A 72,089-nucleotide genomic window follows, 5' to 3' on the forward strand; every position below is an offset into this window, starting at 1 on the left:
TCTGACGAGTCCACATTTCAAATTATATTTGGAAACAGAGGATGTGGTGTCCTCCAGAACAAAGAGGAAAATAACCATTCGGATTGTTATAGGCGCAAAGTTCAAAAGTCAGCATCTGTGATGGTATGGGGGTGCATTAGTGCCCAAGGCATGGGTAACTTACACATCTGTGAAGGCACCATTAATGCTGAATGGTCCATACAGGTTTTGGAGCAACATATGTTGTCATCAAAGCAACGTTATCAGGGACGCCCCTGCTTATTTCAGCAAGACAATGCCAAGCCACGTGTTACAACAGTGTGGGTTTATAGTAAAATAGTGCGGGTACTTTCCTGGCCCGCCTGCAGTCCAGACCTGTCTCCCATCGAAAATGCGTGGAGCATTATGAAGCGTAAAATACGACAGCGGAGACCCCTAATTGTTGAACGACTGAAGCTCTACATAAAACAAGAATTGGAAAGAATTCCACTTTAAAAGCTTCAACAATTAGTTTCCTCAGTTCCCAAACATTTATTGAGTGTTGTTAAAAGAAAAGGTGATGTAACACAGTGGTGAACATGCCCTTTCCCAACTACTTTGGCACGTGTTGCAGCCATGAAATTCTAAGTTAATTATTAATTGCAAAAAAAAATAATTTTGGTGAGTTTGAACATCAAATATCTTGTCTTTGTAGTGCATTCAACTGAATATGGGTTGAAAAGGATTTGCAAATCATTGTATTCCGTTTATATTTACATCAAACACAAATTCCCATCTCATATAGAAACGGGGTTTGTATATAATACTTGTCAACCCTCCCGATTTTCCCGGGAGACTCAGGAATTTCAGTGCCCATCCTGAAAACCTCCCGGGGTAACCATTCTCCCGAATTTCTCCTGATTTCCGCCTGGACAACAATATTGGGGGCGAATCTTAAAGGCACTGCCTTTAGCATCCTCTACAACCTGCCGTCACGTCCGCTTTCCCTCCCTCAATCTCGTTACCCTGCGTGATGACAATAAAGCGGATTTTGATTCTGATACAAACAGCATGTTGGCGCAGTACCATAATATACTAACTCTTCCCGGACGCTACAATATACACCTGCGCTACCACCAAACCCCGCTAACCTCATTCTGGTGGTACTTAATGAATACTTAGGCCTACTAAGCTACTGTATTTTATTGTTGGTCATTATCGTGGTACTTAATGAATACTTAGATCTACTACACTACTGTATTTTATTGTTGGTTATTAAGGTGGTACTCAATGAATACTTAGGTCTACTACAGTACTGTATTTTAATGTTGTCATTATGGTGGTACTTGATGAATACTTAGGTCTACTACACTACTGTATTTTAATGTTGTCATTATGGTGTACTTAATGAATACTTAAGTCTACTACAGTACTGTATTTTAATGTTGTCATTCTGGTGGTACTTAATGAATACTTAGGTCTACTAAGTTACTGTATTTTAACGTTGTCATTATGGTGGTACTTAATGAATACTTAGTTCTACTACACTACTGTATTTTAATGTTGTCATGGTGGTACTTAATGAATACTTAGGTCTACTACAGTACTGTATTTTAATGTTGTCATTATGGTGTACTTAATGAATACTTAAGTCTACTACAGTACTATATTTTAATGTTGTCATTCTGGTGGTACTTAATGAATACTTAGGTCTACTAAGTTACTGTATTTTAATGTTGTCATTATGGTGGTACTTAATGAATACTTAGTTCTACTGCACTACTCTATTTTAATGTTGTCATTATGGTGGTACTTAATGAATACTTAGGTCTACTACAGTACTGTATTTTAATGTTGTCATTCTGGTGGTACTTTATGAATACTTAGGTCTACTACACTACTGTATTTTAATGTTGTCATTATGGTGGTACTTAATGAATACTTGGGTCTACTACACTACTGTATTTTATTGTTGGTCATTAAGGTGGTACTTAATGAATACTTAGGTCTACTACAGTACTGTATTTTAATGTTGTCATTACGGTGTACTTAATGAATACTTAGGTCTACTACACTACTGTATTTTAATGTTTTCATCATGGTGGTACTTAATGAACACTTAGGTCTACTACACTACTGTATTTTATTGTTGGTCATTATGGTGGTACTTAATGAATACTTAGGTCTACTACAGTACTGTATTTTAATGTTGTCATTATGGTGTACTTAATGAATTCTTAGGTCTACTACGCTACTGTATTGTAACTGAGGTGCTACTCGGTGAATAAAGTTTGACGACTACTGTATGACATCATATGTTGTATATATTTGACAGTGCATAATATAATTGGGTTATTGTAAAAAAAAAAAGAAAAAACAAGCTGTTTTTTAGTGGATCTCAAAAGTGTGCAGGTGTACCTAATAAAATGGCTTTTGGGTGTAAAAACAAACACGATCAATCCCCTAACCACACACACACACTCACACACACACTAAAATGAGGTGATTATTAATGAACAAAATGCTAGTGCATCTGAGCAAACAGGATGAAATACTGTCACTATATCAGCGACCACCAGGTGGCGGTAGTAGTTACTTGTTGACGTCCCAGGAGGAGAACTGTCCTTACAGCTAGTGGCCACCAGAGGTCAGCATTCCACTAATCTTGCATGTGGTAGAAAAATGACGTTCATGTTCTGGCCTACGTTGATAGTGACTTGCACGAAATGAAAGTAGGAATATATGTATGAATGTATGTAGGAAGTCTCCTTTTATTCCCACTAGGAAGCACAGGTTCCACTTAGTGTGTGGGTGATTGGGAGGGGATGCTCAGGTCAGCAGTTGTTGGAGGAGAAACAGGACTCTCTCCCCTCACCTCATACTGGCCAGAGGTTAGTAGAGTAACCAGAAATTGTACTCAAGTAAGAGTACTGTTACTTTAGAGATTTATTACTCAAGTAAAAGTAAGGAGTAGTCATCCAAATATTTACTTGAGTAAAAGTAAAAAGTATGTTGTGAAAAAACTACTCAAGTACTGAGTAACTGATGAGTAACCTGATTACAGCAACAAATAATGCACAAAAACATAAAAATAGCAATGAGCAAATTCAGAGCCAGGAATATCTCTTAAGCAACTAAAACAATAATATATATTAAATAATAGTACATTAAAATAAAATGAAAAAATGGCACATTGAGCCACAATAACTTAACAGCACCATAGGCTCAGCAGGCATTCATTGATTTGATTGATTGATTGATTAAAACTTGTATTAGTAGATAACACAGTACAGTACATATTCCGTACAATTGACCACTAAATGGTAACACCCCAATAAGTTTTTCAACTTTTATCAATTACTTAGTAAATGACCAAGTCGAGGTGATCTACCTCATATATAAAAACACACACATATCATTTATACACACACATTATATATATATATATATATATATATATATATATATATATATATATATATATATATAGATATATATATACATACATACATTTATATATATATATATACATACATTTATATATACACATACATTTATATATACAGTATATAATTTATATTTATTTATTTTGCCGTTTTGTTCACATGTTGAAGGTGTTTTAATGAATATACATGCATGTTTAACATATACATTCCTATATTTCATGAAGACAAGAATATAAGTTGGTGTATTACCTGATTCTGATGACTTGCATTGATTGGAATCAGACGTCCACGTTTTCAAATGGCGGAGAAAAAAAGTTCCTCTTTTCTGTCTAATACCACATGAAAGTCGTTGGTTTTTGGCATCTCATCTGTCCAGTTTCCATATTTGTTTTTATACACTTTACAAGAAATACATTGGCGGCAAACTCCGTAGCTTGCTCGCTTGTTTGTGCTGGCTTTCGAGACTCTTATTTTGTTAGCGCAAGCGCGATGGAGCGGCACTTTTATTGTGAAGACAGGAACTGTGCGATCAGTCTTTAGGCTTTTGACGGGAAGTACCGTTGAAATAAAAAGTGTCTTTTTTCCTTTACACTTTTGATTGATTGATTGATTGAAACTTTTATTATTAGATTGCACAGTACAGTACATATTCCGTACAATTGACCACTAAATGGTAACACCCCAATAAGTTTTTCAACTTTTTTAGGTTGGATTCAACGTGTGGCGGTCACGTGACCGCCTGGTTTTGTTTGATTGGTCCAACGTCACCAGTGACTGCATTTGATTGGTGAAACGCAGGCATGCATAGTTCCTACTTTGAATGCATGTCAGAGAAAATCAAAACAAACAAAACATTAACAGATCGATAAAAAAAAAGTAGCGAGTAACGAGCTGATTGTAGATAAATGGAGCGGAGTAAAAGTAGCGTTTCTTCTTTATAAATATACTCAAGTAAAAGTATGTTGCATAAAAACTACTCTTAGAAGTAAAATTTATCCCAAAAGTTACTCAAGTAGATGTAACGGAGTAAATGTAGCGCGTTACTACCCACCTCTGTATATATATATATACATACATACATAGATACATACATACATATAGTTTTGACCTTTTTTTTTAAATAAATAAATATCAACATGGCCACTGTCATACTTGACTTTTGTTTGACTGATGCCCTAGTTGGAGTACATAATGCTATTGGGTCCTGCAGCACCAATGATACCTTCAAGGTCTTATCTGGATTCGTCCAGGAAATCGGTCCTGGAACACCTTCCCTATGAGAATTGGAGTTGAGATTTCGGGAGAATCCATGAGATTCCCCTCTGCTGACCCAAAAGTGTGAGAGGAAGTCAGAGGTGTGTTCTCTGAAAAAAAACAACTCTATATATATATATATATATATATATATATATATATATATATATATATATATATATATATATATATATATACACATATATATACAGTGGGGCAAACAAGTATTTAGTCAGCCACCGATTGTGCAAGTTCTCCCACTTAAAAGGATGACAGAGGTCTGTAATTTTCATCATAGGTACACTTCAACTGTGAGAGACAGAATGTGAAAAAAAAATTCCAGGAATTCACATTGTAGGAATTTTAAAGAATTTATTTGTAAATTATGGTGGAAAATAAGTATTTGGTCAACCATTCAAAGCTCTCACTGATGGAAGGAGGTTTTGGCTCAAAATCTCACCATACATGGCCCCATTCATTCTTTCCTTAACACGGATCAGTAGTTCTGTCCCCTTAGCAGAAAATCAGCCCCAAAGCATGACGTTTCCACCCCCATGCTTCACAGTAGGTGTGGTGTTCTTGGGATGCAACTCAGTATTCTTCTTCCTCCAAACACGACGAGTTGAGTTTATACCAAAAAGTTCTGTTTTGGTTTCATCTGACCACATGACATTCTCCATGTGCTCTCTGGCCAACTTCAGACGGGCCTGGACATAAACTGGCTTAAGCAGGGGGACATGTCTGGCACTGCAGGATTTGATTCCCTGTCGGCGTAGTGTGTTACTTATGGTAACCTTTGTTACTTTGGTCCCAGCTCTCTGCAGGTCATTCACCAGGTCCCCCCCCCGTGTGGTTCTGGGATTTTTGCTCACCGTTCTCATGATCATTTTGACCCCACGGGATGAGATCTTGCGTGGAGCCTCAGATCGAGGGAGATTATCAGTGCTCTTGTATGTCTTCCATTTTCTGATAATTGCTCCCAAAGTTAATTTTTCCACACCAAGCTGCTTGCCTATTGTAGATTCACTTTTCCCAGTCTGGTGCAGGGCTACAATTATTTTCCTGGTGTCCTTCGACAGCTCTTTGGTCTTGGCCATAGTGGAGTTTGGAGTCTGACTGTTTGAGGCTGTGGACAGGTGTCTTTTATACAGATAACGAGTTCAAACAGGTTCCATTAATACAGGTAACGAGTGGAGGACAGAAGAGCTTCTTAAAGAAGAAGTTACAGGTCTGTGAGAGCCAGAGATATTCCTTGTTTGAACTGACCAAATACTTATTTTCCACCACAATTTACAAATAAATTCCTACGTTGTAAATTTCTGGATATTTTTTTTCGCATTTTCTCTTTTTTCATAGGTAAACTTCAACTGTGAGGGACAGAATGTGAAAAAAAATCAACATCCTACTAAAATTATCAGGGTCCCACTCAAAAAAGTGTTAAAAATAAGTCATACTTTTTTCTTTTTTTTCTTTTTTTTACTTTTAACGCTTAAATCTGTAAATCAACTTCTGATCCACGCGTCGATTATAAATGTTTTGTTGTTGTTTTTTTTATGCCTTTTTGGTCAAAGACATTTTTTTTGTTATGACAAACATAAAAAAAATGCAATTTGGTAAAGTATTAAATAGGTCAATAATTCATAACAACATTAGGTTTAAATCATGATTATTTATTGAGGAATGACAGCTATTAGAAAAAAAAAATCACATTAAAGTTCTCAGGGATCCAAAAAGGTCACTTTCATAAAAGTGTTAAAATTAAGTCAAATGTTTTTAATGTTTTGATTTTCAATGCTTGAATCTTTAGATCAACTTCCAATCTATTCGTTGGTTCTAAGTTTTATCTTTCCTTTTAGGTTTTTTATTTTAATTTTTTTTAATTTCCTTTTGGTTCAGGAAAAAAAAAATTCTCTTCGTCAAAAGCACTCAAAATATGCAATATTTTCCCCAAGAATATATTTAAAAGTGTAATATTTGATGTGAAGTATTAAATAGGTCAATAGTCTATAACACCATTGAGTTTGAATCATAACTTGTTTTTTTAATTTTATAAAAAAAAAAAAAAAAAAAAAAAAAAAAGAAGCATAGTTACAGTACGAGTTGTAACAGAAAGCTACATTCACAGTCCCATTATAATGTGTTAATTAAAGGCTTAGTGGCCACATGCGTGGACAGCACCTTTTAGCTCTTGTTTCCAAAATTGTGTACACTTCTGAATTGGGGTCTTATGGCCGCTTATGTGGACACTTATACTGCCATCTAGTGGTTTCAGAAGAACATAACATACAATGGAATTTGTAAAAAAAAAAGTGTAAAAATAAGAATTAGCATGTTACTAAACACAAAGTACACGTTTGTGTACTTATGGACTAAGTACATCACATAAAAAAAAATATTCTTAGTTTTTATTCTAATTAGGGTCCAATAAGCCCAAATAACAAAGAGAAATAAATAAAAGAATGTAAACAAACAGCTTGGGCCTTAAGAGGTTAATGTACAAAAGCACATTTTATTTATGGGGTCCAGATGTATTGTTTATAAATGAATGTCTGGGAAACACTAACTTAAATGGTTTATACAAACTCTATTTTAGATATTCAAAATATAATATAATCAGGGCAATAAAAATAAAATGAAAAGCACTCGGATTGGCAAAGCGTCTGTCTCGAACATTCTTGTTAATAAAACATATTTATGTAAAAAAAAAAAAAAAAAATAACTAAAAAAAAAAAAATATATATATATATATATATATTTTTTTTTGAGCAATGACAGCTTTTAGTAAAACAATAATAAAAAAATCACACTAAAGTTGTCAGGGATCCAAAAGGGTCCCACATTGGTTAGCGCCGGTGCTGTGACATCACACCACTCTTGCACCATTACTAAAAGCAGGACTTTTTGTCCCTCCATATTACACATTTATTGCCATTATTTCACAATTTGCACTTCCGCTGATCCGAGGTCAGGTTTTTAGGGAAGCAGCCAAACCGAAGAGGCCCAGGCTCCATTTCCTCCACCACGTTTGTCCAGCTCTTTTCTGCTATTTATTGCTTCTGTGCATGATTACCCCAAATCTAAATCTCGTCAAATAAAGTTACATTTCTGTCAGGAAGAAAGGTCATTTAAATTAATCTTTTTCACCAGGACCCCCAACTGACTGACACAACATTTAAATCTTGTATAAAATCATGTATACGGTCGTGCTCATAAGTTTACAGGCAATAGAATTGTCAAAGGAACTGCGAGAAAAGGTAATTGAACTGCCTAAAACAGGAAAGGGGTATAAAAATATATCCAAGGAATTGAGAATGACAATCAGCAGTGTTCAAACGCTGATTAAGAAGTGGAAAAATTGAGGGATTCAGGTAGACCAGCAAAGATTTCAGCCACAACTGCCAGGAAAATTGTTCGAGATGCAGAGAAAAATCCACAAATGACTTCAGCTGAAATACAGAACTCTCTGAAAAATGGTGGTGTGGCTGTTTTAAGATGCACAATAAGGAGGCACTTGAAGAAAAATGGGCTGCATGGTCAAAAAGTTTAAATTTTTAGTCTCATAAGTTTTGAGGTTTGTTTCTATGCTGTGTGGCGTAATGTAAGCGGGATACTTTGTGACATTGGCGCGGAAATGGCTTTCTTCTGACGACTCGACCATGCAGCCCATTTTTCTTCAAGTGCCTTCTTATTGTGCATCTTGAATCAGCGTTTGATTGCATTGTTTTGTGCATTACAAACTCATTTTGTGTTGACGTAGAATCTAGCCTATCTCTTGCCGTAGTTAGCTTTTACAGCTAATACCGTAGCATGGCGATCTGTTACCACGTTAGAAAAAATAGTTCCTCAGTGTTCACTCTTACAATAACAATCTTACTTCTTTTTTTTATTTATTATTATACAGGTTACAGAACTTAATGAAGTATTGTTGACGGGTTTTGAATACATTTTAAAGGGATTTAGAGGTAGCATTGTTAGCTCAAGTTAGCTGCATTGCTAGCGAAAAAAACTACTCTTACCTTCTTGTCTCTCATGATTGTGAACGATAGGCAAAATAAAATAAAAAAACGGTGCAGTTCCCCTTTGTGAAAATACCCTAATATTGTACACAAATGCAATTTTTTGTCTTTCAGGTAAGTTTTAAAAAGGTTTTACTTGAATGCATGTCATTTTTTTACCCTAAACTTGCTAACAGTTTGATCTAAAGTTTTTTCAGGCTGTATTTTGGTACACAGAATTGCACTAATTGAAGGACACATGTTGACATTGTTGGTATTGTTTTGGTTTTGTACTTTCAATATTCAATGGTGTTACTTTACAGAATATTTAGTTATTGTAATCAGTTTTTACTACCATGCATGACATGAGGGACACTCCAATCTATTGATGTGTGTATTAATGTCCTGAAAAAGTTTTTTTTATTATTCAATCAGGTCATATCAACATCGCCCTTGACGTGAATACCTTGGGGGTGACGGACGGCTGGGCAGCGCCTGAAGAGCTGCAGCCTGCCGTTGTGGCCCCCCACTCCCTCCCCTCTGTTGCAAGTCTCGAGATGTACGTTGTAATATGTATATGTGCTTTGCTATGGAGGTTTTTTTCCCGCGCTCCAGTCTGGATTGTATTTTTCTTTTCACTCATCCTTCCCCAGCGTTTACCTTTTTTCCCCATCTTCTGTAACCCTGCACACTGTTAGTTTGTCTAATCTTGAAGGGGTTTGTGCTGAAAACAAAGTTTCGTTGTACTTGTGCAATGACAATAACGACCCTAATATTTATACACAAATGCCATTTATTGTCTTTCAGGAAAGTCTTTAAAGGTTTTACTTGAATGCGTGTCATTTATTTACCCTAAACTTACTAACATATTGATCTAAAGTCCTTTCAGGCTGTATTTTGGTACACAGGTGCAGAAAATTGCAGTAATTGAAGAACAAATGTTCCTTTGTGTTGACATTTTTGGTACTGTTTTGGGTTTTGTATTTTCAATATTCAGTGGTGTTACTTTACGGAGTATTACTATACTATGTGTCTATTAATGTCCTGAAATACTTGTTTTATTCTTCAATCAGGTCATATCAACGCAAATCCCTTAGGTGTGACGGACGGCTGGGCAGCGCCTGAAGAGCTGCAGCCGGCCGCCGTGGCCCCCTACTCCCTCCCCTCTGTTGCAAGTCTCGAGATGTACGTTGTAATATGTATATGTGCTTTGCTATGGAGGTTTTTTTCCCCCACTCCAGTCTAGATTGTATTTTTCTTTTCACTCATCCTTCCCCAGCGTTTACCTTTTTTCCCCATCTTCTGTTACCCTGCACACTGTTAGTTTGTCTAATCTTGAAGGGGTTTGTGCTGAAAACAAAGTTTCGTTGTACTTGTGCAATGACAATAACGACCCTAATATTTGTACACAAATGCCATTTATTGTCTTTCAGCAAAGTCTTTAAAGGTTTTACTTGAATGCGTGTCATTTATTTACCCTAAACTGACTAACATATTGATCTAAAGTCCTTTCAGGCTGTATTTTGGTACACAGGTGCAGAAAATTGCACTAATTGAAGAACAAATGTTCCTTTGTGTTGACATTTTTGGTACTGTTTTGGGTTTTGTATTTTCAATATTCAGTGGTGTTACTTTATGGAGTATTTATTTATGCATACTATGTGTCTATTAATGTCCTGAAATACTTGTTTTATTCTTCAATCAGGTCATATCAACGCAAATCCCTTAGGATTGACGGACGGCTGGGCAGCGCCTGAAGAGCTGCAGCCGGCCGCCGTGGCCCCCTGCTCCCTCCCCTCTGTTGCAAGTCTCGAAATGTACGTTGTAATATGTATATGTGCTTTGCTATGGAGTTTTTTTTTCCACTCCAGTCTAGATTGTATTTTTCTTTACTCATCCTTCCCCAGCGTTGACCTTTTTCCCCATCTTTTACTTTCCTGTTCTGTAATCATGTACACTGTTTGTCTAATCCTGAACGGGTTTGTGCTGAAAAAGTTTAGTTGTACTTGTGCAATGACAATAACGGCCTACCTACCTACCTACCTACGAGTTGAGTTTATACCAAAAAGTTGTATTTTGGTTTCATCCATTTTGGTATAAACTCAACTCGTCGTGTTTGGAGGAAGAAGAATACTGAGTTGCATACTAAGAACACCATACCTACTGTGAAGCATGGGGGTGGAAACATCATAATTTGGGGCTGTTTTTCTGCTAAGGGGACAGGACGATTGATCCGTGTTAAGGAAAGAATGAATGGGGCCATGTATCGTGAGATTCTGAGCCAAAACCTCCTTCCATCAGTGAGAGCTTTGAATAGTTGACCAAATATTTATTTTCCACCATAATTTACAAATAAATTCTTTAAAATTCCTACAATTTGAATTCCTGGATTTTTTTTTCCACATTCTGTGTCTCACAGTTGAAGTGTACCTATGATGAAAATTACAGACCTCCGTCATCATTTTAAGTGGGAGAACTCGCACAATCGGTGCCTACCCACCTACCTACATTCGACGCTAAATATCTTATCCAACATATAAAATAACGACATGACAAGTACTGAGTAGCTAATTACTCTTACAACCCGGTAACTGAGTTATTCACTCAAATACAGTTACAAATTACTTCGCCTAAAAAGTAACTAATTACTTTACTTCTCCTTACCTATGGCATCAGACTACATTTGTGTATTTCTTCATTGACTAGTTTATTGACATTTTTTTAAGTGCCCTCTTCTGATTGCACCTGTTCACATGATTATCTTTAACGATGAATTCCTGCTCAATGAGTGTGTGTTCGTGTGTGTGTGTGTGTGTGTGTGTTCGTGTGTGTGTCTCCCTGGGCGTGACGTGGAGCGACTGTGTCACTGGCACGCTTGGCCTCAGCACATGGCCCTCAGACAACACACTCTCTGCCTTCACGTGCTCAGCTTCTCTCTCTCTCTCTCTCTCTCTCGCTTTCATTTTTCATCTTTCTTTTTCCAATAAGCCATCCATCATCTGAGCCCTGCTTTCAGCTGCACAAAGCACGTCGTCTTTCTTTTGTTTAGTGCTACAGGATAACGGTTTGTGGCAAGCTTTCCGTTTGACGCCGCCGTTTCAGAATAATCCTTTGTATTTGTCAGAAAATGTGAAAAATAAATAACCCCAATCCTTTTAATGTTTTTTGTGGAATGAGGAGTACTTTTTATTTTAATTTGTTTTAATTTATTTAAAAAAAATGGTCTACCGTTTTATTTGATGCTACAATTTCATAATCCTTTCTATTTATCGGAAAAATTCTATAAAAAAAAGAAATACCACCGATCCCTTTGATATTTTTTGTGGAATCAAGAGTAATATTAAAAATATATATATATATATTTTACCTTTTTTTATATTGGTCCTCTTCTTTTTGATGCTACAATTTGGATATGCATCCCTTTGAGACACTTGTGATTTAGGGCTGTATAAATAAACATTGATTGATTTCAGAATATTTTTTTTTTTCAGTTCAACAGAAAATTAAAATAAACAAATATCACCAATCCTTTTAATGTTTTTTGTGGAATTAGAAGTATAATTAAATTTAAATTTTTCAGATTTCAGAATAATCGTTTGTATTTATTTATTTTTTAAATTTTGGTCTATCTTTTCATTTGACGCTACAATTTATGAATAATCCTTTCTATTTGTCAGAAAATTAAAAAAACAAATATGACATATCCTTTAAATGGTTTTGGTGGAATTAGGAGTATATATATATATAAATAAAAAAATTGTCTATTTATACATATATATATATATATGTATATATATATATATATATATACATATATATATACATTTTCCTTTTAAAAATGTTTTCATTTTTTTTCTTTTATTGTCCACCTTTTTAATTTGACGCTACGTTTTCAGAATAATCCTTTCTATTTATCAGAAAAATAAAAAAAAACAACAACAAATATAACCAATCCCTTTGACGTTGTTGTGGAATCTGGAGTATTTTTTTGTTTTGTTTTGTTTTTAAAAAAACTTTTTTAAAATTTTTATTCTGGTCAACCTTTTCACTTGACACTACCATTTCAGAATAATCCTTTCTATTGTCAGAAAATTTGAAAAATAAATATCACCAATCCCTTTATGTTTTTTTGGGAATGAGGAATTTTTTTTTTTAATTTTAATTTATTTTATGTTATTAAAAACAATTTGGGTCCACCTTTTCATTTAATGCTACGATTTCAGAATAATCCTTTCTATTTGTCACAAAAATTATATATATAAAAAAATATCACCAATCCTTTTGATATTTTTTTGGGAATTAGGAGTACTTTTTTTATTTCCAATTTAAATGTTTTAAACGTTGGTCCACTTTTTCTATTGACGCTACAATTTCAGAAAAATCCTTTCAATTTATCAGAAAAATAAAATAAAGAAATATCACCAATTCTTTTAAGTTTTTTTTTGTGGAATTAGAGCACATGTTGTATTATTTATTTATTTTTTGTCTACTTTTTTAATTTGACACTACAATTTCAGAATAATCCTTTCTATTTGGCAGAGAAAAAAAACAACTAAATAATCAGATATCACCAATTCCTTTGACGTTTTTGTGGAATAAGGAGTATTATTTTTTGTTTGTTTTTAAAAAAAACTTTTTTTTAATTTTTAATTTGGTCTACCTTTTTTTTTGACACTACCATTTCAGAATAGTCCTTTCTATTCATCAGAAAAAAAAAAAAAAAAATATCACCAACCCCTTTAATGTTTTTTATGGAATTAGCAGTACTTGTTTCTTTATTTACTGAATTAAAAAAAAAAAGTACACCTTTCCATTTGACGCTATGATTTCAGAATAATCCTTTATATTTGTCAGAAAATAAAAACAATAAAAATATCACCAATCCTTTTAATGTTTTTGGTGGAATTGGAAGTACTTTTTAAAATAAATTCTATTTTATTTCGTCATTTTTTAAATTTTAAATTTTGGTTCACCTTTTCGTTTGACACTAAAATTTACGACTAATCCTTTTTATTTAATATAAAATAAAAAATAATTATCACCAATTTCTTTAATGTTTTGTTTGTGCACTTAGGATTAATTTTTTCTTTTCATATTTACTTAATTTTTTATTTATTTTAGTCCACCTTTTCATTTTAGCAAGGATTTCAGATAACTGTAGTCATTTTTATTTATTAGGAAAAAATAAAAATAAAAATATCACCAATCCCTTTCTTTTTTTGTGGAATTTATTTTTATTTTTTATGTTATTAAAAACAATTTGGGGCCACCTTTTCATTTGATGCTACGATTTCATAATAATCCTATTTGTCAGCAAAAAAAAAAAAAAAAAAAAAAAAAAAAAAAAAAATATATATATATATATATATAAATATATATATGTATGTATCACCAATTCCTTTGATATTTTTGGTGGAATTAGGAGTCCTTTTTTTAATTTCAAATTTAAATGTTTTAAACGTTGGTCCACCTTTTCTATTGACGCTACGATTTCAGAATAATCCTTTCAATTTATCAGAAAATTTAAATAAACAAATATAACCAATCCTTTTAAGTTTTTTTTGTGGAACTAGAGCACATTTTATTTTATTTATCTATTTTTTTGTCCACCTTTTTAATGACACTACAATTTCAGAATAATCCTTTCTATTTGTCAGGAAAAACAAAACAAACAAAAAAAAAATATCACCAATCCCTTTGATCTATTTGTGGAATCAGGAGTATTATTTTTTGTTTGTTTTTAAAAAAACATTTATTTTATTTTATTTTGGTCTACCTTTTTAATTGACGCTACCATTTCAGAATAGTCCTTTTTATTCATCATAAAAAATAAAAAAATAAATATCACCAACCCATTTAATGTTTTTTGTGAAATTAAGAGTACTTTTTTATTCATTTACTGAATTAAAAAAAATAGTCCACCTTTTCATTTGACGGTATGATTTCAGAACAATCCTTTATATTTGTCAGAAAATAAAAAAATAAAAACTATCAACAATCATTTTAATGTTTTTGTGGGATTAGAAGTACTTTTTAAAATAAATTCTGTTTTATTTTATCATTTTTTAAATTTTTTATTTTGGTTCACCTTTTCATTTGACACTAAAATTTAAGACTAATTATTTCTATTTAACATAAAATATATTAAAAAAACAATTATCACCAATCCCTTTAATGTTTTGTTTGTGGAATTAAGAGTATTTTTTTCTTTTTATATTTACTTATTTTTTATTTTAATTTAGTCCACCTTTTCATTTTAGCAAGGATTTCAGAATACTGTAGTCATTTCTATTTATTAGAAAAAAACAAACAAACAAACAAGTATCACCAATCCCTTTTATGTTTTTTTGTGGAATTAAGAGTATTTTTTGTTCTTTTTTAAATATTTGTTTTTAAATAAAATCATTTTTATTTCTAAAAATAGCTGATGAATACTGACCAGTGTGGAAGTCGCATAAAATGTGAGCGCCTGCATGCGTGAAGCGTCATTATTAACTATACTTTATCTGCTCGTAGCTGAAGATAATGTTTTAATTGTGGAATTAAGAGTATTTTTTTATTTTTATATTTACTTAATTTTTTATTTATTTTACTCCACGGGTACTTTTATTTAGTCCATGGGTACTCCGGCTTCCTCCCACCTCCCATGACATGCACCTGAGGATAGGCCCCTCCCACCTACTAAAACATGCACCTGAGAATAGGTTGATTGGCAACACTAAATGGTCCCTAGTGTGTGAATGTTGTCCATCTGTGTGTACCTCGCCTTCTGTTTTTTCTCTGCATGTCAACTGAAACAAGGAGAGCGGAGAGAGTTGACAACACCCGCCGCCGCTCGCCACTCAGCCCTCCCTCCTCCAATCCAAACACCTGACGGGGGAGGGACGCCGCAGTGCACATGTGAATGGTCGCTCACATGCTGCCGGTGCGCAACGTGTTACTGTAACACCTTCGCTCGCTCCGACACAACCGCCGGTTACGCAAAGCGCAACATTTTGTGCGGCGAGGAATTTCCAACGCCACCTGTTGTTTGCGTTTGCTTGGTGACAGCATGCAGCTAAAAATGCTCATGCATTGTTAATGGAACATAAAAATATCCCAGCGCTTTGAAGTGTGTGTTGTTAAGCAGACTGGGATCGTCATGGCGACCCAGAACCATCTTACACGACTACCTCGCAAAAGTATAACAATCTTTTTTGCTATGCACGGTTCAATGGTTGTTAGCTAGCGTCAAATACATTTTCCAAGATGGCGCTGCTGTAGTGGCTGCTGTAGGCAGGAGCTCTGTGCTCTTGTGTCATCCTTTTGTGTTTCCCTCTTGTTTTCATGTCTTATTATATTTTTTTGCCTTTTTTGCCTCTGGTCCGGGACCCTTTGGGACTGTGTGACAAGGGGTGACACTTTCGTGACCTCTGTGGTGCTTTTTTTGTGGACTTCTGGATCTGCCTCCCGGGAGCCTTTTGGCCATGGAGACCAGCTGCTGGGTCTCTGCCACACCGGAGTCTGTTTGGAGGGACTGGAGGAGATGCAGATGAGGGGACAGGTCTGTGGAGCTAGCACTGAGCGCTGGGACGGAGAGGCTTCGCGGTGTCTTGGCTGGGTGAGCAGGTGTCGGACACCTCAGTCACCTTGGACGTATCCTCGCTCATCCATGCGGACTGGACACAGGCCGAGAGTGGAGTCGTCTGTATTGGTTGCTTTGTTGGATCTGCTTCTGTCTCTGGCCATGCTCCCTCCACCCCAGCGGACGATGGCGTGGAACACAGAAGAGGCCACCACAGTGGATATGTTTCTTTTACTTTTTATTCATAGCTGTATGTAGAAGTGTCTGGTTGTATCTGCTGCTTTAATGTCTTTAATGTCCTCTGTGTTCTTTAATGTTTGATGTTTCCCTCTTACACACATGTAAGAGGGATGTGTACTATGCTATGAGTTGTTGTTTTCCCTTGGCCTCAGTCTGCACCCCCACTCCAGGGCCTAGGCTAAGACCGATTTTTTATTTTTTTATTTTATTTTATTCTTCTATTTTCAACATTGAAACAACATGCTTTTTGACAACGTTTAATCAATGTCAGGTTGTGACGTTGATTCGACCATTGAATTTTGGTCATTTCCCAACCAATATTCAACAACACAATTACAACGTTGAAACAACATGCTTTTTGACCACGCTTAATCAATGTTGGGTTCTGACAATAATTTGACCATTGAAATTTGGTAATTTCCTCAACTAATATTCAATAATACAAAAAGAACGTTGAAACAACATGCTTTTTGACAACGTTTAATCAAAATCAGGTTGTGAGGTTGGTTTGACCATTGAAATCTGATAATTTCCAAACCAACATTCAACAACACAAATACAACGTTGAAACAACATGCTTTTTGACATTGTTTAATCAATGTCAGGTTGTGACAATTATTTGACCATTGAAATTTGGTCATTTCCCAACTAATATTCAACAGCACGGATACAACATTGAAACAACATGCTTTTTGATGACGGTGATTCAATGTCAGATTCTGACGTTGATTCGACCATTGAATTTTGGTAGTTTACCAACCAATATTTAATAACACAAATACAACATTGAAACAACATGCTTTTTGATGACGTTTAATCAACGTCAGGTTGTGATGTGGATTTGACCATTAAAATCTGATCATTTCCAAACCAACATTCAACAATACAAATACAACGTTGAAACAACATGCTTTTTGACAACGTTTAATCAATGTTGGGTTCTGACGATGATTTGACCATTGAAATTTGGTCATTTCCTCAACTAATATTCAATAATACAAAAAGAACGTTGAAAAAACATGCTTTTTGACAACGTTTAATCAACGTCAGGTTGTGACGTAGATTTGACCATTAAAATCTGATCATTTCCAAACCAATATTCTACAACACAAACACAACGTTGAAACAACATGCTTTTTGAGAACGTTTAATCAATGTTGGGTTCTGACGTTGATTTGACCATTGAATTTTGGTAATTTCTTCAACTAATATTCAATAATACCATAAGAATGTTGAAACAACATGCTTTTTGACAACATTTAATCAACATCAGGTTGTGACGATTTGCCCATTGAAATTGAGTCATTTCCCAACTAATATTCAACAACACAATTACAACGTTGAAACAAATGCTTTTTAACCACGCTTAATCAATGTTGGGTTCTGACAATAATTTGACCATTGAAATTTGGTAATTTCCTCAACTAATATTCAATAATACAACAAGAACGTTGAAACAACATGCTTTTTGACAACGTTTAATCAAAATCAGGTTGTGAGGTTGGTTTGACCATTGAAATCTTATAATTTCCAAACCAACATTCAACAACACAAATACAACGTTGAAACAACATGCTTTTTGACATTGTTTAATCAATGTCAGGTTGTGACAATTATTTGACCATTGAAATTTGGTCATTTCCCAACTAATATTCAACAGCACGGATACAACATTGAAACAACATGCTTTTTGATGACGGTGATTCAATGTCAGATTCTGACGTTGATTCGACCATTGAATTTTGGTAGTTTACCAACCAATATTTAATAACAAAAATACAACATTGAAACAACATGCTTTTTGATGACGTTTAATCAACGTCAGGTTGTGATGTGGATTTGACCATTAAAATCTGATCATTTCCAAACCAACATTCAACAACACAAATACAACGTTGAAACAACATGCTTTTTGACAACGTTTAATCAATGTTGGGTTCTGACGATGATTTGACCATTGAAATTTGGTCATTTCCCAACTAATCAACAGCACAAATAAAACATTGAACAAACATGTTTATTGATGACGGTTATTCAATGTCAGATTCTGACGTTGATTTGACCATTGAATTTTGGTAGTTTCCCAACCAATATTTAATAACACAAATACAACATTGAAACAACATGCTTTTTGACCACGCTTAATCAATGTTGGGTTCTGACAATAATTTGACCACTGAAATTTGGTAATTTCCTCAACTAATATTCAATAATACAAAAAGAACGTTGAAAAAACATGCTTTTTGACAACGTTTAATCAACGTCAGGTTGTGACGTTGATTTGACCATTAAAATCTGATCATTTCCAAACCAATATTCTACAACACAAACACAACGTTGAAACAACATGCTTTTTGAGAACGTTTAATCAATGTTGGGTTCTGACGTTGATTTGACCATTGAATTTTGGTAATTTCTTCAACTAATATTCAATAATACCATAAGAATGTTGAAACAACATGCTTTTTGACAACATTTAATCAACATCAGGTTGTGACGATTTGCCCATTGAAATTGAGTCATTTCCCAACTAATATTCAACAACACAATTACAACGTTGAAACAACATGCTTTTTGACCACGCTTAATCAATGTTGGGTTCTGACAATAATTTGACCATTGAAATTTGGTAATTTCCTCAACTAATATTCAATAATACAAAAAGAACGTTGAAACAACATGCTTTTTGACAACGTTTAATCAAAATCAGGTTGTGAGGTTGGTTTGACCATTGAAATCTGATAATTTCCAAACCAACATTCAACAACACAAATACAACGTTGAAACAACATGCTTTTTGACATTGTTTAATCAATGTCAGGTTGTGACAATTATTTGACCATTGAAATTTGGTCATTTCCCAACTAATATTCAACAGCACGGATACAACATTGAAACAACATGCTTTTTGATGACGGTGATTCAATGTCAGATTCTGACGTTGATTCGACCATTGAATTTTGGTAGTTTACCAACCAATATTTAATAACACAAATACAACATTGAAACAACATGCTTTTTGACCACACTTAATTAATGTTGGGTTCTGACAATAATTTGACCATTGAAATGTGGTAATGTCCGCAACTAATATTCAATAACACAAAAAGAATGTTGAAACAACATGCTTTTTGACAACATTTAATCAATGTTGGGTTCTGACGTTGATTTGACCATTGAAATTTCCTAACCAACAACGTGAATCCAATGTTGGACATCAACGTTGTCTTAATTTACAAATACAACTGTATAGCGACCTTGTTTCAAAGTCAGTTTTAAAAGACATGTCCGTACAATCAACGTTGTATCAATGTCTTGCGCCTGGTGGGAAACGACCATGGTGGCTCACATGCGACTTGTTTTCTGACTTCAACTGGACAGGCCCACTGATGGCCTAGAACACCCGTCAGTCAGCAGAACCAGGCCAGCTCAACAGAGATGGATGTGCCTGTTGACACTAATCCACAGTATGAGGTAATGGAGTTAGCTTGTGTTTGTGCACTCCTTCCCTGCCACTCCTGACTTACTGACTGACCTACTTAACCAGCGACTCACGTGGCACCAAAACACAAACACATTCCAGTTTTTTTTCTTTTTTTCCCAGAAGCTTAGGCGATCATAAGCAATGTGTGTGTGTGTGTATACAGGTCAAACTGCAACTCCCTACCTGTTGCTAGGTTGAGACCAAATATATACAGTCTACAGAGTAAATAAACCAAGCATTTGCATCGGGCAATTCTGTGACTGCTTTTACTTGTATAAATATTTTATCTCCACTATCACTCTCTGCAATCTTAGATGAAGTCAAAACGAGTACAAACAGGAAATGTTAGCCATTGTTCTTTGTCACTGTTTGTTTTGCTCTCTCGCTTCTACTATTTCCATCTATTTTTCTGTTTTGGCTTAGGGGCCACATTGTGCTTAAAATTTTTGGGTCGGGTGCCGAAATGTAAAGAAACTATATTTTATATATATATATATATATATATATATATATATATATATATATATATATATATATATATATATATATATATATATATATATATATATATATATATATATATAAATAAATATATATATATATATATATATATACATATAATCATATATACACATATATATATACATACATATACATATATGCACACATATATATACATATATACATACATATACACCTATATATATATACATACATACATAGTAAATACATATACACATATATATATAAACATACATACATCTATATATATATATACATACATACATACATATATATATATATACATACATACATACATATACACATATATATATACATACATACATATACACATATATATATATACATACATACATCTATATATATATATACATACATACATACATATATATATATATACATACATACATACATATACACATATATATATACATACATACATATACACATATATATATACATACATACATATATATATATATATATATATATATATATATATATATGTATATACACATACACAGTGGGGCAAAAAAGTATTTAGTCATCCACCGATTGTGCAAGTTCTCCCACTTAAAATGATGACAGAAGTCTGTAATTTTCATCATAGGTACACTTCAACTGTGAGAGACAGAACGTGAAAAAAATCCAGGAATTCACATTGTAGGAATTTTAAATAATTTATTCGTAAATTATGGTGGAAAATAAGTATTTGGTCAACCATTCAAAGCTTTCACTGATGGAAGGAGGTTTTGGCTCAAAATCTCACGATACATGGCCCCATTCATTCTTTCCTTAACACGGATCAATCGTCCTGTCCCCTTAGCAGAAAAACAGCCCCAAAGCATGATGTTTCCACCCCCATGCTTCACAGTTGGTATGGTGTTCTTGGGATGCAACTCAGTATTCTTCCTTCTCCAAACACGACGAGTTGAGTTTATACCAAAATGGATACATCGATGATACAGCAGAGGATTGGGAAAATGTCATGTGGTCAGATGAAACTAAAATAGAACTTTTTGGTATAAACTTAACTCTTCGTGTTTGGAGGAAGAGTTGAGTTTATACCAAAAAGTTCATATATATATATATATATATATATATATATATATTTTATATGTAATATAAAATATATATATATCGCTAAGTAAACATTTTTAACAGACTTTCAGGCAATGTCGATGCTTACCCGCTGCGTGAATATACGACTCATACGGGATATGTCCGTCACCAAAAGGAGGTTTTTTTAACTTGTTCTTAAAAGGTTTTTATTTACAATTGTTCTACCAAATGATTCACAGCAGTTTGACTCAAGAATGGCGTTGAATGGAGAATCAGCTCTATATCAAATGGTCACTCCAAGCATCACAATCGGATGGAATTGTGCAGTGGCCCAAGATTACCACTAGGACAGGTTTGAACAAAAAAATTATATTATTCATTATTCACCTTAAGTGTGAATAAAGTGACTCGCTAATTAGCAATGGTGTACTTTCCCCACTTTTATGTATAACGTGTTGCAGTGTGTAGTGTGTGTAGACTGTAATCAACGACATTCCACCATTACACTAAAATCCCTTTTCATCTGAACCCAGTTTCTCCACTGCTTCCAGATGACATGCCACTTTGATAAAGGTTGTGTGTGTGTAAGTGTGTGTATGTGTGTGTGTGTGTGTGCCGAAGTGAGGGGGCTAAACATGATCATGTGACCCACATCAAGTCATGATTAAATGAGATACGAGGCGCATCATTGCCATGGAGCAGGTTCCTGGTGGACACCCGTGAGGAGTCCCGGTCCTTTGTGGTGGCATAAATCCATCAACACAATGTGAGGGCGAGTCAAACCCTGCAGTCGCCAGGGGGAGTGTCTGCACCTGCATGCATTATGTTCACATTCCAGCATTTGTGTAGCCCCTCTGTCATTATAAACACACGTATCATAGCACTGCAAATAACGCCAATTAAATACCGTCCTCCTCCTTTAAATAACCACATGGCATTTTAAAGCTTAACGTTTGTAAGACCTGCATCCCACTACTTGTCATTTTCGCTTTCCGTGTCTTTTCAACGCCCCTTTGGTAAATAAACATGCCATTCCTGTGCTACGGAACCAACCTGACATACAGTGGGGCTAAAAAGTATTTAGTCAGCCACTGATTGTGCAAGTTCTCCCGCTTAAAATGATGACAGAGGTCTGTAAGAATTTTAAAGAATTTATTTGTAAATTATGGTGGAAAATAAGAATTTGGTCAACCATCTCTCACTGATGGAAGGAAGTTTTGGCTCAAAATCTCACGACACATGGCCCCATTCATTCTTTCCTTAACACGGATCAATCGTCCTGTCCCTTTAGCAGAAAAACAGCCCCAAATCATGATGTTTTCAACCCCATGCTTCACAGTAGTTATGGTGTTCTTGGGATGCAACTCAGTATTCTTCTTCCTCCAAACACGACGAGTTGAGTTTATACCAAAATGGATACATGGATGATACAGCAGAGGATTGGGAGAATGTCATGTGGTCAGATGAAACCAAAATAGAACTTTTTGGTATAAACTCAACTCGTCATGTTTGGAGGAAGAAAAATACATGCAAAATCGAGTTTCAAATAATAATAATAATAATAATAATAATAAAATATCAATGGCATATCAAATAACATTTTTATAAAAATGTAGTGCCTCTTTTCTTTTCGCAGCCTTCAGAGGTAAATATCAAAATAAACTTGGTCCACAGGCTAATAATACATTTGAAAATAAAATAACAATAATGAATGAATCAAATATTCAAGCCTTGAAGTAACCAGAGAAAGTGCATGAATAAATTGTTAATTATTGCTCAGTTTGCTACACTGATTTGCTTGAACAGTGAATATGGAACAAGCAATAATTATAAAACTTAATAGTGCAAAATCAACATTCAAAAAACAAGCGAAAAAAAAAAAGGTCAAATAAATACAATTTAAATAAAACATTTTATGCCTCTTTTCTATTTGCAGCCTTCTGAGGTAAATATCAACATTACATTTTTCCACAGGCTAATGAATCTTAAAATAAAATAATAATGAGATGGGTGGGGCTGGTGGTGGGGGTGGGTTTTGGTGGTAGTCAGTGGTGCAACGGGTTCTGGGTATTTGTTCTGTTGTGTTTATGTTGTGTCACGGTGCGGATGTTCTCCCGTCATTCTTGTTTGGTGTGGGTTCACAGTGTGGCGCATTTTTGTAACAGTGTTAAAGTTGTTTATACGGCCACCCTCAGTCTGACCTGTATGGCTGTTGAGCAAGTATGCGTGGCATTCACTTAAGTGTGTGTACAAGTCGCAGATATCATGTGACTTGGCCGGCACGCTGTTTGTATGGAGTAAAAGCGGACGTGACAACACATTGTAGACAACGCTAAAGGCAGTGCCTTTATAGTACCGGCGGGCCAGCTCTAATGTTAATTTGATATTGCCTCAAGGACCAAATGAAATTGTATGGCGGGCCAAATTTGGCCCGCGGGCCAGAGTTTGACACCCATGTCCTAGATGATATGAATGGGTTGGTGATGGATTTTTTAAAATCACTTGGAAAATAGTAACAGTAGTAACAGTTTGACTTGAGAATGGATATTTCGGAATTCCTGGAATTTCGGGTAAAACAAGAATTTGTAAGGAAAAAAATATATACAACTTTTGGTGTTTTGAATGTGGAATGGTCAAAAGCGGTTACAAATTGTGAACTCTGAGAAAATTCCAGGAAGAGGTAAAATAGGGCTATGGAAAATCGGGAATTCCTGGGAATGGTACTTTGATTGTCCAAGGCGAGTGGAGTGTGTGGATGGTGGAACGGTTTGAATAGGTTGAGTTAAAAAAGTTTAAGTTAAAGCACCATTGATCATCACACCCACACTAGGTGTGGTGAAATTTGTCCTCTGCATTTGACCCATCCCCTTGTTCACCCTCCTGGGAGGTGAGGGGAGCAGTGAGCAGCAGCGGTGGCCGCGCCCGGGAATAATTTTTGGTGATTTAACCCCCAATTGCAGTCTTTACTCCCATTTTTAAAGTTTTTGGTATGACTCTGCCAGGGTTTGAACTCACATCCTACCGATCTCAGGGCGGACACTCTAACCACTAGGCCACTGAGTGGGTGAAATGCGCCCATTCATTTTAAATGGGAATAAATGACCCAGAAACTTGGCATTCTGGGTAACCTGGGATATTTCTTTTAACATTTTGTGAGAGAGATCACGATTTGGTGGACGTTTTGATACTGGAACGTTTCTGATCGGATGAAAACTTTGGGCGGTGGAGTGTACTTAAGTTTTTGGGTGGAATAATAATAGAGGATTTTTTTTTAGTGTGGAACACAATAAACACTCTGTAGTACTCAACCATATACAAAAAAATATCAATATATTTAAAAAATATAAAAGCATTTGAATGATATGAATCAATACAGTCAATAATAACCAACTCATTTGGTATGCGTGTTGTGAAAGATGTATGCATATTTTTGTTTAGTCTTTGACATCTAACCTTTTTCGGGAAACAGTCTGGTGTTTTTACCCCTGACACCCGAAGCTAGAACAATCTTACACAGGCCGGACTGGGATGGACAGCATTCTCTCTGGTCTCACTCACCTGCTTTCTTTCGCTTGATTGGTGACCGACTGGATGGGACCAGATAAGAAATTAGGTTGTCGCGGCGTTACGAGGAAGCATCGGTTACACGGCGACACTCGCGGACCTGTTTGAGGTTGGACAACGTGAGCAAAACGGGGACTGACACAAAGTGTGTCAGCAGACACAAGACGTTGATACAACGTTGATTGCACGTACATGTCCTTTCAAACTGACTTTGAAACAACTTTGCAAATTTGTTGTACTTGTCATTATGACAACGTTGATGTCCAACGTTGGGTCTACGTTGTTGGTTGGGAAATGACCAAATTTCAATGGTCATATCAACGTCAGAACCAATCAAAACCAACCAGAAAAATTATTAAATATCAAAAGTAATATCAACGTCACAGCCTGACATTGATTAAACGTTGTCAAAAAGCATGTTGTTTCAATATTGTATTTGTCCATCCATCCATCCATCATCTTCCGCTTATCCGAGGTCGGGTCGCGGGGGCAGCAGCCTAAGCAGGGAAGCCCAGACTTACCTCTCCTTAGCCACTTCGTCTAGCTCTTCCCGGGGGATCCCGAGGCGTTCCCAGGCCAGCCGGGAGACATAGTCTTCCCAACGTGTCCTGGGTCTTCCCCGTGGCCTCCTACCGGTTGGACGTGCCCTAAACATCTCTCGAGGGAGGCGTTCGGGTGGCATCCTGACCAGATGCCCGAACCACCTCATCTGGCTCCTCTCGATTTGGAGGAGCAGCGGCTTCGCTTTGAGTTCCTCCCGGATGGCAGAGCTTCTCACCCTATCTCTAAGGGAGAGCCCCGCCAACCGGTGAAGGAAACTCATTTCGGCCGCGTGATCTTATCCTTTCGGTCATGACCCAAAGCTCATGACCATAGGTGAGGGTGGGAACGTAGATCGACCGGTAAATTGAGAGCTTTGCCTTCCGGCTCAGCTCCTTCTTCACCACAACGGATCGGTACAACATCCGCATTCCTGAAGACGCCGCACCGATCTGCCTGTCGATCTCACGATCCACTCTTCCCCCACTCGTGAACAAGACTCCTAGGTACTTGAACTCCTCCACTTGGGGCAGGGGCTCCTCCCCAACCCGGAGATGGCACTCCACCCTTTTCCGGGCGAGAGCCACGGACTCGGACTTGGAGGTGCTGATTCTCATTCCGGTCGCTTCACACTCGGCTGCGAACCGATCCAGTGAGACCTGAAGATCCCGGCCAGATGAAGCCATCAGGACCACATCATCTGCAAAAAGCAGAGACCTAATCCCGCAGCCACCAAACCGGAAAACCCTCAATGCCTTGACTGCGCCGAGAAATTCTGTCCATAAAAGTTGTGAACAGAATCGGTGACAAAAGACAGCCTTGGCGGAGTCCAACCCTCACTGGAAACGTGTCCGACTTACTGCCGGCAACGCGGACCAAACTCTAACACTGATCGTACAGGGAGTGGACCGCCACAATAAGACAGTCCGGTACCCCATACTCTCTGAACACTTCCCACAGGACTTCCCGAGTGACACGGTCGAATGCCTTTTCCAAGTCCACAGAGCACATGTAGACTGGTTGGGCAAACTCCCATGCACCCTGTTGTATTTGTGTTGTAAAATATTTTTTTGAAAATGACCAAAATTCAATGGTCAAATTAATGTCACAACCCATTGTTGATTAAATGTCTTCAAAAAAGCATGTTGTATTTGTGTTGTACAGCAGTGGACCCCAACCTTTTTGTAGCTGCGGACCGGTCAACGCTTGAAAAATTTGTCCCCACGGGTGGGGGGTTTCATAAAGAAATACAATCATGTGTGCTTACGGACTGTATCCCTGCAGACTGTATTGATCTACATTGATATATAATGTATATATTGTGTTTTTTATGTTGATTTAATAATTAAAAAAAACAAAAAAACATTTTATTTATTTTTTTTTATTTCTCGTGTGGCCCGGAATCAATCACTCCACGACCACTGTTGTACAGTATTCGTTGGAAAATAACCAAATATCAATATCTAATCAACGTCACAACCTGACATTGGATAAACATCAAAAAGTGTGTTGTTTCAACGTTGTATTTGTGTTGCAGATAATTGGTTGGAAAATGACAACAATTTAATGGTTAAATCAATGTCAGTACCCAACATTGATTAAACATCAACAAAGAGCATGTTGTTTCAATGTTGAATTTGTGTTGTAAAGTATTCGTTGGAAAATTACCAAACATCAATGGAAATATCAACATCACAGCCTGACATTGATTAAACGTCGTCAAAAAGCACGTTGTTTGAACGTTGTATTTGTGTTGTAAAATATCGGTTGCAAAATGACCAAAATTTAATGGACAATTTAACGTCAGATCTTGACAATGATTAAACGTCAAAAAGCATGTTGTTTCAACTTTGTATTTGTGTTGCACAGTATTCGTTGGAAAATAACCAAATATCAATGTCTAATCAACGTCACAACCTGACATTGAATAAACGTCAAAAATTGTGTTGTTTCCATGTTGTATTTGTGTTGGAGATTATTGGCTGGAAAATGACAACAATTTAATGGTTAAATCAACGTCAGAATCCAACATTGATTAAACGTCAACAAAGAGCATGTTGTTTCAATGTTGAATTTGTGTTTTAAAGCATTGGTTGGAAAATGACCAAATATCAATGGTAATATCAACGTCACAGCCTGACATTGATTAAACGTTGTCAAAAAGTACGTTGTTTGAACGTTGTATTTGTGTTGTAAAATATTGGTTGCAAAATGACCAAAATTTAATGGACAATCTAACGTCAGAACTTGACAATGATTAAACTTTAAAAAGCATGTTTCAACGTTGTATTTGTGTTGTATAGTATTCGTTGGAAAATAACCATGTGGAGAGACGGAGCCGACAAGCCGACAGCATGCTCGGACAAACGGTGGGCCTGCCCAAGATGGCGGCCAGGAGGCGGAGCATGCAGCGGAGGAGAGAGGCGGTGCACGCCTGGAGCGACACTGCAGCCATCAGAGTCAGGTGCGTAGTTCAAACACCTGCTCTCAATCACTACATCTTCTTCTGCAGCATAAAAAGGAGAAGGAGAAACAATCGGGGCAGAAGGAGGAGAGGAATCCACGGCAAACAACAGACCACGAAGACGATGAGATCGTCAACAAAGAGCATGTTGTTTCAATGTTGAATTTGTGTTGTAAAGTATTGGTTGGAAAATGACCAAATATCAATGGTAATATCAACGTCAAAACCTGACATTGATTAAACGTCGTCAAAAAGCACATTTTTTGAATGTTGTATTTGTGTTGTAAAATATTGTTTGCAAAATGACCAAAATTTAAAGGACAATTTAACATCAGAACCTGACAACGATTGAACGTCAAAAAGTATGTTGTTTCAACGTTCTATTTGTGTTGTAAAGTATTAGTTGGAAAATTACCAAATATCAATGTCAACTCACTTCACAACCTGACATTGAATAAACGTCAAAAAGCATGTTGTTTCAATGTTGTATTTGTGTTGTAGAATATTGGTTGGAAAAGTACCAAATTTCAACGATTAAATCAACATTAAAACCCATTGTTGACAACCGCTGTCAAAAAGCATGTTTTTTCAACGTTGTATTTGTGTTGTAAAGTATTCGGTGGAAAATGACCAAATATCAAGGATAATATCAACGTCACAACCTGGCATTGATTAAACATCATGAAAAAGCATGTTTGAACGTTATATTTGTGTTGTAGAATATTGGTTGGTAAAATGACCAACATTTAATAGACAGTTCAACGTCAGAACCTGACATTGATTGAACATTGTCAAAAAGCATGTTGTTTCAATGTTGAATTTGTGTTGTAAAGTATTCGATGGAAAATGACAAAATATCAATGGTAATATCAACGTCACAGCCTGACATTGATTAAACGTCGTCAAAAAGCACTTTGTTTGAACGTTGTATTTGTGTTGTAAAATATTGGTTGCAAAATGACCAGAATTTAATGGACAATTTAACGTCAGAACCTGACAATGATTAAACGTCAAAAAGCATGTTTCAACGTTCTATTTGTGTTGTACAGTATTAGTTGGAAAATGACCAGATATCAATGTCAAATCAATGTCACAACCTGACATTAAATAAACATCAAAAAGCATGTTGTTTCAACATTGTATTTGTGTTGTAAAATATTGGTTGGAAAATTACCAAATTTCAATGATCAAATCAACATCAGAACCCATCGTTGATAAACGTCATCAAAAAGCATGTTGATTCAACGTTGTATTTGTGCTGTAAAGTAGTGGTTGCAAAATGACCAAAATTGAATGGAAAATTTAACGTCAGAACATGACAACGATTGAACGTCAAAAAGCATGTTGTTTCAACGTTGTATTTGTGTTGTAAAGTATTCGGTGGAAAATGACCAAATATCAATGTCAAATCAACGTCACAACCTGACATTGAATAAACTTCAAAAAGCATGTTGTTTCAATGTTGTATTTGTGTTGTAGAATATTGGTTGTAAAATTACCAAATTTCAACGATTAAATCAACATTAAAACCTATCGTTGATAAACGCTGTCAAAAAGCATGTTGTTTCAACGTTGTATTTGTGTTGTAAAGTATTCGGTGGAAAATGACCAAATATCAAGGATAATATCAACGTCACAACCTGGCATTGATTAAACGTCATGAAAAAGCATGTTTGAACGTTATATTTGTGTTGTAGAATATTGGTTGGAAAATGACCAACATTTAATAGACAGTTCAACGTCAGAACCTGACATTGATTGAACGTTGTCAAAAAGCATGTTGTTTCAATGTTGAATTTGTGTTGTAAAGTATTCGATGGAAAATGACAAAATATCAATGGTAATATCAACGTCACAGCCTGACATTGATTAAACTTCGTCAAAAAGCACTTTGTTTGAACGTTGTATTTGTGTTGTAAAATATTGGTTGGAAAATTACCAAATTTCAATGATCAAATAAACATCAGAACCCATCGTTGATAAACATTGTCAAAGGCATGTTGATTCAACGTTGTATTTGTGTTGTAAAGTATTCGGTGGAAAATGACCAAATATCAAGGATAATATCAACGTCACAACCTGGCATTGATTAAACATCATGAAAAAGCATGTTTGAACGTTATATTTGTGTTGTAGAATATTGGTTGGAAAATGACCAACATTTAATAGACAGTTCAACCTCAGAACCTGACAATGATTGAACGTTGTCAAAAAGCATGTTGTTTCAACGTTGTATTTGTGTTGTAAAGTATTCGTTGGAAAATGACCAAATATCAATGGTAATAACGTCACAGCCTGACATTGATTAAACGTCGTTAAAAAGCACGTTTTATTTGTGTTGTAAAATATTGGTTGCAAAATGACCAAAATTTAATGGACAATTTAACGTCACAATCTGACAACGATTGAACGTCAAAAAAAATGTTGTTTCAACGTTGTATTTGTGTTGTACAGTATTCGTTGGAAAATAACCATGTGGAGAGACGGAGCCGACAAGCCGACAGCAGGCTCGGACAAACGGTGGTCCTGCCCAAGATGGCGGCCAGGAGGCGCAGCATGCAGCGGAGCAGAGAGGCCAGGCACGCCTGGAGCGACACTGCAGCCATCAGAGTCAGGTGCGTAGTTCAAACACCTGCTCTCAATCCCTACATCTTCTTCTGCAGCATAAAAAGGGAGAAGGAGGAACAATCAGGGGCAGAAGGAGGAGAGGAATCCACGGCAAACAACAGACCACAAAGACGACGAGATCAACCCAGAGCGAGATGAGCCCCCGCCGAAGACGCAGCCACCGGCCACCGAAAGGTGCGCCACGACGTGCAGGAAGGAACGGCACGTTAGAAATTGGCGCGACCGACTGGCAAGGAAACTCATTCATTGAATTAATAAATGAGAGTCAAACCTGCTACCATGCGTCTTGCATCGATGGTCACGGAAATCCACACGATGACGGCTGGAGACTTGTCACAAACCAAATATCAATGTCTAATCAACGTCACAACCTGACATTGAATAAACGTCAAAAATTGTGTTGTTTCAACATTGTATTTGTGTTGTAGATTATTGGTTGGAAAATGACAACAATTTAATGGTTAAATCAACGTCAGAACCCAACATTGATTAAATGTCATCACAGAGCATGTTGTATTTGTGTTGTAAAGTATTGGTTGGAAAATGACCAGATATCAATGGTAATATCAACGTCACAGCCTGACATTGATTAAACGTTGTCAAAAAGCATGTTGTTTGAACGTTGTATTTGTGTTGTACAGTATTAGTTGGAAAATGACCAAATATCAATGTCAAATCACTTCATAACCTGACATTGAATAAACGTCAAAAAGCATGTTGTTTCAATGTTGTATTTGTGTTGTAGAATATTGGTTGGAAAATTACCAAATTTCAATGATCAAATCAACATCAGAACCCATCGTTGATAAACGTTGTCAAAGAGCATGTTGTTTCAACGTTGTATTTGTGTTGTAAAGCAGTGGTCCCCAACCTTTTTGTATCCGCGGACCGGTCCACGCTTAATAATTTGTCCCGCGACCCGGGGGTTAGCCTCCTTTTTTTTTTTTCTTTTCTTCTTCTTCTTTGTCATGAAAAAGGGACGTTTTTGTCATGAAAAAGGGACGTTTTTGTGCACTAATTGTAAGTGTATATTGTGTTGTTTATGTTGATTTAATAATAAAAAAAAATAAAAAATATATATATATATATATATATATATATATATTTTTTTTTTTATAAACAATTCTTCTGCGGCCCGGTACCAATCGGGCCACGGCCCGGTGGTTGGGGACCACTGTTGTAAAGTATTCGGTGGAAAATGACCAAATATCAAGGATAATATCAATGTCACAGCCTGACATTGATTAAACGTCGTCAAAAAGCATGTTGTCTGAACGTTATATTTGTGTTGTAGAATATTGGTTGGAAAATGACCAAAATTTAATAGACAGTTCAACGTCAGAACCTGACATTGATTGAACGTTGTCAAAAAGCATGTTGTTTCAACATTGTATTTGTGTTGTATAATATTGGTTGGAAAATGACCAAATTTCAATGGTTAAATCAACGTCAGGATCCAACATTGATTAAACGCCGTCAAAAAGCATTTTATTTCAACGTTGCATTTGTGTGGTACAATGTTGGTTGGAAAATGACCGAAATGTAATGGCAAAAATTAATGTCAGAACCAAACGTTGATTAAAGTTTGTCAAAAAGCATGTTGTTCCAATGTTCCAATGGGGGGAGGTATAGCTCGGTTGGTAGTGTGGCTGTTCCAGCAACTTGAGGGTTCCTAATCACTGCCGTTGTGTCCTTGGGCAAGTCACTTTAACCACCTGCTCCCAGTGCCACCCACACTGCTTTAGATGTAACTTAGATATTGGGTTTCACTATGTAAAGCGCTTTGAGTCACTAGAGAAAAGCGCTATATAAATATAATTCACTTCACTTCACTTCAATGTTAAATTTGAGTTGCTCAACATCAGAACCTAATTCAACAAGTTCTCAACGTTGTTTCAATGTATCGTGCCTTCTGGGGACTGCGATGCATTTGTGTGCTCATGCTTATCTATGCATGGAGTAAAAAAAGGTGTGCTCTGCGAGCAGTGTTCCTGTTGGACAAGAAGTAGCAGCGCTGCAAGTGTGACCTTTCACACACAAATCAAACGCAGCTTTTCAATCCTCAACGGACCTTTCTCTGCAGAGGCCAATGTGGACTCTGTGCGGTCTGTCACATGCAAGATGTTTGCACTGTCTTGCACAACAGCCTGTTGCGTACAGTTTCTTAGCTTTTTCTTAAGTAAGTAAGTATGCTTTCTTAAGTATGCTCGCAACCTCCGCTTTCAATCGAGCACTTTCCATGTTGACAATCTTTTTTTTAAAGGCCTACTGAAATGAAATTTTCTCATTTAAACGGGGATAGCAGGTCCATTCTATGTGTCAAACTTGATCATATTTTTGCTGAAAGGATTTAGTAGAGAACATCGATGATAAGTTTCGCTAATAAAAAAGCCTTGACCGGAAGTAGCGGACGATGTGCTTGTGACGTCACGGGTTGTAGAGCTCCTCACATCCTCACATTGTTTACAATCATAGCCACCAGCAGCGAGAGCGATTCGTACCGAGAAAGCGACAATTTCCCCATTAATTTGAGCGAGGATGAAAGATTTGTGGATGAGGAAATTTAGAGTGAATGACTAGAAAAAAAAAAGACCAAAAAAAAAAGGCAGGGGCATTGAGAGCGATTCAGATGTTATTAGACACATTTACTAGGATAATTCTGGAAAATCCCTTATCTGCCTATTGTGTTACTAGTATTTTAGTGAGATTATATGGTATCTGAAAGTCGGAGGGGTGTGGCCACGGGTGTGGTGACCGCCAGTGTCTCCGGTGGGAGGAAGTAATAGTCCGCAGCTGCAGGAGGACGCAAGCTCCGCTCATAACTAGGGTAAGAGCCGACTTATTACCACAATTTTTTCACCGAAACCTGCCGGTTGACATGTGGTCGGGATCCATGTTCGGGAATTTTAAACAAGGAAACACCGGCTGTGTTTGTGTTGCTAAAGGCTAAAAGCTTCCCACCAACATCTTTCTTCTTTGACGTCTCCATTATTAATTGAACAAATTGCAAAAGATTCAGCAACACAGATGTCCAGAATACTGTGTGATTATGCGATTAAAGTAGACTACTTATAGCTTGGATCGGGCTGGAAAAAATTGTCCGCTACAACCGGTGACGTCAAACGCATGCGTCATCATACGCGTCATCATACCGCGACGTTTCAAACAGGATATCTCGCGGTAAATTTAAAATTGCAATCTAGTAAACTAAAAAGGGCGTATTGGCATGTGTTGCAATGTTAATATTTCATCATTGATAGAAATCTGCGTTCAAAAGACTCCGACTTATTAGTGATTCCTAAAGCCCAAAAAAAGTCTCCGGGCTATAGAGCGTTTTCCGTTCGGGCTCCAGTACTCTGGAGATGCTACCTCAGTAGAAGCATTTAAGTCTCACCTTAAAACTCATTTGTATACTCTAGCCTTTAAATAAACCTCCTTTTTAGACCAGTTGATCTGCCGCTTCTTTTCTTTTTCTCCTCTGTCCCCCCCTCCACAGGGTCCGGTCCAATGACCATGGATGAAGTACTGGCTGTCCAGAGTCGGGACCCAGGATGGACCGCTTGCCTGTGTATCGGTTGGGGACATCTCTACGCTGCTGATCCGATTCCGCTTGGGATGGTTTCCTGTGGACGGGACTATCGCTGCTGTCCTGGATCCGCTTTGAACTGAACTCTCGCGGCTGTTGAATCCAATATGGATTGAACTTTCACAGTATCATGTTAGACCCGCTTGAGATCCATTGCTTTCGGTCCCCTAGAGGGGGGGGGTTGCCCACATTTGAGGTCCTCTCCAAGGTTCTCATAGTCATCATTGTCACTGGCGTCCCACTGGGTGTGAGTTTTCCTTGCCCTTATGTGGGTTCTTCCGAGGATGTCGTAGTCGTAGTGGTTTGTACAGTCCTTTGAGACATTTGTGATTTAGGGATATATAAATAAACATTGATTTATTGATTGATTGATTGAATTATTTCAAAACCTCTTCTCACTCCAGCACTTACCAAAGGTATGCAGTAAAAATTTCAGTGTGATGTAAGCTTGGACCTTAAATCCTACCGATTAGCTGTTAATCTTCTTCCCTTTGTGCGATTTCAAATTACCGGTATTGAAATCAACTCGTGACCTGACGAGTTTGACCAGGCGGTAATACTAAGCATGTGCTAATTATTTTGGGAAGCGAGTTTGACCCAGCAGTAATTCAAGGCAGGCGCATACTATATGCCCTGCGGCAATTCAAGGAAATACGATATATGAAAAAAAAAGTTTTCATGTCAAATTTCATGGGTGGGGCTTATATCCCGGTGTGCTCTATAGACCAAAAAATCAATCAATCAATAAATCTATCAATGTTTATTTATATATCCCTAAATCACAAATGTCTCAAAAGACTGTACAAACCACTACGACTACGACATCCTCGGAAGAACCCACATAAGGGCAAGGAAAAGTCACACCCAGTGGGACGCCAGTGACAATGCTGACTATGAGAAACCTTGGAGAGGACCTCAAATGTGGGCAGCCCCCCCCACCCCACCTCTAGGGGACCGAAAGCAATGGATGTCGAGCGGGTCTAACATGATACTGTGAAAGTTCAATCCATAGTGGCTCCAACACAGCCGCGAGAGTTCAGTTCAAAGCGGATCCAAGACAGCACCGAGAGTCCCGTCCACAGGAAACCACCCCCCGCGGAGTCGGATCAGCAGCGTAGAGATGTCCCCAACCGATACACAGGCGAGCGGCCCATCCTGGGTCTCGACTCTGGACAGCCAATACTTCATCCATGGTCATCGGACCGGCCACCCTCCACAAGGGAGGAGGGGACATAGGAGAAAAAGAAAAGAAGCGGCAGATCAACTCGTCTAAAAAGGAGGTCTATTTAAAGGCTAGAGTATACAAATGAGTTTTAAGGTGAGACTTAAATGCTTCTACTGAGGTAGCATCTCGAACTGTTACCGGGAGGGCATTCCAGAGTACTGGAGCCCCAACGGAAAACGCTCTATAGCCCGCAGACTTTTTTGGGGCTTTAGGAATCACTAATAAGCCGGAGTCTTTTGAACGCAGATTTCTTGCCGGGACATATGGTACAATACAATCGGCAAGATAGGATGGAGCTAGACCGTGTAGTATTTTATACATAAGTAGTAAAACCTTAAAGTCACATCTTAAGCCAGTATAGGCGTATTATGATCAAACTTTCTTGTTCTTGTCAAAAGTCTAGCAGCTGCATTTTTTACCAGACTCCAAAATAATACGTTACAGTAATCAGTTGATTATGAAACAGTAGCACAGCGTCAATACAGCTAGTGAGTGTGCTACCCACTCACTTGTCCGTTTCGGCACTATTTAGTCAGATTTTTTTTTTTTTTTGCGGAAAAGGAATCTTTCGGCTCCCTATTTTTAAACCTTCAAAGCACGAACAGCCAAGAGTTTCATCTGCTGAATGGAGAGAGACTACAGGCCCTCAGCTGCTGCTCGGGCCCCCGCTGACATTCCTGTCTGGGGTAGAAAATAAAACTCATGCCATCATCCTTTCCTGCCTGAGTTTCTGCCCCTTTTAATTGCCCCAGGCCCCCGAATTGTTTGCGCCTCCTTAAAAGGCGACCTGGTTTCTGTAAAAACAGGACCTGTTGATTGATAACGGCTGCTCGGAGGAGAGGTCAGCGTAACGACAAGACATTCCTGCAGTGGGACTGAGAGCCAAGCGGGGACACGTGACCGCCTAAAGTCTGCTGCTTTGTGGTCCCGCTTGGCGGCTGGACTGTATATGGTCAGGATTCTTGGAGCTGAGAGCAGATTTCCTCTCAAGTCCAGCAGGGTTGGGGGGGGGAAAAAAACCCAAAACGTGAGCGTAGGAGGGAGACATAACCATGTTAGGACCGCCGTATTTGAACATTCGCCGTTTCGCCCGATGTGGGCCACGCCCACCTTCCCCCCTGTCCACCCCACCAGCAGCTGGTTTGCAGCGGGGCGGGTTCACTCGAGGCTCTCAGAGCGTTCAAAGTGGTTTTGTGGAACGCTGACATCAAAAGGCGGGGCCTATTTGAAGAAACTGGGCGGAGCTGACCTACATTTCGCCGGCTGCTTCCTGTGCAGGCAGGATTGGAAGCAATGTGGAAAAGCCACAAAGAGCTCATTGACTTGTTTGGGTTTGAAACAAAACGTCTCAGATTAGCATGCATCTGGGTCATCGGAACCAGGAACATGTTTCACCCAAAATCTTGGCATTGCCCAAAAAAAAGATCAGTCATTGGAAATTGTACAGCAGGGGTGTCCAAACTTTTGCCACTGAGGGCCGCACATTGAAAAATCAGAGCATGCGGGGGACATTTCCATATTTTTCATTTTCAAAACAATAAGCAGTTTTTTTTTTAAGCTGGTTCCAGGACCCGAGAAGGGTCGCAGTCATAAAATGTTTAAAATAAGTCATTTTTTTTTTTTTATCAACTTCAGCTCTATCTTTTGATAGAAATATATATATATATTTTTTTATGCACTTTTTATTCTCATGTTTTTTTTATAGAAAAAACACTAATTATGCAACATACCCCCCCCCCCCCCAAAAAAAAAAAAAATCAAAGTGGAATACTTGATGTGAACTATTTGGAGCCTAAAATATGTCAATAGTTCATTGAGTTTGATTCTTTATTATTTTTTTGACTAAAGACAGTTGGGGATCCAAAAGGGCCCAACTCTTAAAAGTGTTAAAAATACATCACATCTTTATTTTATTTTTTTTATTTTCACTGCTTAAATTTTTCGATCAACTTCAGATATAGTTGCAAAAATTATTTTAAATTTGTATACGTTTGTATAGTTTTATTGTTTGTCATGGAACACCTTTTTTTTTCGCCAACCACACAAAACATGCATTATTTTTTCTAAAATATATTTAAAGTTCATATGTTTGATGTGACGTAATTACAGCCATGAATATGTCAATAATTAATAATATTGATTTTGATTCTTTATTATTTTTTGACTAAAGACAGTTGGGGATCCAAAAGGGCCCAACTCTTTAAAAGTGTTAAAAAATACATCACATCTTTATTTTATTCTCTTAATTTTCACTGCTTAAATTTCTCGATCAACTTCAAATATATTTGCAAATAATATGTTAAATTTTTATACGTTTGTATAGTTTTATTGTTTGTCATGGAACACTTTTTTTCGCCGACCACAAAAAACATGCAATTTTTTTTTCTAAAAAATATTTAAAGTTTATATGTTTGATGTGATGTAATTACAGCCATGAATATGTCAATAATTAATAACATTGATTATGATTCATTATTATTTTTTTGACTAATGATAGTTGGAGATCCAAAGGGGCCCAATTTCGAAAAGTGTTAAAAATAAGTCAGATTTTTATTTTTACTTTCGCTGCTTAAATTTCTTGTTCAACTTCAAATATATTTGCAATTCTATGTTTTTTATAACTTTTATATACTTTTATTGTTTGTTTTATACCCTTTTTTTTCTGCGAACACACAAAACATGCAACATTTTAAAAATATAAATATTTTAAATTTGTATATTTGATGTGACGTAATTAGAGCCATGAATATGTCAATAATTTTTTCTTTCTTATATTTACTAATGATAAATGATTTAAAAAACAGTTTAAAAAGCTTTTTAAATCATTTATCATTAGTAAATATAAGAAAGAAGAGCAAACATTGTTTTAGAAAGACAATAATATATATGTATATAAATTCAATTCATGATTTCATAATTATACATATAGGTTATATTAAAATGTATATATTACCACTTTATATGGAATTTAAATAAATTGTGTATATATAATATATATATAAGTGTACAAATGTATATGTTTGATTTAAATGTTAAACTGTGTATATGAGACGTGTGCTACATATATGTTGCTTATATATTGTTTAAAAAAAAAGTAATATAAGTGAAGCATGTTTTAGATTTTATATATTTTGAACCTTGTTCTTGTTGTGATGGGGTAGGTTTATATAAGCGTTGCTTCAACCTACACCCTTTCGGCTCAATTATTGCTCAAATTAGTGTTTTTTTTGTTTTCCTTTTTTTTGTTGTTGTTCTTTGTTTTATGTGAAGATTGCCGAAATAAAATACATTGAATTAATAGCAACATTGATTTTGATTCATTATTTTTTTTTTTTAGCAAAGACAGTTGAGGATCCAAAAGGGCCCAATTCTTAAAAGTGTTAAAAATAAGTCACATCTTTATTTTATTTTTTTAAATTTTTGCTGCTTAAATTTCTCAATCAACTTCAGATATGTTTGCCAATAATATGTTTTTATAACTTTTTATGCGTTTGTATAGTTTTATCGTGTATCATAGAACACTTTTTTTTCCTGCTGACCACACAAAACATGCATTATTTTTTTCTAAAAAATATTTAAAGTTTATATGTTTGATGTGATGTAATTACAGCCATGAATGTCAATAATGAATAACATTGATTTTGATTCATTATTATTTTTTTGACTAATGACAGTTGGTGATCCAAAGGGGCCCAATTTTGAAAAGTGTTAAAAATAAGTCAGATTTTTATTTTTACTTTCGCTATTTTTACTTGTTCAACTTCAAATATATTTGCAATTCTATGTTTTTATAACTTTTATATACTTTTATTGTTTGTTTTATACCCTTTTTTTTCTGCGAACACACAAAACATGCAACATTTTAAAAATATAAATATTTTAAATTTGTATATTTGATGTGACGTAATTAGAGCCATGAATATGTCAATAATTTTTTCTTTCTTATATTTACTGATGATAAATGAGTTAAAAAACAGTTTAAAAAGCTTTTTAAATCATTTATCATTAGTAAATATAAGAAAGAAGAGCAAACATTGTTTTAGAAAGACAATAATATATATGTATATAAATTCAATTTATGATTTCATAATTATACATATAGGTTATATTAAAATGTATATATTACCACTTTATATGGAATTTAAATAAATTGTGTATATATAATATATATATAAGTGTACAAATGTATATGTTTGATTTAAATGTTAAACTGTGTATATGAGACGTGTGCTACATATATGTTGCTTATATATTGTTTAAAAAAAAAGTAATATAAGTGAAGCATGTTTTAGATTTTATATATTTTGAACCTTGTTCTTGTGATGGGGTAGGTTTATATAAGCGTTGCTTCAACCTACACCCTTTCGACTCAATTATTGCTCAAATTAGTGTTTTTTTTGTTTTCCTTTTTTTTGTTGTTCTTTGTTTTATGTGAAGATTGCCGAAATAAAATACATTGAATTAATAGCAACATTGATTTTGATTCATTATTTTTTTTTTTTAGCAAAGACAGTTGAGGATCCAAAAGGGCCCAATTCTTAAAAGTGTTAAAAATAAGTCACATCTTTATTTTATTTTTTTAAATTTTTGCTGCTTAAATTTCTCAATCAACTTCAGATATGTTTGCCAATAATATGTTTTTATAACTTTTTATGCGTTTGTATAGTTTTATCGTGTATCATAGAACACTTTTTTTTCCTGCTGACCACACAAAACATGCATTATTTTTTTCTAAAAAATATTTAAAGTTTATATGTTTGATGTGATGTAATTACAGCCATGAATGTCAATAATGAATAACATTGATTTTGATTCATTATTATTTTTTTGACTAATGACAGTTGGTGATCCAAAGGGGCCCAATTTTGAAAAGTGTTAAAAATAAGTCAGATTTTTATTTTTACTTTCACTGCTTCAATTTCTTGTTCAACTTCAAATATATTTGCAATTTTATGTTTTTATAACTTTTATATACTTTTATTGTTTGTTTTATACCCTTTTTTTTCTGCGAACACACAAAACATGCAACATTTTAAAATTATAAATATTTTAAATTTTTATATTTGATGTGACATAATTAGAGCCATGAATATGTCAATAATTAGTAGCAACATTGATTTTGATTCATTTTTTTTTTTTTTGCAAAGACAGTTGAGAATCCAAAAGGGCCCAACTCTTAAAAGTGTTAAAAAATAAAAATCACATCATTATTTTTGAATTTTTTACTTTAACTGCTTAAATTTCTCGATCAACTTTAGATATGTTTGCCAAAAATGTTTTTATAACATTTTATGCGTTTGTATAGTTTTATTGTGTATCATAGAACACTTTTTTTTCCTGCCGACCACACAAGACATGCATTTTTTTTTTCTAAAAAATGTTTGTAATGTAATTACAGCCATGAATATGTCAATAATTAATAACATTGATTTTGATTCATTATTTTTTTTTTGACTGACAGTTGGAGATCCAAAAGAGCCCAATTTTTAAAAGTGTTAAAAATAAGTCCGATTTTTATTTTTACTTTCGCTGCTTAAATTTCTTGATCAACTTCAAATATATTTGCAATTCTGTGTTTTTATAACTTTTATATACTTTTGTTTGTTTTATACCCTTTTTTTCTGCGAACACACAAAACATGCAATATTTTAAAAATATATATATTTTAAATTTGTATATTTGATGGGACGTAATTAAAGCCATGAAAATGTCAATTAATAGCAATATTGATTTTGATTCATTATTTTTTTTTTTTTTTAGCAAAGACAGTTGAGGATCTAAAAGGGCCCAACTCTTAAAAGTGTTAAAAAAAATCACATCTTTATTTTTGTATTTTTCACTTTAACTGCTTAAATTTCTCGATCAACTTCAGGTATGTTTGCCAATGATATGTTTTGATAACTATTTATGCGTTTGTATAGTTTTATTGTGTATCATAGAACACTTTTTTTTTCCTGCCGACCACAAAACATGCACTATTTTTTTCTAAAAATGATTTAAAGTTTAAATGTTTGATGTGACATAATTACAGCCATGAATATATCAATAATTAATAACATTGATTTTGATTCATTATTATTTTTTGACTAATGATAGTTGGAGATCCAAAAGGGCCCAATTTTTAAAAGTGTTAAAAATAAGTCCGGGTTTTATTTTTACTTTCACTGCTTAAATTTCTTAATCAACTTCAAATATATTTGCAATTCTATGTTTTTATAACTTTTATATACTTTTATTGTTTGTTTTATACCATTTTTTTTCTGCGAACACACAAAATATGCAATATTTAAAAAAAATATATATTTTAAATTTGTATATTTGATATAACGTAAGTAAAGCCATGAATATGTCATTAATAGCAACATTGATTTTGATTCATTATTATTTTTTTTTTAGCAAAGACAGTTAGGGATCCAAAAGGGCCCAACTCTTAAAAGTGTTAAAAATACATCACATCTTTATTTAATTTTTTTATTTTCACTGTGACACGATGGCGAGGCATAATGGACGCGTGTTGCTACCCCAGGGATGCAAGAGGACCAGGACAGGCAGGAGTTGCAGGTAAGATTAGATTTAATACAAAAACAAAAATAATACTGGTACAAAATACAAAGAAAAGGCGTGCCGAATGCACGGAGAGCTATGCTAATAATTAGCAACGAGAGCAGAGTACAGGAATAGAGGTGCAGAGCGCACGCAAAGCTAAGGCGAGACTTAGCAATAGTGACTACAAAAAGAAGAACCAACATGCGTGTTGCAAGTAGCAAACAAACCAACCAGAAGGAACTGAGGTAGCAGGCAGGACTAAATACTAAAGCAATCAATGAAAAACAGGTGTGCGTCGAAACAAGGGCCGGTGGAACCAATGTGAAACCATGGAGACCAGATAAACAGGAAGTGCTCAAACTAAGGAACGGGAGAGTCCAAAATCACAACAGCACCCCCCCCCCCCCTTCAAAGACAGATCCCAGATGTCCCAAACAAAGCAAAGGAACCCCCCCCCCCACAACCAGACAGTCCAAAAGTGACGGGAGGGCGGAGGGAGGACATGGTGGAGGGTCGGCAGGTCCTGTCCCCCCGAATCCACAGAGGACACATCAGGTGGCGGCGGCGGGTGGAACGCCGCTGCCGCAGCAGTTTTGGCGGGCGACCTCTTAGAGGCCACATCTGTGGCCGACGAGGAGGAGGCTTGGCAGCAGCAGACGAAGGTGCGGGGGCTGCAGCCGAAGCAGGCACCGATGCTGATGTGGATGCCGGCAGAGGAGCAGGTGCGGATGCCGGCAGAGGAGCAGGTGCGGATGCCGGCAGAGGAGCAGGTGCGGATGCCGGCAGAGGAGCAGGTGCGGAGGCCGGCAGAGGAGCAGGTGCGGAGGCCGGCAGAGGAGCAGGTGCGGAGGCCGGCAGAGGAGCAGGTGCGGAGGCCGGCAGAGGAGCAGGTGCGGAGGCCGGCAGAGGAGCAGGTGCGGAGGCCGGCAGAGGAGCAGGTGCGGAGGCCGGCAGAGGAGCAGGTGCGGAGGCCGGCAGAGGAGCAGGTGCGGAGGCCGGCAGAGGAGCAGGTGCGGAGGCCGGCAGAGGAGCAGGTGCTGAGGCCGGCAGAGGAGCAGGAGCTGAGGCCGGCAGAGGAGCAGGAGCTGAGGCCGGCAGAGGAGCAGGAGCTGAGGCCGGCAGAGGAGCAGGAGCTGAGGCCGGCAGAGGAGCAGGAGCTGGTGTTGGCTTCAGCCGAGGAGCTGGTGTTGGCTTCAGCCGAGGAGCTGGTGTTGGCTTCAGCCGAGGAGCTGGTGTTGGCTTCAGCCGAGGAGCTGGTGTTGGCTTCAGCCGAGGAGCTGGTGTTGGCTTCAGCCGAGGAGCTGGTGTTGGCTTCAGCCGAGGAGCTGGTGTTGGCTTCAGCCGAGGAGCTGGTGTTGGCTTCAGCCGAGGAGCTGGTGTTGGCTTCAGCCGAGGAGCTGGTGTTGGCTTGAGCTCCAGCCTTGGAGCAGAAGCCGATGTGGGCTCCAGCCTTGGAGCAGAAGCCGATCTGGGCTCCAGCTTTGGAGCAGGTGCTGGTGTGTGATCCAGCCAGAGGTCGGGTGCTGGAGTGAGATCCAGACCGGGGTCAGGGACTGGTTTGTGAACCAGCTTAGGAGTAGGACTCGGCCTACGACTCAGTCCACGAGTCGGACTAGAACAAGGACTACGACTAGGAGAATGACTTGAACAAGGACTTGGGCTAGGACTCGGACTACGACTCAGTCTACGAGTCGGACTAGCTCTTGGACTGCGCACAGGTGGAGGAAGTCTAGCTGGTCGTTTCGGCTGAGTGGGTGGCAGCTGTGCTACCTCCGCAACACAGCTGCTAGTACCAGCCCCTCCCCCAAGAGGCGGATTCCAGACGACCTCCTTATGGTCAGCGATTGACCCTAAGGGTGGGTGGTGGGAGGTCAGGAGGAGGGTAGACTCCACCCCATTAGTCTGTACGAGGAGAGGATTGTTCTGAGCAGCAAGAAATTTCTCCTCCAGCTCCAGTTCAATCAAAACTCTCCTGTACCACTCGTCCATCCAGGCAGGACTATATTTTTCTAGGTCAGTTTCAAAATCAGGTGACGTGGGAGTAGGACGTGAAATAGGCTGAGATGTGGGTGGGGCTTGAACCATAGGGGGTGGGGCCAAAGTAATGGGAGGCTGATCTTGACAATTAACAATATACTGAGGGTGACTAGAATCAATATAAATGTCCTGGTACTGTGTGAAAGTATTATTACTGTCCAAGTCTTTGGAAAATGGCTGAGATATATCGTCCACAATAAAAAAATCTTCGGTGAAAATATCATCAATGGTGGAAGGCATTACGTCACCAGGGGGCATTGATGAAATGACGTCACCGTGATGGACCGGTGGGCCGGAGGTATGCCCTGGCTTTACAGCCCAGTCGGAAGAGTGGTTGGAATATGGAGAAAAAACAAAACTTCCAAACCTCAGGGAAGAGTACTGGGCTGTTGTCTGCGCGCTGCTGTCCGGGGAATATGTATTCGCGGCTTGGCGAAGGGAAGACTTTTGGTGGTCCACTGCGAGGCGGCGTTGTGCTGGTTGGTTTCTGACACGATGGCGAGGCATAATGGATGCGTGTTGCTACCCCAGGGATGCAAGAGGACCAGGACAGGCAGGAGTTGCAGGTAAGATTAGATTTAATACAAAAACAAAAATAATACTGGTACAAAATACAAAGAAAAGGCGTGCCGAATGCACGGAGAGCTATGCTAATAATTAGCAACGAGAGCAGAGTACAGGAATAGAGGTGCAGAGCGCACGCAAAGCTAAGGCAAGACTTAGCAATAGTGACTACAAAAAGAAGAACCAACGTGCGTGTTGCAAGTAGCAAACAAACCAACCAGAAGGAACTGAGGTAGCAGGCAGGACTAAATACTAAAGCAATCAATGAAAAACAGGTGTGCGTCGAAACAAGGGCAGGTGGAACCAATGTGAAACCATGGAGACCAGATAAACAGGAAGTGCTCAAACTAAGGAACGGGAGAGTCCAAAATCACAACACACTGCTTAAATTTTTCCATCAACTTCAGATATATTTGCAAATAGTAGGTTCAATTTTCATACGTTTGTATAGTTTTATTGTTTGTCATGGAACACACATTTTTTTTCGCCGACCACACAAAACATGCATTATTTTTTTCAAAAAAACATTTAAAGTTTATATGTTTGATGTGACGTAATTACAGCCATGAATATGTCAATAATTGATAACATTGATTTTGATTCATTATTATATTTTTTGACTAATGATAGTTGGAGATCCAAAAGGGCCCAATTTTTAAAAGTGTTAAAAATAAGTCAGATTTTTATTTTTACTTTCACTGCTTACATTTCTTGATCAACTTCAAATATATTTGCAATTCTGTGTTTTTATAACTTTTATATACTTTTGTTTGTTTTATACCCTTTTTTTCTGCAAACACACAAAACATGCAATATTTAAAAAATATATATATTTTAAATTTGTATATTTGATGTGACGTAATTAAAGCCATGAATATGTCAATAATTAATAGCAACATTGATTTTGATTCATTATTTTTTTTTTTTTTAGCAAAGACAGTTGAGGATCCAAAAGGGCCCAACTCTTAAAAGTGTTAAAAATAAGTCACATCTTTATTTTATTTTTTTGTTTATTTTCACTGCTTAAATTTCTCGATCAACTTCAGATATGTTTGCCAATAATATGTTTTTATAACTTTTTATACTTTTGTATAGTTTTATTATGTATCATAGAACACTTTTTTTCCCAGCGACCACACAAAACATGCATTATTTTTTTCAAAAAAATATTTAAAGTTCATATGTTTGATGTGACGTAATTACAGCCATGAATATGTCAATAATTAATAACATTGATTTTGATTCATTTTTATTTTTTTGACTAATGACAGTTAGGGATCCAAAAGGGCCCAGTTTTGAAAAGTGTTAAAAATAAGTCAGATTTTTATTTTTACTTTTACTGCTTAAATTTCTTGATCAACTTCAAATATATTTGCAATTTTATGTTTTTATAACTTTTGTATACTTTTGTTGTTTGTTTTATACCCTTTTTTTTGTAAACACACAAAACATGCAATATTTTAAAAATATATATATTTTAAATTTGTATATTTGATGTGACGTAATTAGAGCCAAGAATATGTCAATAATTAATAGCAACATTGATTTTGATTCATTATTATTATTATTATTTTTTTTAGCAAAGACAGTTAAGGATCCAAAAGGGCCAAACTCTTAAAAGTCTTAAAAAAAAATCACACCTTTATTTTGGTATTTTTTACTTTAACTGCTTAAATTTCTCTATCAACATCAGATATGTTTGCCAATAATATGTTTTTATAACTTTTTATGCGTTTGTATAGTTTTATTATGTATCATAGAACACTTTTTTTTCCCGCCGACCACGCAAAACATGCATTAATTTTTTCTAAAAATGATTTAAAGTTTATATGTTTGACGTGACGTAATTATAGCCATGAATATGTCAATATTTAATAACATCGATTTTGATTCATTATTATTTTTTTGACTAATGACAGTTGGAGATCCAAAAGGGCCCAATTTTAAGTTAAAAGTAAGTCACACTTTTATTTTTTTACATTGACCACTTAAATCTCGATCAATTTTAGATCTATTTGTAATTTTTGTGTTTTTATATTTTTTTATAAGATTTGGTAGTATTTTTTTTAATTTGTTATTGTTATTTATTTTACTTTTTATACCTTTTTTGTCGTACCAAACTTTTTTCGGTGACCAAAAAAAACATGCAATATTATTTTCAGGAACATATTCTAAGGTTGTATATTTGATGTGACATATTTAGAGCCATGAATATGTCAATAATTATTAACATTGATTTTGATTCATTATTATTTTTGGACTAATGATCCAAAAAGGCCAAACTTTTAAAAGTGTTAAAAATAAGTTACATCATTATTTTTATTTTTACCGCTTAAATTTCTCGATCAACTACAGATATATTTGCCGATTCTATGTTTTCACAACCTTTTATACGTTTTTATAGTTTTATTGTTTGTTTTATGCCCATTTTGTCATAAAAACTTTTTTTTTTCCAGCGAACACACAAAACATGTAATATTATTTTTCAAAAAAACATTTTAAAGTTGTATATTTGATGTGATACAACTCTAGCTATGAACATGTCAATAATTAATAATAATGATTTGATTCATCATTATTTTTTGAGGAATGACAGTTGGGGATCCAAAAGGGCCCAACTCTTAAAAGTGTTAAAAATAAGTCACATCTTTATTTTATTGTTTTTATTTTTTTACTTTCACCACTTACATTTATCGATCAACTTCAGATATATTTGCCAATTCTATGTTTTTATAACTTTTTCTATGTTTTTAGTATTATTTTTTGTGCTATACTTTGTCATTGAAAACGTTTTTTTTTTGGGCGAAAACCAAAAAATAACATTCAATATTTAAAAAAAACATTTTAAAGTGATATCTTTGATGTCAAGTAATTAGAGCCTTGATTATGTCAATAATTAATAACATTTATTTTAATTATTATTATTTGTGGAGAGACGCAGCCGACGGGCTGACAGCGGGCTAAGAAACATGATTGTCCTGACAAAGATGGAGGCCAGGAGGCGGTGCATGCAGCAGAGAGGAGAGGCGTGACGCCCGCAGGGCGGCACGACAACAGCAATCAGCGCAAGGTGCGTACACCACACAGCTGCGCTCAATCTCATTACCTTCTGCTGCAGCATAAAAAGGGGGAAGGAGGAACATTCAGGGGAAAGTAGGAGAAGGAACCCACTTGACGAGACCGACCACGAGCGAGACGACCGAGACCCAGAAGACAATGAGCCCCGCAATAGACGCGCCTACCGGCCACCGCAAGGTGTACCGCGGCAGCAAGCAGGAAGAGCCAGCACACTGAAAAGTGGAGCGACAGGAAGGCAAGACGACTTTATGTTTGTTGAAACAATAAACCAAAGTCAAAGCTGTTATGATGCGTCATGTTTTGGATGGCACCACAACCCACACCAGGACGGTAGGAAGTCCGTCACATTATTATATATATTTTTTTAAATAATAAAGTAACTAGGAGTATCCAGATATAACTTTTAGATACGACCTCTGATATGATACTGATAGTGGAGTATTTCCCGACACCGATATTGATTCAACATGACCTCAGCACGGACTTTGTGATGTGGAATGTTAAAAAAATGCTTAATAAAGTAAAAGCAATCAAACAGAAAACACTGATGGATATGAAAAACACAAACCTATTCATTATTAACCTTCTGAAATGGACTCAAGTTGAAGTGGGGTGGTATTTTTTATTTTTTTTTGCTGACACTTAGTGACCGCAATAATTCATAGTTATGACGCAGTAATTTGATTGATGCAGACACGTTTGTTACTGGACAAGGATTTTTAAAAACTGACGGACAATATATATTTTTTAGGTCTTTTATAACAGTAGAACATTAAAAAAAAAAACAACAACCCTCCACTGGTTTCGAAATGAACAAACACATCATTCCCGACAACTTGATTCCTGTTTACCAGGAGGGAAGAGACGTGAAACAAGTCATTGTTCAAAAAAACCCTGCCAAGCAAATTAAGTTACCATGGTAACCTTTCTTTTTTGGAGCAGAAACCCCCAAATTTCCCTAATCTCAGTTTTAACAAATTTAGGGTTGTCACCAAACTTGCTTTCTGGAATAGCCCCAGTTGGGTTGAGTTAAACAGAAACAAATCAGTCCAAAAAACAAAAAATAAAACATTTTGAGAGAAATGTGACACGTTTATCTTCTGACCTTCATCGTCCCTTTGAAGTACTGAGTCACAGCTCTTGTTGGCCGCCAGGTTTAGAAAGTGACTGATATTGTTGGCTGCATTTGAACTATAAACAAAGTTCCCTTGGGACGGCAATGTGGATATTTGAGGGGTAGAGGGTTTTTAGAGGGCTCACATCCACCTGCATTGTTAGCCGTCTCTTGCTAGCAGTTTTAAATGGTTTAGACTGCACACACACAAAAAAAGACGTGTTCTTGTCTCACGTAGGGATTGTGATTGATAGGAATTAAGTTCCCTTTCAACATCAAGGCAAAAACCTGGATGTGTCTGAGAGGCACGCATTTCCCAGCATGCCTTGTTGTTGTCACAGTTCTCACTTCTGACTGTGTCATTGTGTATCTTTAATGTGTTCTTTTGCACGGACGAGGTTACATAGTTAAATTGGTGTCGTTTTTAGTAGTGTACAATTAAAGGATTGTCATTTTTAGTGGTGACCTGACACCCTTGGTAAGAAATGTTAGTGTATCGCAGGGGACACCAACGCGGTCGCGGGCACCAGGTAGCCCGTAAGGACCAGATGAGTAGCCTGCTGGCCTGTTTCAAAAATAGCTCAAATAGCAGCACTTACCAGAGAGCTGCCTATATTTTTTAAATTGTATTTATTTACTAGCAAGCTGGTTTCGCTTTGCTCGACATTTTTAATTCTGAGAGACAAAACTCAAATAGAATTTGAAAATACAAGAAAATATTTTAAAGACTTGGTCTTCACTTGTTTAAATGAGTTCATTTATTTCAGAAAGACAATTTTAGAGAAAAAATACAACCTTAAAAATGATTTTAGGATTTTTAAAACACCTATACCCTTTTACAAATTTACATTTTAAATTCCTTCCTCTTCTTTCCTAAAAATTTAAATCAATGTTCAAGTAAATTAATTTTTTTTATTTTAAAGAAAAATATATAAATTTTAATCTAATTCTTTATCGCTTCTTTTTGTTCTTGACGAAGAATATTTGTGAAATATTTCATCAAACTTATGATTAATATTCAAAAAAATTATTCTGGCAAAGCTAGAAAATCTTTAGAATCAAATTTAAATCTTATTTCAAAGTCTTTTGAATTTCTTTTAAAAATGTTGTTCTGGAAAATCTAGTAGAAATAATGATTTGTTTTTGTTAGAAATATAGCTTGGTCCAATTTGTTATATATTCTAACAAAATGCAGATTGGATTTTAAACTATTTAAGACATGTCATCAAAATTCTAAAATTAATGTTAATCAGGAAAAACTACTAATGATATTCCATAAATTCTTTTTTTATTTTTTTCAAAAAGATTCGAATTAGCCAGTTTTTCTCTTCATTTTTTTCGGTTGAATTTTGAAGTTTAAAGAATCAAAATTGAAGATAAACCATGTTTCGAAATTTATTTTCCATTTTTTTTCGTGTGTTCTCCTTTTTTAGACTGTTCAATTAAGTGTTTTTTTCATCATTTATTCTCTACAAAAAAACCTTCTGTAAAAGGAAAAAAAATGTACGACGGAATGACAGACAGAAATACCCATTTACATATATATATATGTATATATATATATATATATGTATATATGTATATATATGTATATGTATATATGTATATATATATGTATATATATATATATATATATATATATATATATATATATATATATATATATATATATATATATATATATATATATATATATATATATATATATATATAGAGAGAGAGAGTTTTTTATTAAAGATAAATGAGCAAATTGGCTATTTCTGGCAATTTATTTAAGTGTGTATCAAACTGGTAGCCCTTCGCATTAATCAGTACCCAAGAAGTAGCTCTTGGTTTCAAAAATGTTGGTGACCCCTGGTGTAGCGTGTTCCTTACTGTAATCCTTAAGGGCGTATTTTTATGACATTAATGAATAGTTTGTGAATGAATGATGGGTTCCCACTTCTCTGTAAGCGCTTTGAATATCTAATAATAGAAAAGCGCTATATAAATCAAATCCATTATTATTATTATTATTATTATAGGCAGGGTTCCTGAAGTTTTTATTTCTCATTTGCTAAAATTTGCCATGTCAGATTCACGTTGATTTTGAAATGGCCGGGAGTTTGAAAACCCTTTGATGTCGCCGAGGGACATCAAGGTTCCTGTGTGTCCTCGTAATTTTCTCCCCCTTTGGCCAACATATGTAATGAGTGTGTGTAAGAAATTGAAATGCGCCCCCTTTGGCCAGAATTAATAAAAATAAAAAATAAAAAAATATATATAGAGACATACCGTAATAACTTCAAGTAAACAATGAAGATTCAAAACCAATTAAAAACCAAAAAATAACTAAAAGCAGTCTTTTTCTCACAATGTGTCGAGATGTTTCTAATAAAATTGAGAACGATTTCTCATCTTCTTTCTGTTTCTGTAATTTGCAATATATTCTCGTAAAATGATTACTTTTTTAATGTAAAATGATTACTTTTTACTGCAAAATGGTGACATTTGTCATATAAAATTCTGACTTTTATGACAATATTGCAAATGTTTTTGTTCTTGTAAAATAGTGACATTTTTGGAGTAAAATGATGACATTTGTCACAATTTTTCCAAGTAAAATTCCGATTATTATTATTATTATTATTATTATTATTATTATTATTATATTGCCAACATTTTAAAATGTTCTGTTTTTTTTAGTTAAATTATGACTATTTTCATAAAATTGCCAAAATTTCAAGCTTTTCTTGTAAAATTCCAACTTTTATCATAATATTGCACAAATGTTCAGTTTTTATTGTAAAAATTTGACTTGCACTGTGTTAAATTATGACTTTTATTATAATACTGCTAAAATTCAAAGTGTTTCTTGTGAAATTGTGATCTTTTTCATGTGAAATTCAAACTAATTTTTAATTTTTAATCTCGTTACCCTGCGTAATGACAATAAAGCTGATTCTGATTCTAATAAGAGGCTTTTTTATATTTGCAAAGTATGTATGTATCATTCATGTTGTAAATACAAATCTTTATAAATCTAGAAAGGGTGGTCCTAAAGAGGTAGGCATTTTTCGGAGGTCTCATGAAGGTAAGAAATTTAAGTGTGTGTGTGTGTTGTGTTATTTCTACCCTTCTTGAGACATCAACAAGGAAAAGCACCTTACATATGAGGACCGGTGAACGAGTTAGGACCCAAATTATTGTCCCAATACAGAAAACCATTGCATCTAAAAGAGAACCAAATACTAGAGTCTGTGAACATTGCTCCAAAGTCAGGATTTGTTGTTTATTTAATATGCATACAAAAGTAAACATAGACAGGTGCAAAGGGAGCAATATATGATAAAACAAGACGGCAGCTAAAGAAGGACTTCCCTATTCATCCTCGAAAAAAACCTGCCCCGGTGAACAGCTGATTTTACGAGTTCCGGTGCTGACGTAAGACAACCGGCGTCCCATGTGTGACCATAGGATGAACAAATACATAAGGGTACTAGGACTAAAGTGGCCATTAACAGTTAGCTTCTACAGCTGGGTTGCCCAAAGTGTGGCACAGGGGCCATCTGTGGTCCATGACTCGTTTGCAATCGGCCTTAAGCACATTCCAAATAACAAAAAAATAGAGATCTCATTTGCACCCCTGGTGGTGAAATCTATCAAAATGAGGGTGGTCCCAAAAAGGAGGGATTTTTCAAAATGACTGTGTGTCGATTTAAAAAATGCTCAACATATGAAACAACAAGTATGTGTAAGAAATTGAAATGCGCCCCCTTTGGCCAAAATTAATAAAAAAATATATATATATAGAGACATACTGTAATAACTTAATAAGTAAATAATGAAGTTAAAAACCAATTACAAACAAAAAATGTAAAGATAAACGAAAAGGCGTATATTTTTTATATTTGCATAGCATGAATATATTATTAATGTTTCAAATACAATTCTTTATATATCTAGAAAGGGTGGTCCTAAAGAGGTAGGCATTTTTCGCAGTTCTCAAGAAGGTAAGAAACACAAGGACGTGTGTGTGTGTGTGTGTGTGTGTGTGTGTGTGTTTAAACACATTCCTTTGTACACTGATTTCAAAATCACATGCACGTGTGCGTTTTAGACCTCCTTTATTACCATGACACAATATTTGCCCTTTAGTTCCTCTTTCCTGCCACTCCTGCTGATTTTTAACACCACACACACACACACACACACGCACACACACACACACACACACGCACACACACACACACACACACATACACACACACACACACACACACACACACACACACACACACACACACACACACACACACACACTGTATGCACCAACAACAGTTATGATTGTGACTTTCCATCAGGTCACCGAGGCTGGAGCGCGTCCAAAGTCAACAGTAAGCGCAGCACACGCAGCCTGGGGCCAATAAAACCCCATTTTGAATTGGGTCATGCGTATTATGCCTTCCAAAAGTCTACTGACTTGACCGATAAATGTCTTTTCCATCAAGTTATGAGTGGATTGTAAGAATAAAGTCTTTGAAAATGTGATGTTTTTGTTGTTGTCTCCATTCTGGGGGAAGCACACAACATGTGACTGCTGACCTCATTTGCAGCCATGGATGAGGAATTGAAAACAAAACCGCGGCGAGTGAGGCCAGTTTGCCCCCCCCCCCCCCTCCCCTCCACCCACCCACACACATTCTTGTATTTCTTACATTCTTGAGACCTCCGAAAAATACCTACCTCTTTAGGACCACCCTTTCTAGATATGTAAAGATTTGTATTTACCACATTAATAATATATACAAACTATGCAAATGTAAAAAAAGCTAAAATTTGTTGGAGTTTCACAAGAAAAAGGTCACAATTTCACAAGAAACTCTTAGAATTTTAGCAGTATTATAATAAAAGTCGTAATTGTACTCAGAGCAAGTAACAATTTTACAGGAAGAACTGAACATTTGTGCAAGATCATGATAAAAGTTGGAATTTTACTAAATGAAAGTCGTTATTTTACAAGAAAAGCTTAACATTTTGCCAATATTACAATAATAATAATCTGAATTTTTACTTGGCAAAATTATGACAAAAGTCATAATTTTACTCAAAAAAGTCACTATTTTAACAAGAATAAATTGGCAATATTGTGATAAAAGTCAGAATTGTATAAATGATAAATAAATGGGTTGTACTTCTATAGCGCTTTTCTACCTTCAAGGTACTCAAAGCGCTTTGACATTACTTCCACATTTACCCATTCACACACACACATTCACACACTGATGGAGGGAGCTGCCATGCAAGGCGCCAACCAGCACCCATCAGGAGCAAGGGTGAAGTGTCTTGCTCAGGACACAACGGACGTGAGGAGGTTGGTACTAGGTGGGATTTGAACCAGGGCCCCTCGGGTTGCGCACGGCCACTCTCCCACTGCGCCACACCGTCCCTATATATTATATACATACTATATTACTTACTATATTATATGACAAATGTCACCATTTTGCAATAAAACACAATAATTTTACGCGAAAAAGTAATAATTTTGTGAGAAAATATTACAGAAACAAAAATAATGACAAATTTCTCCAAATTTTATAAGAAAAAAGTCGACACATTGTGAGAAAAAGACAGCTTTTAGTAAGACAATGTTTTTGAATTTTTTGTTTGTAATCTGTTTTTAATATTCAATATTTACTTTGTTATCACAGTATGTCTCTACATAAATACTAATTTTGATTAATTTTGACCAAACGGGGGCATTTAAAATTCCTGCGCACACTTGTTATTACTAATATTGGCCAGAGGGGGAGCACTTCAAATTTTTTCACACTTGTTATTCCATATGTTGGCCAGAGGGGGAGCACTTAAAATTTTTGCACACACTTGTTATTCCATATGTTGACCAGAGGGGGAGCACTTTTAAAACCGACAAACTGTCAATGTGAAAAATCCCTCCTTTTTGGGACCACCCTAATGTGGATAAATGTCACCAAATGAGACATTTTCTATTTGATGCAGTGTTTTTTGGGGGGGGGACGGCGTGGCCAAGTTGGTAGAGTGGCTGTGCCAGCAATTTGAGGGTTACTGGTTCAATCCCCACCTTCTACCATCCTTGTCACGTCTGTTGTGTCCTTGGGCAAGACACTTCACCCTTGCTTAAGGCCCCTTAAAAAGGGGTAGAAAAGCGCTATACAAGTACAACCATTTACCATTTCAGTTTTGGGTTGGGACCATGATTTATGTCCTAACTTGTTCACACCTCCTCATATGGAAGGAGCTTTTCCTTGTTGATGTCCTAAGAAGGGTAGGAATACAAGAACACACGCACAAACACACACATTCTTGTATTTGTTACATTCTTGAGACCGGAGAAAAATGCCGACTTTTTAGGACCACCCTTTCTAGATGTATAAAGATTTGTATTTACCACATTAATAATATATACAAACAATGCAAATATAAAAAAAGCCTGCTGTGAAAAATGAGTTGGAATTTCACAAGAAAAAGGTCACAATTTCACAAGAAACACTTAGAATTTTAGCAGTATTATAATAAAAGTCGTAATTGTACAGTTTTACAGGAAAAATTGAACATTTGTGCAATATTATGATAAAAGTTGGAATTTTACTCAATGAAAGTTGTAATTTTACAAGAAAAGCTTAAAATGTTGCCAATATTATAATAATCAGAATTTTTACTTGGCAAAATTATGACAAAAGTCACCATTTTACTCCAAAAAGTCACTATTTCAACAAGAATAAATTGGCAATATTGTGATAAAAATCTGAATTTTATATGACAAATAACACCATTTTGCATTCAAAAGTAATAATTTTACGCGAAAAAGTAATAATTTTATGAGAAAATATTGCAGAAACAAAATAATGACACATTTCTCCTAATTTCATAAGAAAAAAGTCGACACATTGTTAGAAAGACAGCTTTTTGTAAGACAATGTTTTTGAATTTTTTGTTTGTAATCTGTTTTTAATATTCAATATTTACTTTGTTATTACAGTATGTCTCTACATAAATATTCATATATTTATTTTAATAAATTTTGACCAAATGGGCAGCATTTAAAATTCCTATACACACTTGTTATTACTAATGTTGGCCAGAGGGGCAGCACTTAAATTTTTTCACACACTTGTTATTTCATATGTTGGCCAGAAGGTGTAGCAATACAATTTTTTACACACACTTGTTATTCTGTATGTTGGCCAGAGGGTGATCACTTCAAATTTTTGCACACACTTGTTATTCCATACGTTGACCAGAGGGGGAGCACTTTTAAAACCGACAAACAGTCAATGTGAAAAATGCCTCCTTTTTGGGACCACCCTTATGTTGATAGATTTCACCAAATGAGACATTTTCTATTTGATGCCGTGTTTTTTGGGGGGGGACGGCGTGGCGAAGTTGGGAGAGTGGCCGTGCCAGCAATTGGATGGTTACTGGTTCAATCCCCACCTTCTACCATCTTAGTCATGTCTGTTGTGTCCTTGAGCAGGACACTTCACCCTTGCTCCTGATGGGACCTGGTGAGCGCCTTGCATGGCAGCTCCCGCCATCAGTGTGTGAATGTGTGTGTGTGAATGGGTGAATGTGGAAGTAGTGTCACAGCGCTTTGGGGCTCCTTAAAAAGGGCTATAAAAGTACAACCATTTCCCTTTCAGTTTTGGGTTGGGACCATGATTTATGTCCTAACTTGTTCACACCTCATATTGAAGGAACTTTTCCTTGTTGATGATGTCCTAAGAAGGGTAAAATTACAAGAACACACGAACAAACACACACATTCTTGTATTTGTTATATTCTTGAGACCGGAGAAAAATGCCTACCTTTTTAGGATCACCCTTTCTAGATGTATAAAGATTTGCATTTATCACATTAATAATACATACAAACTATGCAAATATAAAAAAGGTTGTTGTGAAAAGTGAGTTGGAATTTCACAAGAAAAAGGTCACAATTTCACAAGAAAAACGTAGAATTTTGGCAATATTATAACAAAAGTCGTAATTGTACTCAAAGCAAGTCAAAATTTTACAAGTAAAACTGAATATTTGTGCAATTTGATGATAGAAGTTGGAATTTTACTAACTGACGGTCACAATTTTCCAATAAAACCTTAAAATTTTGTCAATTTCATGAAAATATTTCTAAATTTTGTTTGACAAAAGTCACCATTTTATAAGAAAACTTTAACATTACGGCAATATCCTAACAATAATCAGATTTTTTACTCGGCAAAATTATGACAAAAGTCATAACTTCACTCAAAAAAGTTACTATTTTAGAGGAACAACAAAAATAAATTGGTGATATTGTGAGCAAAGTCGGAATTTTATATGACAAACGTGACCATTTTGCATTGAAAAGTAATCATTTTACATGAAATAGTAATAATTTTACGAGAAAATATTGCAATGTTACAGAAATAATATGAGAATTTTTTCCCAATTTTATAAGAAAAAAGTCAACACAATATGTGAAAAGACTGCTTTTAGTTAATTTTTTGTTTGTAATTGCTTTTTAATCTTCATTATTTACTTCAAGTTATTACAGTATGTTTCTATGTAACAATGTATTTATTATACATTTTGACCAAAGGGGGCGCATTTGAAATTTCTACACACACTTACATATGTTGGCCAGAGGGTGGGGGGGGGGGGGGGGGGGGGGGGAATTACACACTTGTAATTCAATCAATCAATCAATTAGCCCTAAATCACAAATGTCTCAAAGGGCTGCACAAACCACTACGACATCTTCGGAAGAACCCACATAAGGGCAAGGAAAACTCACACCCAGTGGGACGTCGGTGACAATGATGACTATGAGAACCTTGGAGAGGACCACATACGTGGGCAACCCCCCCACTAGGAGACCGAAAGCAATGGATGTCGAGCGGGTCTAACATGATACTGTGAAAGTTCAATCCATAGTGGATCCAACACAGCCGCGAGAGTTCAGTTCAAAGCGGATCCAAGACAGCACCGAGAGTCCCGTCCACAGGAAACCATCCCATCCCAGCGTAGAGATGTCCCCAACCGATACACAGGCAAGCGGTCCATCCTGGGTCCCGACTCTGGACAGCCAGTAATTCATCCATGGCCATAGGACCGGACCCCCTCCACAAGGGAGGGGGGGACAGAGGAGAAAAAGAAAAGAAGCGGCAGATCAACTGGTCTAAAAAGGAGGTCTATTTAAAGGCTAGATTATACAAATGAGTTTTAAGGTGAGACTTAAATGCTTCTACTGAGATAGCATCTCGAACTGTTACCGGGAGGGCATTCCAAAGTACTGGAGCCCGAACGGAAAACGCTCTATAGCCCGCAGACTTTTTTGGGGCTTTAGGAATCACTAATAAGCCGGAGTCCTTTTAACGCAGATTTCTTGCCGGGACATATGGTACAATACAGTCGGCAAGATAGGCTGGAGCTAGACCGTGTGGTAGAGACGCGCGGTTTGCGGTCTCATCCGCGGAGTCCGCGGATAAACCGCGGGTCGGGCGGGTGACATGACGAAAACATGTATTTTAATTAGATTCGGGCGGGTGGCGGTTGAACCATCCGGAAATATTTGATATACATGGTTCTGGGATCGGTATCCTTTACCATTCAAAGAGCCATTTAAGACCCGTGTCACAAAGCGAAGAAGACAATAGGAGACGCTAATATTCTCTAGAATGACTGCCGGCAGTCACCCAGTTAATAAGTATGAGGGCGTGCTATGGAACCATTGGCTTTGTTGCCCTTCTACAGCATTTACGATCTGCTTGTCATTCCAGCAACATGTGTGTGGCTTCCGCAGCAACACGCACACGACTGCGAGGCATACTGGGTGACACAGAGTACACTAATGGTTGTGATATAAACAATTTTAACACTCTTACTAATACGCGCCACGCTGTGAAGCCACACTAAACAAGATTGACAAACACATTTCGGGAGAACATCCTCCCAGTAACGCAACACAAAAAATACCCAGAATCCTTTGTATCCATGACAATTCCTGACTATTTTATACACCCCGCTAGCAGCAAAATAGAGCGAATTTTAGCGATATTACAGAGATGAAAGAAGGCTGTTTTAGTAACGCTTTTAATGTGTGACTCAAAGGAGAGAGTTGGGTCGAAGATAATACCCAGACACTTTACCGAGTCGCCTTGTTTAATTGTTTGGTTGTCAAATGTTAAAGTTGTATCATTAAATAGAGGTCGGTGTCTAGCAGGACCGATAATCAGCATTTCCGTTTTTTTCGGCGTTGAGTTGCAAAAAGTTAGCGGACATCCATTGTTTAATTTCATTATTCCGTATGTTGACCAGAGGGGGAGCACTTATTCTTTTTTTAAACCGACACACAGGTAAAAAATTCCTCCTTTTTGAGACCACCTTAATTTTGAAAGATTTCCCCAAAAGGGTTTGCAATTGAGCCATTCTCTATTACATGGGTGTCAAACTCTGGCCCGTGGGCCAAATTTGGCCCGCCGTGTAATTTCATTTGGCCCTTGAGGTAATATCAAATTAAGATTAGAGCTGGCCCGTCGGTATTATACAGCGGCGATGCCTCTGTAACAATGCATTCACCGCTGATACTCCTACTTGCCAACCCCCACGATTTTCCCGGGAGACTCCCAAAGTCCAGTGCCCCACCCGAAAATCTCCCGGGGCAACTATTCTTCCGAATTTCTCCCGATTTCCACCCGGACAACAATATTTCGTGCGTGCCTTGAAGGCACTGCCTTTAGCGTCCTCTACAGCCTGTCGTCACGTCCGCTTTTCCGCCATACAAACAACGTGCCGTTCCAGTCACATAATATATGCTGCTTTAACACACACAAGTAAATGCAAGGCATACTTGATCAACAGCCATAAGGGTCACACTGAGGGGGGCCGTATAAACAACTTTAAGAACTTCTCTTTCTATGCCACATCAATGTGGAATGCACTCCCAACAGGTATAAAAGTAAGTGCATCTCTATCCTCCCTCAAAACCGCTCTAAAACAACACCTCCAGGCAACTTCAACACTTTACTAATACCCTCCTCCATTCACATCCCATCTCCCCGGATTATAAACAACTCAAATGTACTTCTAATGTATATACTTATTCTTATGCTATCTAAACTCACTATGTTCTCTGCTGGCTGTACATATCCTACTAAATAAGACCTACACTGTTTCAATGTCCACACTTCTCTGTTGATGCAATTGTTGATGACTGAAGTACTGATATCAACCACAGCTCCTCATCCCACCCCCCGGATTGTAAATAATGTAAATAATTCAATGTACATTCTATGATGATTAACTTGTGTGATGACTGTATTATGTTGATAGTATATATTTGTACCATGAATTGATTAACGTGGACCCCGACTTAAACAAGTTGAAAAACTTATTTGGGTGTTACCATTTAGTGGTCAATTGTACGGAATATGTACTGAACTGTGCAATCTACTAATAAAAGTATCAATCAAACACTTTTACAAATATGCGCCACACTGTGAAGCCACACCAAACAAGAATGACAAACACATTCAGGGAGAACATCCGCACCGTAGCACAACATAAACTCAACAGAAGAAATACCCAGAACCCTTTGCAGCACTAACTCTTCGGGACGCTACAATATACACCCAGCTACCACCAAACCCTGGCCCCCCAATATTTACATTTTATTTGATATGCCATTGATATTTTTGATTCATTATTATAATTTGAAACTCGATTTTGTATGTGACTATAAAGCTACATAAGCCTTGCTTGTTTAATATTCAATGCAAATCTTGTTTGGGTCCCTATTAAAAGGTTAATTTGTTCAACCTTGGCCCGCGGCTTTGTTCAGTTTTAAATTTTGGCCCACTCTGTATTTGAGTTTGACACCCCTGCTCTATTAGATGCAATGGTTTTTCATATTGGGACCATGATTTATGTCCTAACTTGTTCACCGGTCCTCAAATGGAGTGTACTTTTTCTTGTTGGTGTCTCAAGAAGGGTAGAAATACAAGAACACGCACAACCACACAAACACACATGTTACACCTTCCTGGGCCCCTTGTGGAATCAAAAACACATTCCACCCTCACCCAGCCCTGATTCCGGGTAGCACAGGCAGCTGCGTTACTCAATGTTTTAACTCCAGGCAGTTGCGTAACACCTGCAACATGCTTTCCAACTGACACGGCAAAGTGTTGTCGTGCATTAAAATAGTGTGACTTTAACACAAACAACACGTCCTGGCGCTGGCGGCGTGTACTCACTTTTACGGGAGGCTTTCCTTGAACAAACAATATGTCTGCACATGGCCTTGTTTACTCATTGATTGCTCATAGCCAATAAAGGGTGTATGTTTATGCTTATTACTTGTCATGATCCCTGGTCCGGATCATGTTTAGTTTAGTTATGTTCTGTTAGTTTTGGACTTCTTTCGTTCCTGGTTGCACTTCCTTGATTGTTTCGTCACTATGGTTACTTATGATTTTCACCTGCCTCAGTTTTTTGGGACACACCTGTGTCTAAATCAAGAGACAATATTTAAAAGGGGAACATTATCACAATTTCAAAAGGGTTAAAAACAATAAAAATCAGTTCCCAGTGGCTTGTTTTATTTTTCTAAGTTTTTTTCAAAATTTTACACCTCCCGGAATATCCCTAAATAAAGCTTCAAATTGCCTTATTTTCGCTATCTTCAAAACCACTATCCATTTCCCTGTGACGTCACACAGGGCTGCCAATACAAACAACATGGCGGTTACCACAGCAAGATATAGCGACATTAGCTCGGATTCAGACTCTGATTTCAGCGGCTTAAGCGATTCAACAGATTACGCATGTATTGAAACAGATGGTCGGAGTATGGAGGCAGATAGCGAAAACGAAATTGAAGAAGAAATTGAAGCAATTGAGCGAATAGCTATTGACGCTATTCGGCCATAGCGTGGGTGTACCTAATGAAGTGGCCCATAGCATGGCTGCCTTATTAACATCGCCGGTAAAATATGCGGACCAAACGATCAGGACTTTCGCATCTTGTGACACTGAAGCAACTTAAATCCGTCGATTGGTAAGTGTTTGTTTCACATTAAATGTGGGTATCTAGTTTCAAATGTACATACAGCTAGCGTAAATAGCATGTTAGCATCGATTAGCTGGCAGTCATGCTGCGACCAAATATGTCTGATTAGCACATAAGTCAACATCAACAAAACTCACCTTTGTGATTTCGTTGACTTAATGGTTGCAAATGCATCTGCAGGTTATCTATACATCGCTGTGCCATGTCTGTCTTAGCATCGCTGGTCAAATGTGAAGACACTCTGGCAAATTCAATGGGGGTCTTGTGGCAGATTTTTTTGCCAGTGGTGCAACTTGAATCCCTCCGTTAGTGTTGTTACACCCTCTGACAACACACCGACGAGGCATGATGTCTCGAAGGTCCCAAAAAATAGTCGAAAAAATGTAAAATAACAGAGCTGAGACCCAGTGTTTGTAATATGAAAATGAAAATGGCGGGTGTGTTACCTCGGTGACGTCATGTTCTGACGTCATCGCTAAAAGACCGATAAACAGAAAGGCGTTTAATTTGCCAAAATTCACCCATTTAGAGTTCGGAAATCGGTTAAAAAAATACATGGTCTTTTTTCTGCAACATCGAGGTATATATTGACGCCTGCATAGGTTTGGTGATAATGTTCCCCTTTAAAAGCCGTATATAAGTGTTATTTTGAAGGCAACACATGACGTAAGTGTCTAATCTAACCTCGCTCGTCTGCGGGAACAGACTGCCGTCGTCTCTGAATAGCTCACGCATTCGGGCAGATTCAGTAGTGGTCTATTTTCCAATATTGCAGATTTCTTTGACTTTATCGTTGGAAATGCATCTGCTTTGAGTGTCGCAGAATATCCACACATTCTTGCCATCTCTGTCGTAGCATAGCTGTCGTCGGTAAAGTGTGCGGAACAAACGAGGGACTTTTGCATCTTTTGGCCACTGGTGCAACTTGAATCCGTCTCTGTTCGTGTTGTTACACCCTCCGACCACACACCCACGACTCATGATGTCTCCAAGGTACGGGAAAACAGTCGACAAAACTGAAAATAACAGCTGATTTGACTTGGTGTGTGCAATAAGATTGAGAAAATGGGGGATCGCTTCCTGTTGTGACGTCACAGGCTATCAATTGAAAGGCGTTTAAATCGCCAAATTCACCCTTTTAGAGTTCGGAAATCGGTTAAAAAAAAACATATGGTCTTTTTTCTGCAACATCAAGGTAAATATTGACGCTTACATAGGTCTGGTGATAATGTTCCCCTTTAAATGGGGATAGCAGGTCCATTCTATGTGTCATACTTCATCATTTCGCGATATTGCCATAAATTTGCTGAAAGGATTTTGTCAGGCTTGGACTTGGTCTTGGGTTGTTTTTTCCGAGGTGCGAAGCGAATGGAGTGGAAACGGCGTGAAGGTAGGTACATATTTAATTTATTTACTCATAAACTAAAAACAGGAACAAACAAAATGCGCTCACAATGGAGGTACAAAACTTGGACTATGAAACAAAAGACTAGGACAAAGGCTATAAACTATAAACATGAAACAAAACACTTGTGCTATGGCATGATTGACAAAAACTTATGTGGACAAAATGAACAGCATAGCAAGGCATGAAGCAGATAATCGAGGTCGTGAAGGAGGTGATGTTGCCAGACTGACTACCTGGTAACTGTAGTTTAAATAATGAACATGATAAGTGAAACCAGGTGTGAGACAAGACAGGTGAACTGATTGGTCGTCATGGTAACAAAACAGGGAGTGAAAAAAAAAGAAACTTAGAGTCCAAAGGTCAAAAACACCTGGTATTCCTAGGCAGTCTCCCATCCAAGTACTAACCAGGTCAGACCCTGCTTAGCTTTGAGAACAGATGAGATTGGGGATGCTCAGGGTAGTATGGCCATTCAACAACCTTGATCAGACATGACAGATGAAAACTAAATAGGTTGGCATGGTAACAAGACAAACAAGGAAATGCAAAACAGAACTAAATGTCCAAAAACTAAACACAGCATGACCAAAATAAAACATGGACCACAGGCGTGACAGATTTAGTAGAGAACATCGACGATAAAGTTCGCAACTTTTGGTCGCTAATAAAAAAGCCTTGCCTGTACCGGAAGTAGCAGACGATGTGCGCGTGACGTCACTGGTTGTAGAGCTCCTCACTTCTGAACATTGTTTATAATCATAGCCTCCAGCAGCTAGAGCAGTGGTGTCAAACTCAAATACAGAGTGGGCCAAAATTTTAAACTGAACAAAGCCGCGGGCCAAGGTTCAACAAATTAACCTTTTAAAAGGGACCCGGACAACTTTTGCATTGAATATTAAACAAGCAAGGCTTATATAACTTTATAGTGACATGCAAAATCCAGTTTCAAATAAAAATAATAATAATAATAATAATAAAATATCAACAATTATTGCTCAGTTTGCTACACTGATTTGCTTTAACACTGAATATGGAACAAGCAACGCTTATATAACTTAGTGCAAAATCAACTTTCAAAAAACAAACGAAAAAACATTAAAGGCATATTAAATACAATTTTAATAAAACAATTTAATGCCTCTTTTCTATTTGCAGCCTTCTGAGGTAAAAATCAACATCAACTTTTTCCACAAGCTAATACATTTGAAAATAAACAGGGTGGTGGGGGGTTCTTGATAGTGGGGAGTGTATATTGTAGCGTCCCGGAAGAGTTATTGCTGCAAGGGGTTATGGGTATTTGTTCTGTTGTGTTTATATTGTGTTACGGTGCGGATTATCTCCCGAAATGTGTTTGTCATTCTTTTTTGGTGTGGGTTCAAAGTGTGGCGCATATTTGTAACGGTGTTAAAGTTGTTTATACGGCCACCCTCAGTGTGACCTGTATGGCTGTTGACCAAGTATGCCTTGCATTCACATACCTGTGTGTAGAAGCCGCATATATTATGTGACTGGGCCGGCACGCTGTTTGTATGGAGGAAAAGCGGAAGTGACGACAGGATGTAGAGGGCGCTGAAGGCAGTGCCTTTAAGGAACGCCCCCAATATTGTTGTCCGGGTGGAAATCGGGAGAATGTTTTTCGGAAGGGACAGTGAAATTCGGGAGGGTTGGCAAGTATGAGTATTAGCCGTGAATGCTGTATAATACCGCGGGCCAGAGTTTGACACCCATGAACTTGAGCGATAAGGAACCAAGAAAGCGTCAAGTTCCCCATTAATTTGAGCGAGCATGAAAGATTTGTGGATGATGATAGTGAGAGTGAAGGACTAGAACAAAAAAGACAACAAAAAAAAAGGCGAGGGCAGTGAGAGCGATTCAGATGTTATTAGACTTTGTGTTACGAGTGTTTTAGTGAGATTATATGGTACCTGAAAGTCGGAGGGGTGTGGCCACGGGTGTAGTGACCGCCAGTGTCTCTGAGAGAAGTCACGCAGCTGCAGCAGGACGCAAGCTCCACTGTTGTCTACGGTAAGAGCCGACTTATTAGCACAATTTTCTCACCGAAACCTGCCGGTTGACATGTGGTTGGGATCCATGTTCGCTTGACCGCTCTGTTCCATAGTAAAGCTTAACCTTCTGGAATTTTAAACAAGGAAACACCGGCTGTGTTTGTGATGCTAAAGGCGGCCGCAATACACAGCTTCCCACCTACATCTTTCTTCTTTGACGTCTCCATTATTAATTTAACAAATTGCAACAGATTCAGCAACACAGAGGTCCAGAATACTGTGTAATTATGCGATTAAAGCAGACTACTTATAGCTTGGATCGGGATGGAAAAAAAGTCTGCTACAAACCGAGACGTCACGCGCACGAGTCATCATATGCGTCATCATTCCGCGACGTTTTCAACAGGATACCTCGCGGGAAATTTAAAATTGCAATTTACTAAACTAAAAAGGCCGTATTGGCATGTGTTGCAATGTTAATATTTCATCATTGATATATAAACTATCAGACTGCGTGGTCGCTAGTAGTGGGTTTCAGTAGGCCTTTAAAGACAAGAGCATTGATTGATTGAAACTTTTATTAGTAGATTGCACAGGTCAGTACATATTCCGTACAATTGACCACTAAATGGTAACACCCAAATACGTTTTTCAACTTGTCCATGTTAATCAATTCATGGTAGCATGGAAACTAAGAGTTCACATGTGAATTATTTGACAAATCAGACTCATTTAGCATATAGAAACAAACTGAGTAGGCTTGTTTTAGTAAAGTACCGCGATATGAATGAATCATATTCGGGACGATAATGCCTCAGTGTCCCCGTCGTCGTCACATCATGACATAGCTGGTTTCACGAGCAGAGGAGCATGTTCGGCAGTGCGCACACAGTACTTACAAGCAGACACAGTGTGTAGACAGAAAAGGGAGAATGGACGCATTTTTGGCTTAAAAAGTAAAGATAAAGTTGAAGTTATAACACTGAAAAGCCCTCGGAAGAGGTGCTTTAAGACATCTGAAGTCCATCTGCCATGGGCAGTGTTTTATCTCCTTTTAAATCGCTAATCCTCGTCTCCATGGCGAAAAATAAAGTAGGTTTCTTTCAGGTGACATTATCACTGCAGGACGATGTATAGCTAAACATGCTTCACTACACACCCTAGGAGGATAAAATAGCTCACCGCTGTCACAATGTAAACAAACACCATGGGTAGATCTACACCTGACATCCACTGTAATGATACCAAGTACAATAGCAACAGTTAGAAATGCTACCTCAGTAGAAGCATTAAAGTCCCATTTTAAAACTCATGTGTATACTCTAGCCTTTCAATAGACCCCCATTTTAGAGCAGTTGATCTGCCGTCTCTTTTCTTTTCTGCTCTGCCCCCCTCTCCCTTGTGGAGGTCCGGTGGCCACGGATGAAGAGCTGACTGTCCAAAGTCGGGATCCGGGGGTGGACCGCTTGCCTGTGCATCGGTTGGGGATGTCTCTGCGCTGCTGACACGTCTCCACTTGGGATGGTCTCCTGCTGGCCCCACAATGGACTGGACTCTCACTATTATGTGAGATCCTCTATGGACTGGACTCTCACAATATTATGCTAGACCCACTCGACGTCCATTGCACTGGTCTCCCCTAGAGGGAGGCGTCCCCACATTTGCGGTCCTCTCCAAGGTTTCTCATTGTTTCACATTGGGTTGAGTTTTTCCTTGCCCTGATGTGGGATCTGAACCGAGGATGTTGTTGTGGCTTGTGCAGCCCTTCGAGACACTTGTGATTTAGGGCTATATAAATAAACATGGATTGATTGATTGATTGATTGATTGATTGATTGAATAGCGTCTCTAGTCAATACTACTATGATTACTTCGATAATTTTTGGCACTACAACATCTTTTTTAGTTTTTTTTTCATTTATATTAAGTTTATCAACTCAGCAAATACGTCCCTGAACACATGAGGACTTTGATTATGTATGATCCTGTAACTACTTGGTATCAGATCAATACCTACATTTGTGGTAATTACATATTTCCGACAATATCGGGCTGCCGATATTTTCGGCCGATAAATGCTTTAAAATGTAATATCAGAAATTATCAGTATCGGCTTCAAAAAGTAAAATTTATGATTTTTTTTAAAACACCTCTCTACGGAGTGGTAGATGGACATAGGGAGAGGTACAGAGTGCCAATAAACCTTAAAGGCACTGCCTTTGCGTGCCGGCCCAATAATATAATACTTCAGGCTTTTCACACACACTCACAAGTGAATGCAAGGCATACTTGGTCAACAGCCATACAGGTCACACTGAGGATGGCGGCGCCCGGACGGGCTGCGACATGGCGGAGCTCTTGCTAAAGATGGAACATTTGGCAGAAATACCGGACAATTCTACAAACTTTATGGCTGGCTCACATTGTGGTCACTCCGTGATCACGTACGACCGCCAGACACTTCTGGATGCGGACATATCGGGCCGTTTTGGACTGATAGACGCGTGCGTGCTAAACATGCTAACTAGCATGGGAATACGTCGGCGGCTACATCCAGCGGCCTGTGAAGCAGGGGAGTCTAGTAGCAGCGGGGGCCGTCTACGGAGCAGACGCCAGCGGTGTGATCGGAAACGCGGATGTCGAGCGGGGCTTAAAACAAAGCAGAAGGCTAATCCCCACAGAACACCACTTCCCTCCATCCTGAAGACGGATTTAAATGGAAAATGCGAGACTACTGGTCTGGGTAAGGAGTCAGTTAAATTAGAACACGTTTTTTCTGCTTTGAGTGTTTCAGAGTTGGACATGTGTTTTACCGAGGTGGCTAACTATGATGCGTGCAGTTTATCAAAGCAACAAACAAACAATCGGAAAATTCCTGTCGTATCAATTCCTAGATATGGTCGTAACTATACTAAATGCACTGGGCATAATAAACACAACATTATTAATATTTCTACTACGGATAATTTGATCAAAAACTCCCTAAAACAGCCCAGTACCTATAATATAGGTTTTTTAAACATAAGATCATTGTCTCCCAAAACGTTGTTGGTTAATGATATCATCAGAGACAACAATCTTAACGTCATCGGTCTCAGCGAAACCTGGCTTAAACCAAACGACTTTTTTGCGCTAAATGAGGCATGTCCTCCTAACTTTACACATGCGCATATTGCCCGTCCGCTTAAAAGGGGTGGGGGGGGGTCGCACTAATATACAACGAAAATTTTAACCTTAGTCCTAACATAAATAATAAATATAAATCGTTTGAGGTGCTTACTATGAAGTCTGCCACACCGCTGCCTCTACACCTGGCTGTTATCTACCGCCCCCCAGGGCCCTATTCGGACTTTATCAATGAATTCTCAGAGTTTGTTGCTGATCTAGTGACACACGCCGATAATATAATCATAATGGGGGACTTTAATATCCATATGAATACCCCATCGGACCCACCGTGCGTAGCGCTCCAGACTGTAATTGATAGCTGTGGTCTCACACAAATAATAAATGAACCCAAGCATCGCAACGGTAATACGATAGACCTAGTGCTTGTCAGGGGTATCACCGTCTCCAAAGTTACGATACTCCCGTATACTAAAGTATTGTCCGATCATTACCTTATAAAATTTGAGGTTCAGACGCATGTTCGTCAAACCAATAATAATAATAACTGCTATAGCAGCCGCAACATTAATACAGCTACAACAACAACTCTTGCTGACCTACTGCCCTCGGTAATGGCACCATTCCCAAAGTATGTGGGCTCTATTGATAACCTCACTAACAACTTTAACGACGCCCTGCGCGAAACCATTGATAACATAGCACCGCTAAAGTTAAAAAAGGCTCCAAAAAAGCGCACCCCGTGGTTTACAGAAGAAACTAGAGCTCAGAAATTATTATGTAGAAAGCTGGAACGCAAATGGCGCACGACTAAACTTGAGGTGCACCATCAAGCATGGAGTGATGGTTTAATAACTTATAAACGCATGCTTACCTTAGCTAAAGCTAAATATTACTCAAATCTCATCCACCGTAATAAAAACGATCCTAAATTTTTGTTTAGTACGGTAGCATCGCTAACCCAACAAGGGACCCCTTCCAGTAGCTCAACCCACTCAGCTGATGACTTTATGCAATTCTTTAGTAAGAAAATTGAAGTCATTAGAAAGGAGATTAAAGACAATGCGTCCCAGCTACAACGGGGTTCTATTAACACTGATACGATTGTATATACGGCGGATACTGCCCTCCAAAATAGCTTCCCTAGTTTTGAGGAAATAACATTAGAGGAATTGTTACAACGTGTAAATGGAATAAAACAGACAACATGCTTACTTGACCCTCTTCCTGGGAAACTGATCAAGGACCTCTTTGTATTATTATTTGTATTCTTCCTGGGAAACTGATCAAGGAGCTCTTTGTATTATTAGGTCCATCAGTGCTAAATATTATAAACTTATCACTCTCCTCAGGCACGGTTCCCCTAGCATTCAAAAAAGCGGTTATTCATCCTCTTCTTAAAAGACCTAACCTCAATCCTGACCTCATGGTAAACTACCGACCGGTGTCTCACCTTCCCTTTATTTCAAAAATCCTTGAAAAAATTGTTGCGGAGCAGTTAAATGAACACTTAGCGTCTAACAATCTATGTGAAACCTTTCAATCCGGTTTCAGGGCAAATCACTCCACGGAGACAGCCCTCGCAAAAATGACTAATGATCTATTGCTAACGATGGATTCTGATGCGTCATCTATGTTGCTGCTCCTCGATCTTAGCGCTGCTTTCGATACCGTCAATCATAATATTTTATTAGAACGTATCAAAACACGAATTGGTATGTCAGACTTAGCCCTGTCTTGGTTTAACTCTTATCTTACTGATAGGATGCAGTGTGTCTCCCATAACAATGTGACCTCGGACTACGTTAAGGTAACGTGTGGAGTTCCCCAGGGTTCGTTCGGTCCTTGGCCCTGCACTCTTCAGCATCTACATGCTGCCGCTAGGTGACATCATACGCAAATACGGTGTTAGCTTTCACTGTTATGCTGATGACACCCAACTCTACATGCCCCTAAAGCTGACCAACACGCCGGATTGTAGTCAGCTGGAGGCGTGTCTTAATGAAATTAAACAATGCATGTCCGCTAACTTTTTGCAACTCAACGCCATAAAAACGGAAATGCTGATTATCGGTCCTGCTAGACACCGACCTCTATTTAATAATACAACTCTAACATTTGACAACCAAACAATTAAACAAGGCGACACAGTAAAGAATCTGGGTATTATCTTCGACCCAACTCTCTCCTTTGAGGCACACATTAAAAGCGTTACTAAAACGGCCTTCTTTCATCTCCGTAATATCGCTAAAATTCGCTCCATTCTGTCCACTAAAGACGCTGAGATCATTATCCATGCGTTTGTTACGTCTCGCCTCGACTACTGTAACGTATTATTTTCGGGTCTCCCCATGTCTAGCATTAAAAGATTACAGTTGGTACAAAATGCGGCTGCTAGACTTTTGACAAGAACAAGAAAGTTTGATCACATTACGCCTATACTGGCTCACCTGCACTGGCTTCCTGTGCACTTAAGATGTGACTTTAAGGTTTTACTACTTACGTATAAAATACTACACGGTCTAGCTCCATCCTATCTCGCCGATTGTATTGTACCATATGTCCCGGCAAGAAATCTGCGTTCAAAGGACTCCGGCTTGTTAGTGATTCCCAAAGCCCAAAAAAAGTCTGCGGGCGATAGAGCGTTTTCCGTTCGGGCTCCAGTACTCTGGAATGCCCTCCCGGTAACAGTTCGAGATGCCACCTCAGTAGAAGCATTTAAGTCTCACCTTAAAACTCTTTTTTATACTCTAGCCTTTAAATAGACTCCCTTTTTAGACCAGTTGATCTGCCGTTTCTTTTCTTTTTCTCCTATGTCCCACTCTCCCTTGTGGAGGGGGTCCGGTCCGATCCGGTGGCCATGTACTGCTTGCCTGTGTATCGGCTGGGGACATCTCTGCGCTGCTGATCCGCCTCCGCTTGGGATGGTTTCCTGCTGGCTCCGCTGTGAACGGGACTCTCGCTGCTGTGTTGGATCCGCTTTGGACTGGACTCTCGCGACTGTGTTGGATCCATTGTGGATTGAACTTTCACAGTATCATGTTAGACCCGCTCGACGTCCATTGCTTTCCTCCTCTCTAAGGTTCTCATAGTCATTATTGTCACCGATGTCCCACTGGGTGTGAGTTTTCCTTGCCCTTATTTGGGCCTACCGAGGATGTCGTGGTGGTTTGTGCAGCCCTTTGAGACACTAGTGATTTAGGGCTATATAAGTAAACATTGATTGATTGATTGATAAACAACTTTAACACTGTTACAAATATTCGCCTAACTGTGAACCCACACCAAACAAAAATGACAAACACATTTCCGGAGAACATCCGCACCATAACACAACATAAACACAACGGAACAAATACCCATCACCCCTTGCAGCACTAACTCTTCCGGAACACTACAGTATACACCCCCGCTTTCCCTTACCCCCCATCTCAACCCCGCCCCCCTAACCCTACCCACCCCAACCTCCTCATGCTCTCTCAGGGAGAGCATGTCCCGGATTCCAAGCTGCTGTTTTGAGGCATGTTAAAAAAAAAATAATGCACTTTGTGAATCAATAATAAATATGGCAGTGCCATGTTGGCATTTTTTTTTCCATTACTTGAG

This window comes from Nerophis ophidion, linkage group LG23 (genome assembly GCF_033978795.1).
Source record: "Nerophis ophidion isolate RoL-2023_Sa linkage group LG23, RoL_Noph_v1.0, whole genome shotgun sequence".
Lineage (NCBI taxonomy): Eukaryota > Metazoa > Chordata > Actinopteri > Syngnathiformes > Syngnathidae > Nerophis > Nerophis ophidion.